This window comes from Gavia stellata, chromosome 12 (assembly GCF_030936135.1).
Source record: "Gavia stellata isolate bGavSte3 chromosome 12, bGavSte3.hap2, whole genome shotgun sequence".
Classification (NCBI taxonomy): domain Eukaryota; kingdom Metazoa; phylum Chordata; class Aves; order Gaviiformes; family Gaviidae; genus Gavia; species Gavia stellata.
Window position 1 is genome coordinate 1976338 of NC_082605.1, and position 72089 is coordinate 2048426.

The 72089-nt window shown below is 43.4% G+C and overlaps 1 protein-coding gene across 1 annotated transcript; it reads left to right on the forward strand.

Moving 5' to 3' along the window:
* The first annotated feature begins 16808 nt into the window (after nucleotides 1-16808).
* WNT7A (Wnt family member 7A) lies at nucleotides 16809-51634 on the forward strand. The gene is made up of 4 exons (XM_059823196.1): nucleotides 16809-16879; nucleotides 17807-18033; nucleotides 29888-30159; nucleotides 51155-51634. The coding sequence occupies exons 1-4, from the start codon at nucleotides 16809-16811 to the stop codon at nucleotides 51632-51634; spliced, it is 1050 nt and encodes a 349-aa protein (XP_059679179.1).
* The last annotated feature ends 20455 nt before the right edge of the window (nucleotides 51635-72089 follow it).

Consider the following 72089-nt stretch of genomic DNA (forward strand, 5'->3'; position numbering starts at 1 on the left):
GATGAGAAACACAGTAGCCGTATTTTACAGGGATCTTGCAGCCAGCAGTATTGTGGGGGCTGTGGGGCAGCTGTTTCTGCATTGGCGAGGGGAGGCAGAGAAGCTGGGGGCACCCTGAGCTCCGTCCTGCACTGGAGGGTGTCGTGGTGCTTCCCAGCTCAGCAGCAAGGACAAGCACTGGCCCTGGTCTGCTGGGAAATAGCTAGTGCCGGGGGCCTTGCAAAGGGCAGCATGGTGGAACCACCTGGTAGGGGTTTTGCTCACTCCCTTTGATGGTGCTCCCCCCAGTTCTGCTGCAGCACACCATCTGGGAGGGTCGCCGTACAAGCTGATGAGGTGTAAGCCCGTCTCTCTAGCACAAAAGCCAAGGTTAAAGGGGAAAAAACCCCTCCCAAACGAACCCAAACCAAGCTTCTGACCTGCCTTTTTAGTGGCATCACTGGGTTTCATCCAGCTTCTGTATCCTGAGAAGGAACCCGAGGTTAGACAACTACAAGCGTTGGGTAACATCTGCCTGTTATGAAATGTGGAGGTTTGCACCCAAACTGGGAAGCACGGGATGTACGAACAGACCCTGGCAAGCAGGTTGGCAGGAAAAGGAGAGCCCAGGTCTCCCGAGTGGTAATCCTGCCTGTTGGGCATAATCCCTTCCCCGTAGCCTCCGGACCATGCAGAACGCATGCTAAAGCCTGCACAGGTTATATTTTTCATGTTCAGTAAAATTTGACTCAATTTGTGCCAAAAATTTTCAGGATTCTCCCTCCCCTGTCTCCCCACGAGTTATGTTTCCTTGAAAAACCACAACCCTCTTTAAGTACCTTAGAAATGCACCATAAGCATTAAGCCAATGCTAGACAATAATAAATGAGGCAAAATTACACGCCAGGATGTGCTGGTGATAATGTTTTCCACTGAAGACAGGAGCAGTGAAATTTTCCAGCATAACAAGAGAGGCACTGTTCCCCCGCCCCGCGCGAAACGCAAGTGAACTCTGCCTTACCACCCCACTTCTGCGCAGCCCTGCAAACCTTCACCCATCTGATAACGTCCCATAGGTGACACACGAAGTCGCCTGCATAGCACACCGAGGTTGGCCAGCCCAGCGATGGCTGACCTTTAAATCCATCTTGTCTTGTCTGCATGCCCAAGAGGAAATCACATGTGTGGCACGAGCCTGACCCAGAAATATTGCAGGGAGTAGGATATTTTGTGCGAATAAGGAAGGGCAGGGTCTGCAAGATGAATCACCGAAACAATAATTATCCTGAGGAAAAGCCTTGGAGGGTGGATTAACCGTGATAACTGCCCTTTCAAGGTAACAACAATGCGAGCCGTCAGCTCTTCTCAACTGCGAGGAACAGAAAACGCTTTAGCACAAAACATAAAAATAAAAATTATGGAAGTTCGTAAGAAGAGATTGGCCAAGGAGGCATCCTTCGCTTCCCAACTGCTCTGACTTCAGCCTGCGATTGTTATACAATCTGCCCCAAGAATTGCTCCAAAAATTATTTTTAGCACACCAGTAGCTTTCAGTGAAAAAAAATAAAGGGACAGACAGTTGCTATAAAGACAGGAAATAAACTTTAGAAACTATTTAGCTTTTGGCCAAGCAGGGCAACTGAATTACACAGTTCCTGAGCATGCATGATAGTCTCAGATAAGATGAACTCCAAATGATAGTTTTCTTTTCTTTCCTCCAATCGGCCCAGTTATAACGTAACGGTCAGTGCTTTGCGATGGCTCCACACCTGGAGCAAACACCAAAGCCAGGAATCTCAGGGCGCTGTCGTCTCTGCCTGAATCTCTGGTATGCGCTTGCTGTATCAAACATGACTGATGTGCAGACATGGGGTTCGCAGCCAGAACTTCCATTAACCGTAGCTGTAGTGCTATGCCTATTCCCTGTCCCTAGAGGCAGCCCCTCCTGGCCATAGGACGTCCCCAGAGCAGTGTCCCCCTCCTTCCCCAGCCCATGCCAGCTGGTGCGCCCACGCTGCTGCTTGGCTCAGGCATAGGGGCATTAATGCCTCCTGAGGGAGTCGGGATAGCTCTGCCTGCGCAGCACTTTTAAACTGCTCAGAGGAGCTTCAAGCAGAAGACAGGCAGAGCCCTGGTGGCAGTGAGGGAGGCAGGGCACATCCTCCCACCAGCGACGGGAAGAGAAGGCAAGCTCCTTCAGCCACTGCAGAGCCACGGTGCAGGGAGCAGGGGCAGGCAGATACGCCTGCCCAGGCAAACCATTAGTAATAGTGATCTGCTGCTCATCAAACATTCACTGCACTGAAGGAGGAAAAAATAAAGGCCTCATTCTGTCTCCCAACTGAAACAATATTCACATTTTTGTTAATGGGCCAACCTTGTGTTCAGCCTTGGCTACCTTAGCTAAATGCTCCTAGCTGCCGTGTCATCCATCAGAGCCAATTCCCAAGAGGAAACAATATTTTGCTGCCTTTCAGTTTTTCAACCAGTTATCTCCCTCAAGTCTGCTTTGAATATCAGAGCTGCTACAGCCTTGTCTGTGCTTCACCCTCATCCACCTCCTGGGCTGGCGAAAGCGGTGGTGTTCCTCCTGCAAACACTGCCTGGCGCAGACGCCTGCCTGGCATGTCTCGGGGCGAGAGCGGGAGCAAAAAACCCATCTGGGGCCACTCAAGCTCTGTATGGCACCTGAACAGAAAAGCTTGCTGCATTGACACCATTTGGGGTAAATAAAGCAGAATCTAGAAGACAAAACGGCAGGCAATCCGTACTCTGCTTCAGAAGCAAAGGGAGCTGCATGCAGAGCGTGAGGCCTCATCTGCCCGTGCACATTCCTCACCGGACGCGGAAGAGGTTCTACCTTGCACACAGTCTGCGCTTACGAGGAATGTGCTCTCAGGCTCGCACCGGCGTACGCTGAGGGAAGGCTCTTCCTGCTCTTCTCCGAGACCAGCTGAACGGCTGCCAGCAGCAAACGCCGAGATAGCCACAGAAAGTGAAACCACGGCGCCGAGGGGGAGAGAAAACCAGGAGAAGGTGCTTCTCAGGCGCTACTTTTTCGCTCAGGTATTGAGGACTCGAGCTTACAGTTACCACAAAATTCTTGTGCCCTTTGCAACAGAAAGCCAATTTGTGGAGTAATTTTAATAATAAAATAAATAAAAGCGTTTCCCTGTTCCAGTGTTGCGTGGATGCCTTTCCATCTCACTGCTCCTCAATTATGAGAAAGAGTAAATATGATGGTTGCAACTTACCATTACTAAAACTGTTAACAGTTTTATATACCTCTGCCACAACTTCCTTCTGAACTAGACAGCCAGCATCCTCTCATTTCTCCCCACAAGCCCTCCCTGCGCGTCTTGGATGTCTCTTGTTTGGAGATGGGTCCATCAGCACTTGAAGGGTGGTCTGGGGGTAAGGTGAGGTCAAATTACTTAAACTTCCTACTATTTTATTTGCTTATTTAGCTGTACATGGAGTTCCCTTCTGACCACAGTAACATCCCTCCCCTCTGTTTTTAATTTAAGGTTTAAGAAAATTATTTTCATATTTTTATGTCCCCAAAATGTAAAAAAAACCACCTTCAGCCACAGCCCTTCAGCTTGGACTCAGTCATGCCTCTCTCGGTGACAGAATGAGAATAAAACACGTTATCAATTTGAACAGATCAGTTTCCTTTATGGTGGAGTTGTTTTCAGTGTGCTGTGATGTGTATTACAAAAGCCAAAGATATAAATGATCAACTGGAAGCTTGAATTAATTTTTCCTCATGTCTAAATTAGGAGAGTGAGTAATTGCTGCAGTAATCGCAAGCAGAGCCTGTTTATCAATGCCAGTGAATAATTGGCTATTAAACAATAGTGCACTTTGCCTTTGAAAATTCACAACACTCTAACAGGAAGCACGCTGCCAGTTTTATATTAGCTTGATGATTGATGAGAGGAGTGGCAGGATTACAAACGCAGTTTGGGGAAAAGCTTTCTGACACGTCTCCCCCAAAATCATCCCTATGCCTAAAGAGTTATCCTTGCTGCGTGGATAAGCACACAGTGGGCTTAGATTACAGCATCTGAAGTCACAGGGCCAAAATAGCACAAGCCTAATTCTGTAATCAATCACTTTTGATTGCAGGCAGCCAAACACCGTACCTAGAAACCACAGGCAGGAGCTGCCTCTTGTTTTCTGTTTTTGTACATGCGTCCGTCTGCCACACAGCCATCGCTCTGACCTCACCCTTTGTTCATAGCGGCGTCTGGCCCTGTTATCTTCCTTATGCCTGCCCATTTTCCATGCCAAGCCTATCCTCTTCCCACCATGCTCCTTCCTTTGACAACTCTGGATCGAGTCCCTGTCCTCCTGGCGTACCACCCTCTCCACCCAGCTACACCGACTCCTCACCTTCACCTGCTTTTCAGTGCCACCACTGCCTTTCTTTCCCCTCCCAGCTGTTTCTGAGCTCTGCACGCTCACCCCAGGCACCCACCGCTCCTCCAGCTCTCAGGACTTCACCTGTGCTCTCTTCCTCTTGCGGGCATCTTCCTTTCTCTGAGCTTCCTGGATCAGGAGCAGACATGGTGCAAATGGTTGGGGGTCCCTTCTGTTCCTGCTGCTTCCAAGCCTTTTCTCTTGCCCAGCCTCTCCCCATCCTCCTTCTCCTCCATGCTTGATCCAAAGCTCTTTCTCCTCCTCCCAGATTCCCACATCCATTCTTGATGGTATTGGGTTCTGATGTGACAACCCAACCAGTTTCTTACATAGGCATCTCCGTATCCTTGAACCTGCAACTGATCTGTCCCTTGTTGACTCTTTCAGTCACTCTGAAATGGTTAATCTGCTGTGTTTTTCACCTAACACTGCTCTTCCTCACCTCTCCACTGTGCAAATTTACCCTCTGGTCACTGCTCATCCAGATAATTTAGTTAGCTTTTCTTTCCTCCTCTGTTTGCAGACCTCTCCTCCCTGTCCTTTTCTCAATTTGAAAATTGCTCATTTGCTTTCAAGCTTCATTTCAGTCCAGTCTAGACTACCGTCTCAGAGTCTGGCCTACTGACTTCATTTTACTTTTTTTTTTTCCCCTGAAGCTAGTAACACAGCAGCAAATTCATTCTCTCTACCTCTCTGCACTGTCACCTTCCCAACTAAGCAGTTGTAAGATCCAGCTGAATCTGAAGAAGCATATCTGCAACTCTGGCTGATGCACCTTCTCACTCCTCAATCACTTTCTTCTCCTGTTGTCCCCTGTTCTCCCAAGAAATACGAGCTGGCTGGTTTTCCTCATCTCTGTGGGAGGGCACTGGTCTATTCTCCCTTCCAATGGCATCTCCATGCTGTCTCGGTTTCCTTCATACCTTTTAATTCTAATTATCCTTAACCCTTCTCATTTAATCTTGACTTCCTCGATTTCCCCTTCGCTAACATCCTGTACCATGTCCTTTCTTTAAAATGTACCAAAAAGTCCTTGATTCCCCCCTTGTCCTTCTAGACACCACTCCATACCATAGCATGTTGCTCTTTATAGCTCCTCCTGATGTTCCTCCAAGAGTTTCTGCCCCTCACGTCTTACTGAAACTTCTCTGGTCAAAGTCTCTCATATCTTCTTCTTACCAAGATTTCAGTCTGACACTCTTTCCATTATCTTTCTTCATTTACTTTTAGCATGTTGACCATGCTCTTCTTGAGATCTTGTTCTCTGGATTCGGCACCCCTCATCCTCTGCCTCCCATCACTCATTCAGCATGTTTGCTAAAGAGTCTTCTTCACCAGCCTTGAACAGGTCTTGGTCTCTTTTCCCCTACCATCTCATTGCCAGGAAAAAAACACCCACCAAACAAAACAAAAACCCCAAACTCATCTCCACGTACAAACTTGATGACCACCTCTGCAGAGACACCTCCTGTTTTAGTGCTCAACTCCAGGCTTGTCCCTTCCATCCAAATAAAAAGTATTAGTACCTTTCTATAAGGTCACCTCTTATTTAGATCTACTTTTAACTCAGGCTCTTCTGGGCTAAAGCAAAGCTCCTTCCCATGCCTCCATATAACCCTGCTTTCCATCGTTACTGACAGTATGACTACGTGTGTCAGTCACCCTGCAACCTGTCATGGCCTCTGATCTCTCTCCTAATGCCCAGTTTATGAATCCTCTCCTCCAAATAAGGTTTAATTCTCTTGAAGTTTTTCTGCATGGAGTCCTAAGGACTGACAGCCTTTCCCAATGGTCCACTCGGTTGAACTCTCACCGTCTGACATCTTGATTAGACTGCCAGTCTACTCTTGCTTTGCTCACAGCAATCCAACACTCTGCAGCAGCGTTAGTTTCCTCACTGGCATTTTGGCATACACTCCTCCTTTTGCATCCCTCTTTCTTACACCTCCTCTTCAGCATCCGTCTTCTTTACACCTCCCCTTTAGCATCAAGCATAAGTCACTTGACTTTGCTTTCAAGGCCCTTCATGACATACTATTGTTCAGTAATAAGAAGCTGCTCTATGGCTGGTCCACTACAATGGTCATTATCCCTCACTATCATATTTCCAAGGAAGTGTCTTTCTTCTTTCTGGGTGCTGAATTCCCACTTTGAACTCCCTATGAATACTTGCAAAAGCACTTCGCTCTTCTCCCACAGCCACAGCGGCTGCTCACCGTACTAAGGAGCATGGTTTCCTTTTTACTCTCTTGTCTTCCACCCTCATCTTCTACTTACATAATAATGGTTTTTGAGGATGGGACCCTTTTTTCTTCTGCATTTGTAGATGATACTGCAGAAAGGCAACCTGCTGAATAAATAGGTCTATATCACTATCAAGAAGCCCTGGCTTGCAAAGTGCAGTGATTTGTGGCAGATGGAATTACCAGTCTTCATCACACATTATCATCTTCTATCCCACATCCTTTATCAAACGTATAAATCCTCCCAGGGATCCTTTCAGTCTGTGATCTCTGCTCGGTTCGAGCACAATGCTGACAACTTTCAAATGGCCCTTACTCTCCGGTCCACAAGAAAATACTTTCACAAGAGCATGTACTTCTGAGATGTCTAAAGAGTTTGTGTATGCACTTACACACCCCCTGGCCATGGCTCCCAGACGCTTCCCAGGAATACTCCAGTAAAGGCTGAACGCGTTGGTGTCTTTTCAGGCTTTCCCTTCTGACGAGCAGCACAGCAAACACCCTTACTGACGAGAGCACTCACTCGAACCAGACCAGCAAGAACATGCTGGAAAGCCATTTTAACCTGAAACACAAGTTAGAGGTTATGTCTGGAAGTCACTCCTAGCTCAGAGAGCAGACACCAAATATTTTGCTCATCCTCTGTGACTATATGACAGTCATGAAGCTTATTAGAAAAATTAGCAGTTTTGGCAGAGGGATACTAGAACCAATAATTACGCTGCTGAGTGTCCTCACCAGGCCATCAGAGCGGTGACCCCACCTCTTGCTCTGGTCTCAGTGACATCCAAGTGGCCGCACAGGAGCTGCAGCAGGAGGGCCGGGCGGCATTGCTAACGCAGCGTAGAGAAACTTGCGTTTCCTGATGCCGAGTCTGTTCATCTGGCTTAAGCCAGCAAGCTCTGCTAAAGTCGGTGAGGCCAGAACAACCCACGACCACCAAAACCCTGACCCAGACCCCCCCCCAGACAACCCCTAGCCCTTGTGTCCTGGTACTGATTTGCCTCCATGTTACATCTTCTCAACTGTACAAAGTACATGCTGGGACTCGATCACTTTGTCTTCTATATCATTAGACCCCCAACAGTTTACAATTACAGGTTTTGATACCTTTAATTTATTTACTCCACGATTACTGTTTGGAAATGTATAACTGGAGGGCTGCGCAGCTCACTCTGAAGGCATTACCAGGCCCGTGGTAAACAGATGTGCTTTAAGCATCTGTACCAGCAACCTTTCCAAAAAACATGAATTAGCTTAGTCAAGCATTTTCCATGAACACATCTTTGACAAATCAGTTAATATTGTTTACATAATTTTAAACTAAATATTGAATGGAAGCTTGTTTTGCCTTACATCTTGACATAAAATATATCTCTGCGTAGGTAGATAGGGAAAAGTTCCTGGCTTTGCAAGGAGATAGGAAATTATTGATAAAAGCCCTCATATCTGCAATACAATACCCTTTCCTAGGGTTCAGAGAATTCCCCCAAAGCTCTCCTATTAGCAAAGGCTGTTTGAACAAACTTGGCTGGAAAACAAAATCTAGTTCAGTACTTTTCCTCTTTTTTTTTTTTTTTTCACCTGCAGTGCTATTTTAAGACTGGTTTTATGGTTACAGTTTAGGCAATGGCTAAAATGGAAGGGAAAAAAAGTTACAGTATTTCATAAAGTTTATGTGCCTTGCTCATAACTCTCTCTCAAACCATGATATCACCATGGCCTCGTGCATTTCTAGTGACACCTTGACATCAGCCTTGTAAAAGCGCATCTCAAATCTTTGAATAGAGGAAAAGAAGGGAAGCTTCATTTCGGAAAAAGATGGGTTTTGAGTTCCATTGTTTTATCTATAGCTATAATTATAGTGATATTAATCTCACCAATAGTAGTAATAGTGTCAAAATATCTTCTGCTGATTGTCAGATTTGTAAATATGTGTTAGTCCAAGGTCAATCTTCATCAGAACAGAAAGCAGACCTGTGTCTTTCTGTGCCTTCCTCCCCATCATCCCGCTTTCTCCACCCTTTCTCTCCTTCCTGCCATGAACATGAGCTTGCTTCCCCTGATCTCCACATGATTTCCTCATGCTATTTGTTACCCCTTCCCATACACAATTTTGTGACTCCGCCCTGCACACATTCAGGGAATAGACAACACCCTTGTTGTCCACGCTGCTGCTCTCCACCCAGCCACACGTGCTATCTGCTTTGCACATCACCGTGCTCACAGTCAATTTGTCCAACAAAGAGCTCACGTTACTTTTGCGGTGACTGGCGTCAAGCACAGCTCTGCTTCATCCTTCTCCTCGCTCACTGCCCCGGTGCTGTGAGCAACTGCCAAGAGTTCAGCATATTCTGGGGCAAATCACCGGTATCCAGCAGGTTTTGTCACCAAGAGATACACCTGCAGGACTCCTGTATTCAACACCAGCTGGCCATGGCTAACAAAAGATGCATGTTTGACATCCAGTTTTGCAACCCAGCTCTCTCCCCTCCATGTGTGCTGTCGCTACTCCATCTCTCTGTAGACATGGGGAGAATCTGAGAGCTTTGGAAATACCTTCTTCCAACAGCATCTGTAACTCTCTGGTTCTTACACTGCCTGGAAGACTGTGTCATGTTTGCTGGATCAGATCCATGGTGTTTAAGACCTTTCTCTGGCAACAAATAATCTGCTTTGACAGTTCATCTTTTCACCTCTGTGTCCATTAATAAATGCATAAAGGAAATGTCAGGTCTTTTTTTTTTTTTTTTAAATAGGCAAAAATAGTATTTGCTTAAGTACACGTTGTGATAACTGAGGAATACTATTTTTTGCAAATGCAACATATTCCCCAGTGTGTTTGTAATGAGCAACTTCTTATGGAGTGGAATCAGAAAAGTCCCCCAAAGAAACTGTGCAAGGAAAAAAAAAAGAAAAAAAAGCCTGGATGAGCAGCATCCCTGTGAACAAATAGCTGTGTTTATACCTGTCAGGGGACAAAATGTAAAAAGAGAAAAAAAAAAAAAGAAAAAAGAGCCACTGTACAACTGGAGGTCTCTATGTGATGGGCAATGGGCACCTGGTGACACTTGCGCATCACTTGAGGGAACAGGAGGTGCAGACTGGTGGGACTCATGTACTTAACTCAGAATGACTGACAAAAAGAGGTCTGTTTCTCTCATTCTGCTATTGATGTTAAGGATTACTGTTTGAGAGAGTACTTTACTTCATGTATATTAATCATTAGCTCCTTCTCTGGTACGTGCAGCAAGTGCAGGGTCCAAACTCCAAGCAGCCGAGGTGATACCCAGAGGGGGCACAAGCTGCAGCCATAGGCAGTGTTAAGCCCGATCGTGTTTTGGAATACAGCCCCGACACCAGGCCCTGTGTGCGTGCGCACGCACGTACCTAAGGGAGCACGGGAAACCCCTCAGAGCGTAGCAGCAGCGAGTTACCTAGCGCTCGAGATAGCGCCGAAAAGAGATCAAGGCACTTTCAAAGCAGCACATGAAGAACCTCCAAGTTCTCCTGCCTGTGTTTTTTTAACACTCAATAGATGATCATGTCTTCACATGGGGAGACTTCCTGGACTCTGAGACTCAAATCCTACAATTTTGCCCCAGAAACAGGGCTGGATGGATTTCACCAGTTCAGGTTTAGAGCAGCTTCATCAACCCATTACTTTAATGTAAAGTATTCCTTCATCTGTACTTGGATTCAAAAGTCTGAGCAAACGCAGAGAAAGCCTAGACTCACAGACCTTGTTTTCAGGAGCTCCTCAGGCTGTCCCCAGCTCCAAAAGCCAGCAGACATGTTAGAGGCTACAGCAGAGGAATGGGGAATGCCCACCCAGGTACTCACACACACCCAGGTACTCACACACACCCAGGTACTCACACACACCCAGGTACTCACACACAGACACAGCCCTGCAGTAGACTGGTGTAGAATAGCTGCATCTCCACCAAACAGCAAGTAGACTCCTAAATCATCCAAACAGAGCAACTCTCTCCTTACCCCAAATCTTCTGCCGGTTTCTAGTCATCCATCTCTCTCCTCCTCTACCTCCTAGAACAGTCTGAGCCCAGCAGTTACTAACTAGATGAAGCTGCAGGTAATTAGCTCCCAGGTACATGTGCTTGCCTAAATTACTTTTGCCCACTGGCTTGCGTTGACCACCGAGGTCATCATCTGCCTGCTTGGATGGGCCCCACCTGGAGCACACCTCAGAGGGGCCTGAGCATCTGAGCCTCCCTCTGAAAGGGCGCAAACCTCCTCCAGGTTTCTCAGCCCCCCATCCTGAGCTTGCCAGACTCCTGTTTACATCACCAAGCTGATCGATCGCAAGGCGCGTGACACCTTTTTATCGCCACATTCGTTCGAAACCGGCCAAGACTTACTCTGGAAACCCACCCCGGCACGGTCGGCCCTGCCAGGCAGGGAAGGCGGCTCTCGCCCTTCCTGAGCTCTGACCTGCCGCAGCTCCTGACGTAATTTGCTCCTCGCAGAGAGAAACTCTGCGGCAGGCTATTTATTGCTCCTTTTGCAGTCCCATGAATACATCTGTAAACTGAGAAGTTACTGTGGTTGCTGATGATATGATATATTGCGGGAGTGGGCCAAGAAGAGCCCAGGAAATTAACTGGCTTTGCAAATGTTTTTTATTTAATTATTGTATTTTTTTAAACACCCTTTTAGGAGGTAGGAGATTCTTAATACAGGGAGCGTTGGTATATTAATCTCACATTTTTGCTACTGAAAGGACTCTCCAGTCTGACTTCTACAGGAGATGTTTTGACAACAAAACAGTGCAGCTATGATTAGCCTGATAAAAGGGAGCCAGAGTTGGAGTATTGATGGTATGTGCATCTGGGATCTAGTTACAAAATGGGCTTTTAACCACATTCTCCCTTGTGAATTCGTGTTATCAGAGGCCATCTCAAAAAAAAAAAAAAAAAAAAGAAAGACAACCTTTCTTTTTCATTTTACGTGGCTATGTTTCTTCTATCTCTTTATATTTATGAAAAGTGAGGCATTAATAACCTTGACCAGAACCACACACTGAGCAGACAGGCGTTGTGCAAACTTCCTTACTTCGCTTCGCTAACCCATGTCAGTGCAGAGTCTGGGAGCAGCAGTGAATCTCTTTAACTAGAGGCAACTATTAGATCCAGTTGTGGTTTTGTGAGGGAGTCCAGAAGGATTGTATCGAGACCAACAGACTTTTCAAGCTTCTTTTTTTTGATCTAATTTATTCTGAGAATACATTTTCAGAGCTGATTAGCTAGCGTACTAAATCACTGCACTGCCTAACCCCAAAAAGCAACCCTGACAAACAATTAACAATAGAAACACCATTGTGGCAACAAGTGATGGATGGCTCAAGGGTGTAGCTTGGGCCTAGTCTTTGTTCAGAAGAAAGCTGCTGCTGCTAAATAAAGAAATGGGTAGTAAAAGGTGAGAGCGAAGAGATCATATCTGGAATAAAACTATTCGCTCTGCTTGAGGGTATGTTTCCTCATAGCAGTGAGCATCTCAGGAGAGACAGGCGAGCCCCATGGCTCAGGGCGGGCTACAAGTCTGAAACTGCCACGCGCCAACCCTCCTTCTGCCATAGCCTGGGATGAAATGGTCCCTCAAGGTTTCTCCTCTTCCACTGTAGGCGAAATACGGTGACTGGTTTAATGGGCATGGTGATGGTTGGACTTGATGATCTTACAGGTCTTTTCCAACCTCAGTGATTCTGTGATTCTGTGATTGACTGCTCGCCTGTTGGCTGGGCGGTGAGGTGGGGTGACTGTTCTCTCCCGGGATACACGTTCAAGACGTGTACATAGGACCTGTACTTTCAGGCCTGCAGAGACCATCCGCCTCGCTCTGACCTCCCTCGTTCCTCGCAGCTCCGCCACAAACAGCCAGCTGGGCATCCCGGTCTGTCTGCTAGTCCGCCGCCAGCAAGAGCCACATCCTGCTCCAGCCAGGCTGCCTGATGTCTGCTTGAAGGGCTGCTGACCACACGCTGGGGCGCATTCCCAGAAGCAGGGTGAGCCTGACTCTCCCAGCTGCCTCGGACTCTCTCTCCCATAGAGGCAAACAAAGGTGTTTTTGGAACAGGCCTACTCCTTTCCGACGGTGCAGGCAACCGCGCTTGGTGGAGCCGCAAAAGCTGCCTAGTAAGTTCCTGCGAAGAGACCGCAGAGTTCTTCCAAGTGAAGAATCCAGAGAGCTGGCTTTTCACCCGCAGACATCTTCTTATGAACCAGGAGCTCTGGGATTTCTTTTTAACCCATTTAAGAACACGGTTTCAAGTTCATCTCTATTGCCACAGGCAATTCCTGATTCCTACTTTTCTGTCATTAATTTCTGATCGCTGTTCCAAATTTTGTGTTAATTACCAATTTGCCTAATAAGTTTATTGCTGTACTCTGTTAAGAGAAATCGGATAATTTATTGTAATGCCTCATATTGATTTTATTATGCAGAGATTAGAAAGTAATAAATAGAAAGATACAGTGTAAAAGAGGAAGCTGGATGTATATACACTGTCAAACAGGTGGTAGGTTACTATAGACCCCTGGAAAGACCACGTGGCTGGAAGGACCATTTAAGGTCTACAGCGTTTTAAACGGTGATTAAAATGTTTGAGAAAGTTTGCCAAACAAGACAAACTACCCTTCTGTAATCTGCACAGGAATGTTATTTTATGTATGCTTCACATGCGCATGCACACATGCTCGCATATAGCTAGGTCACAATTTTTTTAGGAACAGAGTAAGAGAAAGTCATTGATTAGTCCAGTAAATTATTTATCTTCATTTTCTGAGGAGGCTTTGCCATTTTCCGCTCTTACTGAACCCTAAGACAACAATTTACTCAGCCTTGACCTATCCCATACCCCTGTGCTGTGTTAAACAGCTGACTTGCTGAGGTTGAATTAGGCAAATCGTCTTTAGCTTCAGCATCAGAAATACAAAAGAAGCAAAAATGAAGCTGAAAGAGCTCCTGGACTGTATTTTATATGCCAGATCACTTTAGCGGGGAATATGGACTGAAACTCTGAAGCAAATTTCAAATGACCTCCTAGTTGTTTTAGTGTTCAGAGGTTCACTTTGGGGGTAGATTTGTTCTTTGGAAAGCAGGTTTAGTTTCAGGATGAGACTCCTGAGACTGTTTGTGCCCATTTCTGCCCAAGGACTATTGAACCAACAATCGTACTAAGAGCAACAAAAAAAGCAGCGAACCCCACCTCCACCGTGTGTCCTTGAGTCCTCGTCAGCAGCAGCTCTGTTGCTCACCTGCGGTATTTTGGTGGCTGTTCGGGATTGCTCTAGCCCTTAGGAGCCCAAGTGGTGGATGAGGATGTTGCTGTACTGAGCTATATAGGGAGCAAAAAAAATAAACCCCTTCATTCACAAATCCACACAGGCAAAATACATGTTTTGGTGACTGGCTGCAATGACAGGGCACGTTCTGACACCTGGGAAACTTCTGCTTGATGTGCAAAGGGGACGGTGCACTGAGCACATCCATCTTTCCTTACAGCACCGATAAAACTTACACTACACTGCTGCTTCATGCAGGACCAGCCCACCTTGCCTAAACCCCTGGCCCGTAGACCGCACGAAAGCTAGGTGAACATCTCTGCACGTTTTTGCTGTAGGAGCATGTGCTGTGTGCCGGGTACGCCGGTTCTCCAGAATGCTCTGGTTGTTACACACCCGTCCCCACTGCTTCCCCCCCTACGCATTGGTGGGGGTGCTCCATGCGGGGTGCCCGTCCCAGCCCTATGTCTGGGGCCGGGCTCCGTGTTAGCAGCAACACAATGTGTTCCTTGCTGATCTAAGGAGGTGATAGACAAATGCAAATTGGAATAACGCCTTTCTGCCCATCTCTTGCTGGCACTTTCCTTTTCTGGGGGGGTTTCCATCCCACCCAAAGAGGATACGCCCTAAGCCTTGACTTTACTTCTCATGAGTATATGCTGCCTTATATTCACGCGTATAGGTTGTGCGCTCTGGCCCACTGGCTTGAGTCTGGCGCTGGGTGCCCACCGGGGCTAGGCGCCTGCTTTATTCCGCTTGAGGCTGCGGAAGACTTGGGGCAGCCTCTCCCACCGCCCTTAAGCGCCATGGAGGAGCCGGGGGCTGCCGGCTCTGCGCGGGGCTGCCGGCTCTGCCCGCTCTGCCCGTGCGGGGCTGCGGCTGCTGCCCCCGCCGCGCCCGCCAGGTGGCGCCCTGACAAAGAGGTTGCGGGCGGGCCGGCCCTGCCCGCGGGCTCGGGGGCCGCCTCACGCCACCGACACCCCGAATCTCCCTTCGGCCCCCGCACAGGGCCTGGGGCCGGCCGGGCGCTGGCTCCGGCTGCCCGTGGGAGGGACGGCCCGGGGGGCGGCGGGAGGCTGCGGGAGTGAAGGTGGTGTGAAAGCATCTGCTGGACCGGGCAACACCGAGCGATGGAGAGGGAGAGGAGGGACGGGGAGCCCCCTCCCTGCGCCGGGCGCTCCGCAGGGAGAGAGGCGGCAGAGCTGCCGCCCACCCCGCGCCAGGGCCGGCTGTCACCCCCGCCCGGACCCCGCTTCGGGGGAGCGGCGGGGCCGTGCGGGCGGCAGCGGCGGGGTCGGGCCGGCGCTCCGCTCCGCTCCATTCGCCGCCCCGCTTCCTAGGAGCTTCAAACCGGCTTCCTAGGAGGGCTCCTGAGGGCCTCTCACTGTTTTCTTGTTTTCAGAAAAACACTATCAGCGGAACAATTCCCGCACCACACCCCTGTTATCATTTAGGTAACCTCCCTGTTTGAAATATTTTAAGTGGATAATAAAATAGTCACCATATCCGTGTAAATTCCCGCAACGAGGAGCCGGGCTACTCCTCTCCGCCGGGCCGTTCCCCCCCCCCCCCCCCGCGGCATGCGGACGGAGCGCCCCGCAGCCGCAGCCGGGCAGAGCGGACCCCGCGGGGGGTCGGACCCGGCTCGGCCGAGTCCCGCAGCCACCTGACGCGAGCCCACTGCCACGCAGGACCCGGCGGGACACCCGGCTGTCAGCGGCCAAGCGTCCCCGTCTCTGTCATTAGAAGGCTCGATCAAACACTAAGCGGAGAGGGCACTGCCGGTACACGGGCGGGGCGCCTGGGCAGCGCAGGGCGTTTGCTTTGCCCGCTGGTGGCTGGCGGGCGGCCGCCCCTCCGCACCTGCCGGTACCACCCAACCCGCCCCGCTGCGGGACACAGCGGCCGCCGGGGATGCAGCGGGCTGCCCGCGGCTCACCCCGCCGCCCCGGTTCATCTCGGCTGGGAAACCGGGAGGGAGAGTAAGCAGCACGTTACACGCGGGGAGGCAGAGCGAGGGGAGGAGCGTCGGGGCCGGGGCAAACGCATAAAACCAGCCCCAGGTGCTCGGCAGCCCCGGCGAACGGGCGGCTACCGCGGAGTAAAAACTTCAGCCCCCCCCATCCCCGCGCCCCTTCAGCCCCCTGCCCCCCGGAGCAGCCCGGGGTGCGGGCCGAGCGCGGCGGCCCCATGCCGCCCGGCGGGCCGGGGCCAGCCCCGGGGGCACCCCGCGGTGACACCCCCCGGAGCCCCTGCCGCTTTCCCCCGGGCCGTGCCCGCAGGAGGAGCCGCGCTCTCCGCCCGAGGAGGATCGCTGCTTGCCTCCTTGCAGGCAGGTGATCCGTCTGCCATTTCTTGTTACCCTTCTCCCCACCTCCCCCGCCTTTCTTCCCCCCCCGGCTGGACAACTCCCTCCTTTGGAGAACACGCCCAAGTAGCTGAAGAAGAGAGAAGGGGAGGAAAAAAAAAAAGGGGGGGGGGGGAGAGAGAGGGAGACAGTTAACTGAACCTGGGGGGGAGCGCCCGGAGCCGCTGGCGCTCAGGAGGATCCCGCAGCCCATCCATTGCCAGCAATAAAGCGCTACGTGTGACAGGCATACAAATCCGGGAGAGAGGGGAAAAAAGAGAGCGAGAGGGGCAGACGGACAGCCGGAGCGGAGAGCCCCGGGAGAGGGACATGGTGAGTGCCCGCGGGGGCTCGCCAGCGCGCAGCGGCGGGCGGCGCGGGGCGCGGCGGGGGCTGCCCCTCTCGGCCGCGCTGCCGTGACCCGCAGCCGCGCCGGCAGAAGCGGCCCCGGGCCGGGAGCGTGGCAGGCATCGTTTCGCATGTTGGTCTGAGACACGGCAAGCAAGGAATATGAACAGGAAAACAAGGCGCTGGATCTTCCACATCTTCCTGAGCCTGGGGATTGTGTATATCAAGATCGGGTGAGTAACTTTTTTTTTTTTTTCTTTCTTTTATAACAATTGCGCTCTCTCTCACTCTCAGCCCAACCTGCCCAGACCTGTTACTATTTAACTCGGGAAGTCTCAAAAAAAAAATTATGACGGTGGTGATCGGGATTATTTCTCACGGGACAGGTAGAGCCCCCACACCTTTGAGCGACCCTCGGGGGCGCAGCCTCCAGCGGGGCGAGGTGGCGGCCCCGGCGATGTGCGGGGCCGCGAGGGACCGGGGGGGGGCCCGGGGAACCCCCCCGGGGCAGCCGGCCCTCCTCCGCCCCGGCCTGCGGTCCCCGGCGCGGGGTGCCGCGGCCGCCCTCGCCCCCGCCCGGCTCCCGCAGCTACCTGCCGGCGCCCGCGGCTCGGGGCGGACCTCGGCTTCCCCGCACGGAAACCCCTCGGCGGCCGCAGCCGGAGGAGACGCCGCCGCCCGCACCGAGAGGGGAGCGGGGAGGGTGGCGGCTCCCCGCTCTCGCAGCATCCCTGGCCCGGCCCGAGCCGCCGCGGCGCTGCCCGGCCAGGTGCGCCCGGCTGCGGGGGGAGGCGGTGCAGCCCGGGGGCAGAGCGCGTGGGTTCTCCCCCTTCCCTCCCTCCCTCTAACTGTTCAAGCGGAGAGGGAAAACCCTCCCAGCCCGTTGCCTGTGCGTGGCCCGGGCACGCAACGCGGCTGCATGCGCTTGAATTGACGAATGAGGAAGTTGGGTCCCGTTTTGGCAGGAGCCCACGTGCTCCTTATCTCTGTTTGGCTGTGGAGAGAGGGAGAGGGAAGCGACAGGGGGAAAAGGTGGGTGCGGGTGCTTTCCTGGGGCACCTGCCAAAGCTGGGTCCTGCAGCGCGGGAAGGCGGCGGGGTGCTGCGTCCGCCACCAGGATGAGCCTCCCCTCAGCCACTCCCGGTGTCTTGTCGTTGCAGGGGTTTTTCCTCTGTGGTGGCCCTGGGAGCCAGCATCATCTGCAACAAGATCCCGGGTCTTGCCCCCCGGCAGCGGGCGATCTGCCAGAGCAGGCCCGACGCTATTATCGTCATCGGGGAAGGGTCCCAGATGGGCATCAACGAGTGCCAATTCCAGTTTCGCAACGGGCGCTGGAACTGCTCTGCCCTGGGAGAGAGGACCGTCTTCGGGAAGGAGCTGAAAGTGGGTACGTTGCCTCTCTGCTCGCTACTGACCGGCTCCCACCCGCGTGACACCAAAAGGGGGGCATGCGGGGAGTGTCGGGGGCACAGCTGTTGGCGTTGGGAAAGCCCAGCCAGCTCACGCAGCTTGTGCCAGCCAGGGCAGGACCTTGAGCGTGTTCACCCGGATGCTGTGGCTGTAGTTACTAACGTGACTGACACCTATGCTTCCTCCAGGCAGGGTACCTGCCGTGGCCCTTGCTGTGGTTCAGGAAAGCGCTTCCACATGCGTTACCTTCCACCGCAGTATTTCACTGTCCTGCTCTCATAAATCCTTTCCGAAAGTTTTTCCATTTGTGCGCGCAGGACAGCAGCCTTATTCACGTACGTAAGGATGCGAAGAAGGTGTTTGGTTCTCATTAAAGGTAGCAGTCAGAAACTGAATGTTGGGTGGGGTTAGAATTATGCTTCTGGGCTGCAGACGCCTCAACAGTGATACTGGCCTGATGTTTCTACCTGTTGGGACTAAGGTCCAGCAATCAGTCTCATTATAAGAGATTTCCACCACATAAAATAGTTATTCTATAGCGGCTATATCCAGTGCCCTCTCTCCCACCAGAAAGAACGGGTGTGTTCTGGTGTGAGATGTCAGGGCATTTACAAAAACTGTTCCAAATCCACAGGCGGAACGTCCCATTTCCAGTTTCTGTTTCTTTTCAGTTATTGCAACAGTACAAAATATATTGAAATTCAGAACTAAAACAGCATTGATAATGACAAACACAAATCCCTGAGGTTAAAACTCATACCCCTGTACTGCAAAACACATAGTAGTGGAGCTTACTCAGTGTTTGTTGATTCCACAGCACTTAAAATACAAGGAACGAGGAAAAGTCTTTTCTGAATACAGGTATAGCCATTTTTAGAGCCTACACTGAAAGCTAATCACTCACAGTACGGCATTCTGCATCCAGAAGTTGAAATTGGGATCTGTGGTTTCCAGCCTTGAGGTCCTTCTGCCTCCTCCCCATCTAAAATGTAGATGCAGAAAACCCATCAAACAATGCTTAGCGTGATAGAAAACATGGATGTTTCATGAGGAGGGAAGAAGTGACGGAGGACAGAAGCTAGAAGAGTCCCGAGCAGTTGTACAGCAGCCGTGCCCTGGCTTCCAGCTTGTTGGGAAACCCTCTGGGCTGGACTGGCTCCAGGCACCGTTTAGTTATATATGGACAAATTGGCAGGATACGGCCCTAGTACCTCATTCCTTGCATTCTCATGAAATGCAGAGATACAGCATTGCCACTCTGCTCTGGAACTCCTGAGAACACCTGGCATTGACTGAACATATATTTTATCACATGTGTGCATGCTGATAAGTGTATTTTTCCAAAATCTAGATATATTTAAGGAAAGGACAGAAAGAGAACAAAATGACTAAATTTGAAAGCCCCATGTGAGTTACCGATCTTTCAACACCTTTGATAATCAGAGTGAGTCAAGTAGGGAATGTAAAAACCACCCTGCGCAACATTGTGAAACATCTGAAAACGGACCATTTATTCAGATTAGCTCATTGTTTCTATTCCTTGAGCTGAGCTGTTCCTGTCAGTGATCCATGCAAGTGTTTGCCACTTAGGTCAGTGAAGAGTCCATTTGGACGGCTGACAGGTTTGGGCTCAGTTAGTCTAAGAGTAACATTTCCTTAAACAGAAAATGTGAGAAGGATTTCTTCTTCTCCAACAAATCATAAAACTGCGGAGTTATTGTGGTCTGTTGTATAAACATGCACTCAGTTCCTCCTCCCCTCCCAAAATTGAATTATTTAGCCAGTGGGTTATATTTAGGTCCTTTTAAAGAAAGTCAATATTGAAGGAAGTAGACTTTGATCTGTCTTTGAGGTGATAACTCTTAATACGTTCTATCTATCCATTACGAGGCTAAGATGGATAGGGCAAATTCATCATTGGTTTCGGAACACAGTCAAGTGTTGAATAGCATCCAAATTATAAAACTAATTTAAAGAATAAGCAAAACCTTCAAATTTCAGCAAGTTACACATTTACATTTGAAAATAAATGTTGATAAAAATCACACAGGTTTGAAATCTGCAAAGGTGAATTTTACATGCACACAAGACATGCGTGGTGTCTCAAGGATAAAAATACTCGGACCCTCAAACACCATGAAAAAAATAAATATATATATATAAAACACATAACCACTCCTGCTCAGGTTGTCTCCTTGTTCTGCTTCTTGCTATCAGCATGTATAGAAACCAAGAATATCTGACACAGCTCATCTTTCTATGGCTGTAAGGAAAAAGCATCTGTTCCCTACATTTCTCTCTCTTTCCCTATAAGACCTCTGTGTTGGGGTGTGCTCTAAGTTACCATTCAGAGAAACAGAGGCTAATATTTTGCTCTGGTTAAAAAGGATAAAACCTGTGTGCCCTAAAGCCGTAAATCAAATCTGGTGCCCACAAACAGAAGGCATGTGTGTCCTACCCTAAACAGGAAAAAGAGTGAGGCATGTGATGTGAAGGACCATATACCCTATAAGACGTATTTTAAGGTTACTGCGCAGAAGAACAGTCCAGGGTAGCATTAGGGCAAATATACCGTACCCGTGTAGCCTTTCTAATTAGCAGCAAGGGCTCCAGATTCTCAGTCCTTTGACACGGTGTGTATTACAAAATACAATTCAAACAGCAATTAAAACATTAGTACTTTTTTACAGCATTCAAAGACTTATTATATTTCTCGTCCAATTGCATCCTTAAAGTTATTACCTCGGAAGTATGCGGGGCACCTTCGTCTTGTCGCTTGCAATAGAGTCAGTGGGCCACATGTGACCTCATTCCGCTTTCTTTACTAGAGGCTTCGCCCTGCCTCTGGAGTGGCACTGATGTACTTGCTCTATGATTAGGATATGACTTCAGAATGACAGTAATGTGGCTCGCCTTGCCACTGCGCTGCTGAACGCGTGCAGCGAGCAAAGTCTAATATCAATTTGAGAGGATGTGCTTAAGTAACTCTTATGCTAATAGGATTTGTGTGTGTTAGTCCATACAAATAAGTTCCCTTGGATACCACAGATTCTTGTGAACTATTTCCTGACCCATGATTCTGAGGGCGCATCAAGCTACCTCTCTTCAAAACCAGGTTTCATTACTTTCACCTTTACTGGGTAATTTGTTTTATGAATGTTATGCAAATGTACCCAAATTATTTACATTTACAACATCTCTTGTTGGCACAGCAGGGTGATTCGGGAGGCCTAAGTTCTCCCCGTGGCTCTGCCGTTGTGTGGCTGAGGGACCGCGGCACTCTCCTCCTCTGTGCTTCTCTTTTCCTATTTTTAAAACGGCAGCAGGGATACTAGCCTTCGTGAAATACTTTGACGTCAGTAGAAGGAAAGCATCAAACAAATTTTTCCTGTTCTAATCTGTAGCATGTGTGCATCTGTATTTTAACAAATTCACATATAATCCATCTTCCAGTGCTAATTTAGTTGCAGAGTTATAGTTAGCAACCATTTAAATTCACCCGTGCTTCATACGGTGTATTTGCGATAACAGACTTGAGTTCCAGCTTGTTAGAGCATGCTTCCAACTAGTGCACAGCATATACTCTCCGTTTCTTGTGTCATTTTATCTAGTTTGTCCTTCAAAAGAGAGATTCTTCCCTACTGACATACTGTGGATATCTTATCGTGACAGCTGGTGACAATAGTGCCAATAACATGAAGAGAAATAACAGAGTAAAAATGACATCAGTTTACTCCAGCTGAGGACTTGGCCCAATTACGACAGCAAATGATAAAGTCGCAATCAAGATCAGCACAAGGATTTTTTTTCTAGACAGTTCTGTAGAAACCTTATTAATAATGTAAAGTCACAAAGAAAATTTTTAAAATAACCATGGAGATGATGCAACGCTGCAATTATGGACACTTTTTAAAAACAAACATATTTGTTATAGTGGTCAGCAGTTCTGTTCCTGAAGACGGCCACAATCAAAACCAAGGTTTTAAAGCAGGACAGGCCAAAAAAACACCTGCCCACCAATCTTCAGGTGAAATGTGGTTCAAGCCTAAACAGCTCAGCGACTAGGGATGCCTTTGATAGAATCTGAAAATCAGATTTGAGCTCTGATGGAGCACAGAAAGAGCAGGTGCTGTGGTAAAGGCTTTTCATCAGGTGCCTTAGTAGCCCATTTTGCAGTGTGCAATCTTGTGAACAGGTAGTCAACAGTAACTTTGCTGTTTGTGATAATTACAAGCCAAGGATTAACCACCTCAAATAATTGCCTTAGGCTGTGCATACATTTCATGGTACTAGAGGACAGCGCCATATCGGCATCGTAGGGCAAAAATACAAAACTATGTCCTTTTGTCATAACTGAGCAGCATCGCCACTATTAAATGAGACTTCCCGAGTAAAAATAATACAAACTGTTTGACTGCATCTCTACAAAGGGACACAGCAAAGTGGAAACTTGTTTCAGTGCAGATCTATGAAAAGGAAGGCACTACACCCTTGCGGAAGCTGTCATGGACCCTGCGTGGGAGAGGATGGAGGGAATCAGCTGAGGGCTATGCAGACATGTGGTGGTCCCTGAAGAGCATTACAGCAAAACCGGTTTCAACCAAGTTTTCATCCTGGTCTCACTAAAAACCACCAACTCCTTGGTTTCTTTTACGCTGAAAAACTTTTCAGTGTAATCGCTTTGATACCTTCATCCATCTGACGTTACTCATGTGAATAAGGAAAGCTGAAATCAAAACAAGAATCTACATGGACAAACCGGTCTTAAAACTTTTGAGCGTGGCAGGCCAAGTCAGCACCAATGTATGTTGTGCACAATGCCTTAGACTCAGGGATCGTTACAGATGTACCCAGATGTACATACCGAAACAGAAGAGGCTGTTAGCTTTCCTTTATACAGTATACTGTTGGCTCTACGCTGCTCACTGGACTGAATTTAGCAGTTATTTATTTTCCATATACTAAAAGAAACTTTTCTTCTGTGGCTTACAGCGTAAAGGAAGAGGGGACATTCCCACTCTTGCCTGTTGAAACAAACGACAACTATCCTACAAGCCAAACTCGAACTGGCTTGTTCAATAGCAATCAAGAACTATCTCTTTTGCTAGCATGCAAAAGAGAACAAGATCTAGCTCATTATCCTATCTGGTAGAGTTAAAAGAAAAATAATGGAGTAAAACTTAATTTTGTCACTGTGTTAAAGACAAACACTTTTGAAAACATCCCAGTACAGGTGTGTTCAAGAAAGGATTTAATTTTCAATAGTTTTCTAGAGCTTTTTGATTTTAAATGCTGGTGTAGTCTCTTGTGTCAGGTTTTGAAGTCCAATTCTTTGAATTACAAAATGACAGGCCAAGTAAACAACCGCAGGTAGATCATCATGAAAATGCCTGCTGGTTTTATGTTGCGTGGAAGATTACCTGCACAAGTCTGTGGGAAACTAGGTTCTAAGTGCTGCTGCACTATTCAATGTGGTCAATATTTAGAAGAAAGATTGATAAATACTCTGTTTTCTGAATCAGTGGTGTTACGAAACTCATGAGATACACAGAAAAGAAATATTGTTGTAATTAACAGGAGTTTTGCTATCTACTCAAGCAGGGTCAGGATTTGCATTTCTGTGCTGAGTTTCCAGCCCTTACAACCAGTTTTTAACGTCAGTATCTTGCACGAGAACAGTTATTTGCAGGCAAAACAGAGGCCAGGCTGAAATATGGCCTGAACATCCAAAACCCAGCATACTGCTTTATGCCAAAAAGTCAATCTTTCTCAGCAGGGACTGTCACAGGAAGATAAAACATTGCCCCAAGGTCACTGCAGTTGGAATTCCCATCAGAAGGTTTTCATACCTGCCTTCAGATGTGTCTTGTGAGTACATGTTTCAGAGAAACAAAAAGATTACATTTCATTAGGAAGGTAGGAGAGCTATCTCCTGTCGCAGGGTCAGTACGTGCGGTTTTCTAAAGGAAGGCAGTGGCGTGGAGGGATCAGAGCCATCTGAAAAGGGGAAACTGTTGTTTGAACTCCAAAATACTGGCTGTGATTTTTTTGTAGTGCACATGCCTTGAGTAGTACCTTTATAAGCTTGAAGAGGGTATTTTCAAAAATAGTCACTATACCTGGAGTGTTTCCTCTCCAAGAATTTCATGTGTTGATGAAATAAACTTTAGCTTGTGAAAGTGGGCAGTGACTAAACCCCCCAAAGTCTCAAATGCCTCTTAGAGCAACTCTACTTATTTTCTTTATTGGTACTAATCTTTGCAAAGAACACACTGACAATTTATAGGGAACTGTCATTTTCATTTCAAGTCAGTACAATATTTTAAGGCGCCAAACCCCTCAAAGCTTTGAACCATTGCAGAAGGGGGAAGAAAAATAGGAGGGGGATACTTCAATCATTTTTTAAAGCTACGATTTTTATTAATCACACATGCTAGGTTAAAGAAAGATAAAAATAGAAAACCTGCAAGACCATACATAGTCTACCAAGAACGGAGGAGGCACACCCCAAAGTAGGCAGAAGATGAGTTCTGTTCTTCGTTTTTCCTAGCTATGAGTTATGACCTCTATAGAGAGATGTGAAGTAATGTTAGCTGTGGCACATAATTGGCAAGGTACGTTGTATTTTCCATCTTTATATTTTCAAAATCATATTTCAGCTCATGTCACTGCAGATAACTCCCCCTCTGACCCTTTGGCTTTAAATAGCAGAAAATACAACCCATGTTTTCCAATGAGATAAATAGAAATTTGTCTTTTTTATTTCACAGCTTAGTCAATTTATGAGGGGCACTGGTAGGGCGGGCCAAGCTATTTAGAACCATGTTTAGATCCCAAGGAGTACCGAACTGCTGAGCACCTACCGACTTCCTGCAAGCAAATCCACTCTGTATCTTGCAGGCTTAGGTCCTGTTTCCCATGCAACACCAAGTTATTGTGCTTATTTTAAAACTAAGTTCTCATTTCTAATCAGTGGGAATGAAGCTTTTTACAAACTGTTCAAATTTTAAGATTAAACTTAAAAAAATTAAGTTAGCTAAATTAAACCCAGAATGCAGACCACTGTTTGCAGCTGATACACAGGCAGGCCACTTGCTGCTCAGCCAAAACCCAGTCTCACAAACATTTATACAAAAGAGCAAAGATATGCACGTGAGCATTTACAGGCTTAATGCTCCAAGGTATGCATGAGTTGTACATAATTATGCTCAATGTTAGGAGAGCCACCTGTGCTGGTAATATTTATGTTTGCACTTACCTGTGATAATCTTCATGCTTCCCTTTATGACATCTGACACTTTGCGGTGGTGGTTGACCGTGCAGAGCTCAAAGACAAAGTCAAAGACAGCTTGGGATTGTCACATGCTACCCAGTGAAGGGTCTAAAGACAGGACTCTGGTGCTCTGGAGGATGATTTGCATCAAAAGAGTGGAGCTGCAGAAATACTGGAAGCCACGGATGCCAAGCTATCTGCCATCAAAGCAAATGGAGCTGCAACACACTGCATACCTTATTTAAGTCCAGAAAAAAAATAAAAAGAGCAGGGAGATATTGATGTCTGACACGTGAAGAAAAGCCTCTGTGTTCATACAGCACCTGAAGCACTTGTCTAGGCTGAGGAGAGCCCCAGGCCTGGATGGGGGGAGCAGAGCCAGGCAGACGTCAGTGCCCACACCCCATTGCCAGGCTGAGTGCTGCTGGGTGGCACTGCTGGGGTCAGGCCTCCCCCCTCCCCACCAGCCCCAGCGCAACTGCACCGAGCGTGAGCATCGCTTATGGTAATAGAGCGGTTATACTTGGAAATGCTGGCATGGTTAGAAAGCCCCATCAGATCACTGGCCTTCTAAATGACCAGAGCAACCTCTGAAAGACTGCCAGAGGCTTTTCTGATGTTTCTAACGCTTGGAGTTGAGCTCTGGCATGTGTTTAGCCTTTGCTTATTCAAGGTAATGAGAAGAACGTGTCATTTGGGAGCTGAAAGGATGGTTTACAATTCTTGTACACGTAGAGCCAACTTTCCACCTTTCTCCACGATTCCTGTAGGTCTCAGGCAGCCGTCATTCTTTCTTTTGCCGGTTTACTCGTCATGAGTGGTTTTATGTGCACCCTTGCAAGTCACTGGCTGGAAAAGCCTCCACAAAAAACCTCTTAAGTTGACACAGCATCTGGGATCACGAATTGCACCAATCTTCCACAAATATCAACTAATCTGTTCATTATATGCATTTTTAAATTAAATTTTCACTTTTTTTTCAAATTTTTTAAAAAACCCGTAGATTAAAGTCCAGTTGCAGTTTAAGGATGAATTCAGTGGGAATTGACTGCAAGAAGATTTAATTCCTGGGTCTCCACCCGATGCTTCTAGCGAATGGGTCAGAAAATTGTTCAAGAGACAGTTTGAGTAGCTCGTGCCAATGAGTACATTTTATTTAAACTCTCTCCAAAGGTCTTTTCTGATCTCACTGCTGAAAACATACCAATTGATCTTCCAGCTACTGTCTGATCTTTCTAGCCATCTAGAGAAGGTAATGACTGCAGATTAGGGTTTACCGCACCCTTTCAGTTATACAGAAGAGTGAAACCCTTGACGTTACCATCAGCCCACAGACTGACTATCTGTTTTTGCTAGGAAAGAAGTGTTTTGCTTATTCTGGTCATTAGCCAAAGCGGGCTCCGTGCCTCACATGGTGTGATGCATTGCTGCCAGCTCTGTTCTTTCCTTACCCTATATTTTGTACCATATCTTCTGCTTTGCTAACTTTCTTTGTTCTCCTGAACCAGAAGTGCTGTTCCCACCTATGAAGTATTTTGTGATGATACAGTCACCATCACCTACAGCTTAAAGTAAATACGAGAGAGTCTCAGTATTGTGTTGATGTCAATGCCTGACGTTTTCCTAATGCTGAGATCTTGAATTTTTTACTACTAAATTTTCAGAGGGAAAGTAAGGCACAGGTCTAAGTTGGCTGTCAGATGCACGTAAAAAGTGTAGGCTGAAAAGTAAACAAGAAAGAAAATAAAGGAGGATCCAATTATTCTCCCACATTTCTGGCTTCCACAAATCAGGTCACTTCCCAAATTGTTCATCTTTGGAAATCCAAAAGTGATGAGGTTGCCCCTTTCAACCTACCCATATTTTGAGATTAGACTGAATGTGGAGCAGTACTTCCCTGGTCAGCCTGCATTAGAGCATCAGCAGAAGCTCCGAGGAAACAAACTTGTCGTAGCAGGGTTTCCCTCTGAGATCCTCCAGGGATTTCTGCTGAAATCAGAAGTAGAGCAGTAGTATTCGTTATTTAAAAGTGGCAGGAAAACATATGCTCTCATGTTATCCCATTTGGTGACAAAAACCCTATTACACTGTTTTGGTGTCTAAAGCATTGTCCCAGCAGAGGCTCAAAATGAACTAAGCCTACCCCTACCCTGCCTGCTGACATTTCTATGAGCCAGACAAGGGTAATGAAGCTTTAAAAAGTGAATCATTTATGGAAAACAGGGAGAGTTTGATGCAGACGTGACAAGCCTGTGCCACTTCATCAATACTGCACAAGTGCCAAGGTACTTCCTACCTGGATCAATTCCTCCAGACACTTGCTTTGGTTACCTGGTAATCTCCTAACTTTTAGTTTTAAACAGCTGCTAAACTTTTCCACCCAAAAGGACAAACTTATAAAATAACTTAACTTGTGTAATAGATTTTATGATCAAGCTTGACATTGGATTCTGATTCTGCTTGTGCTAGTTTTATACTCTCTGCGTTGCATTTTGTTCCCCTCTAAGAAGCAAAAAAGCTGCTTAGTCTTTACAGTGCTGAATGTGTCAGATTAAAATGATTTCCCAGTGGTTTTTATTCTAGAACTTGAAAACAACTTGTGCTAGATCAGAAATCATTCAACCAAAGGAAAAACAGAACCAGATGCAAACTTCAACTCAAAATAGTTTTTTGATGCTGTCCCATTTTTGCTGCTTCATGAAACAGAAGTCTGGTCTAATGCATTGTCCCCCTCTGAGCGGAGAAGCCGGGACTTCTTATTGTACCTTCCCCTGTTTATCAGTGTGTTTTTCATAGCGTTGTACTTAAAATAGTGAGGATATTGTTGAGGATAAACTGCAGAAGGAACTAGAAAGACGCCCTGGCTTGTTCTTGTGGATTCCACCTGCCTACTCTGCTCTTCCCCCACGGCCGCACAGAGACACTGAGAGCACAACTCCAAATACACCTAACGCCTGGGATTTATATCCCACCTTCAGAATTTCATAAAAAGCCACTAGTTCTAGAAAGCCTCACCTGCAAAGTCCACAGTCATAACAATTCCACATTTTATGATTTTTCTTTTTTTAAATAAGGGAAAACAAGAAGTCATTCTGATACTTGACTACAAGTTCCTCGATAAACACAGTGCATAGCAGTATCAACGGGAATATTGCCTATGCTAACAAAAGGGCACGAAGTTGCCTATTAACAGATTTTGATTATGTCATCTTGTTTTCCATTTTACTTCCTTGCCATAAGGAAACTAATATTTTTCATTAAAAGAACCATTTAGTGACAAGTACAGAAATCTAGATCATATATGTGAAAGGGATGTAGCTGAGAATGAAGTGCTTGTAAGATTTCTTTCCCAAGTGATTATTTCTTTGTGAAATCCAATAAACAGCAGAAATATGTATAATAAGCTATTGCCAGCAGTTGAGATCTGCCAGAACTTAACTGGCGGGTGTTTGGAGAAGGGAAGCTGATCTTCCCATCTGCCCTCTCATAATTAAAAGTCTGATTCTGATCCTATTGATGCAGGGGTACATTTTGTCATTGGAGAAATAAGAGTAGGGGTAGGGTCTTAGTCTGGGAGATCCAGGAATTTTTAAAGGGCTGTTTGATATAGATGGGCAGCCTCTGCAAACCTCCTTATGTTTTGAAGAGGACCTCTCTCAGCAGAACTGGTTTCAATAGCCTCGCAGATCGCATAGGATCCATGCGTGGGAAGTCCACACATCAGAATGCAAGAAAGCTTCAAGAAGATAAATTAAATCATAGATTTAAAGTGAGAAACCCCCCAGACAAACAGAAGCCTGCGATTATAGCCATATTGCACAAAATAATATTGTCTTAACCACTTCCTCAGAGCCCTCTGGCGAGGCTGTTACTTTGCCTTGTTTTTATCATGGTATCTACAATAGGCCAGGATTTTTTTTTTTCCATCCTGTAAGAAAATTTGAAATTAAAACCAAAACTTACTTCATTGAGTGAATCTGCACAAATGTCAGTGTTGAAAACTTTGTGACACCTACAATGTGAAAAAATGTTCCCGTTCAGTTAAAATATTTTCAGAACAAGGTTTCTAACAGAGATTGTTTACCTGTAAAAACACCTTTTAGTGTAGAATTAAATTTCTAAATAAAATCCCATTTCTGAGCTGATTTTTTAAAAAGTTGAACATGGATGTTTTAGCAATTTCACCCCCAATTCCACCTATTTTCTTTTTTTCTTTCTTTCTTTTCTTTCTTTTTGAGCTAGAGCATTTGCCACCCCACCCTTTTGCTATGAATAGTTTAGTTTGGCTACTTCTAATACCAGCTGGAAAAAATAAATATATATATGAAGTTGCCTAAATAATACTTTATCTCCTACTATCTTATGGAGAGCTATCATTTTAGAGAGTGAACATCCACAAAAATCAATACTTAGAAGAGTAGAGACCTGCTTATGCCTGCAGATTTACAGCACTTCTAATAATAGCCTTCTGATGTTTGCATCGCAGGAACTTGCCTATCTTTTTCTAACTAATGTCACCATGTTGTATCATGTATTTACAGCACTGTTTTAATTTCAGGTAGCAGAGAAGCAGCATTCACATATGCCATCATTGCTGCCGGAGTAGCACATGCAATCACGGCTGCCTGTACGCAGGGCAACCTGAGTGACTGTGGTTGTGACAAAGAAAAACAAGGACAGTACCATAAAGAGGAAGGATGGAAATGGGGAGGCTGCTCTGCTGACATCAGATACGGAATAGGATTCGCCAAAGTGTTTGTGGATGCCCGGGAGATTAAGCAAAACGCAAGGACGCTCATGAACCTGCACAACAACGAGGCCGGGCGGAAGGTAAGTACCTCTGCTCTCCCCCAGACGTGGCCATCTGCCACCTGGGATTGGAGCTGGAGTTAGATCATGTACAGCGCACGAGAACTACAGTGCGCTTTAATGCTAACCTTATTTTACAGTAGACAAGTAGGCACCTTTGCAAGTTATACAAGCTTGTTGGACCATCTGTCCGTCAAATATTTGTCTAAATGTTACTCCTTATAATTGTAAAAAGAAAAAAGCAAACAAACGTTTTATCTGGAAAGTCAAATGGTACTTATGATAAAAAGCTTGCCTGCTACTGTGTGGGTGAATGGGATTCTCGTCAGGTTCAGACATGAACTTCTCACTCATTTGAAAAGGGATCATTTTCACCCAACTGTTTAAACCTTGCTCTTTGTGTGAGGACTACCTCTACAAGGAGAAAAATACTTGAGCAAAAAGACCACAGGCTGACTCACTGTTACACCATTATACGGATTTGATTTATCATTTTGCACAAGATTCCTGCCTCCTCCCCATTCTTTGGGACCAGGTAGCTGAAAGCGGCTACCGCAGAACCAGCGCTTGGCAAGACAGGATTTCAGCAGCATCCAGCACGCACGTTTCCTGGGGATCCTGGGCACTGACTGCCTTGGGTTTGCTGCCTTTGCCGTTTGCTGCACTCGGCCAGTTTTCTGATTGTCAGTGGCAGCCGCTGCAGATGCAAGACCCAACCTGATCTCTGCTCCTCAGATCCTTGCAGGCCAGTCATTCCCCAGCGTGCCTCAGAGCAGTCTCAGTGGTGGAGAGGCTCTGATTTACACCAGCTGGGAATAGCCAGGGGATGTCTGTGTGCTCCTCATACAGCCGTGTGCAGGTAAAGTCCAGTGCTGCTTTCCATACAGGACTTACGCTTTTGCTGATCACATCTTACAGAATGAATGTAAATCTTCTTGCTTTCCTAGCTATCTATTTTACCTTCTTCACTGTTTGCACTCCTGTGCATTAGTACTGATTTTAGCATTATGCTAGGGTGACTTAGACACAAATGGGAGAAGGAAGTTAGGAATAGCAGTTAATTTGTGGATACTGTTTTTGTTGTGGTAATTACCTGTAGGCTCTGAGACATCTCCACTTATGCTGGAGCCAAGCAGATGGCATTGAAGAAAAGGCATTTCCATCCCAAAAAAAAGCCTAACTTTTCTTTTATTTAATACTCCTGTAGTAGTTTAATAGGTCAGATTATGTTTTTTACTCTGCCTAGTATCCTAAAAGCCCGTGTCTGGCGCTCTAGTGCAAACATGGTACTTCAAAACACTAGCAAAATTAACACCGAATTCTGAGAATAACTCAAGGACTAACCATTAATATTTGTTAATCAAATAATCTGAGATTCAGCATCTTTACTACTTGGCTTCTGGTGGCACGAAGGCACATGCTGAAAAGCCTGGTAAAACACCAAGGCCCACAGTCTACTCTTCTATACAAGCACAAATCCACTGAAATAAAAAATAGCAGAGGAGTTTCACCTTTGTGGGAAAGCTACTTGCCCGAAAGGTCTGCTTTTTGGTAAGTGCTGGCAGTAAAAGATTCCCAAGAAACAACACACCAGCCTATAGAGGACTGCAAACATAGATGGAACTGGCTACTGTCTTAGAAAATTGGTTCAATTACAAAGCTCAAAGATATAACCAAAAAAAGAAGTTGCATTTCTTGGATCTGTTATCACCCAGGTATGGACCGAGGGTAGAGGAGGAGGGATACTAGTCCTGGAGCTGGCCTGTGGGAAGGCAAAGCATTCAGCAGCCTCCCCCTGAGGACATGAGCTCCTGGTGTTTCTCACCTATATGTGCACAATTTGCTGTCCTAAAAGATTATGCCTGGAAGATTCATCTCTACGCATTGTTATCTGGGAGAACAGTGGTGCATCCTATCTCTGGCGATCTGCCATTTCTCCAGCAGGCTCAGGAACTGTTCTGATCTAGAGATATTTCTACGCTTCTTCCTGCATCCCTTACAGAGCAAAATTACTGATCTTTGTTCGAACAAATCTCTGTTTGAAATCTTCAGGGGAAAGAAAGAGTAACATGACTGAGAAGAGGCATGTTACTCCACCATCCTGTAAAGAATGAATAAATGATGTTTTTGCTAGAGAGATTCCTTTCAGGCTTTGCTCTTATGTGAAAGATCACAGTATTTAAAGACAATTGGCAGAGGGAGGCCATTACGGGTATTTGGCAAGCTAGGTCTCTCACAACCTAACCCTTTCACAACAAAGACCGTCTTGTTTTGAGGTGGTACTCTCCCTTTTGGAGCAATATGGATCTTATCAGCCTCCACACAATCTATTCTTGGTGGCTTTCCTCTGGGCTACAAATTCTTGTCTAGTTTTACTCACCCATGGCTAGGTTTTTGATGATATTTATGCACCTAGGAGACAGACTGGCACCTACTGGGCTTCCAAAAATAAACTTGATGTTCAGGTCTTATTGATTTGTTATCTTCACCTGTAGGCACAGCTACGCTGTTCAAAAGTCAGTCCCCTCTACCTCTCTGGTCTTGCAATGTGGAACTGCACTGTGTGCGGTGCCCACTCCCGCGGGCGCTCATGAATGACCTGTGTAAAGGTCCTTCTTTAGATGACACCAGCTGCAGGTGATTCAGGATGCACTCTCGTAAATCACACATACATTATTATCTAGTTGTCTTCTTAAGAATCACTGGTAAATTAATCTGTTCCGTCTTGGCGAGCAAGAGATGACAGACTTTGCACTGCAGCAGGCAGGCCTGCTGGGCTTACCAGGGAAACTGAGCGTAGGTAGGACTGCATGGTGTAAACCAGCAGAGAAGCACCAGGAAAAGCCTGATCCAGACTTTTTGGAGATCTCAGTTCAAGACTTTCCACCTTTTCACAGTTTTGTTTTACCTAGGCAGATGTCTCTCTGCTTTCTGCCGTGCCAACAACAGTCTCTCTGAATCTACTGAATACATTACTCTGTCAGAGCAATAGTACGATTATCTGTCAGCTCTTTCTAGAAGTAAATGAAAATGGTTTGTGTCACACACGGAGGATTTTAGAGGTCATAGGTGGAGAACATCCATGCTGCTATTCCCTTTCCTGAACAGCCTTGCTGGTGCCATGCTTGAAAAATACTCCCGTGCACACTCACGATGCAGCGCATCCCACCTGAGATCAGTGTGTGTGAACCATCTCCATTTCCAGCTGCTCCCACCCTGCAAACTAATGCCAGCGATGCCCACGGTTCCTGCAGAATGAGCACCCGTGATGCCTTCGCTGCTGGGGTGGAGCAACTAACACTTTTCCTTACCGTTAAAAGGCAGGGCTCTAACTCTCTGTCTCTCTCTCTGTCTTGGTGACAAACCACCAGGACTCAGTTCTGCAGCACATAGGCACAACTTCAAAGTTCCCAGGCTACTTGGAGGGGAAGGGGCAGAGTTCAAAACAGAGGTTGCATACACCCTACAAAACTGGCCCCAAGCAGCTCGAGAAGCCTCACATCATTTGTCAAACCTATTGGAGAGCAGCTATTTCTGACCTCCAGAAACAGAGTTTAGGGTGTCTTTCCTCTTTGAATTAGTATTTCCTGAAATGCTGATTCACTGCAGGAAGAAGCAAGCAGTACAGGGAGAACAGGAGGAGAATTCATAACAGCTGGGTCAGAAAAGAGAGATAAAGCTTGAATTAATTTAAAGGCATAATCCTGATTTGCCCTGCAAACTTCCATGTGAGGGGTTATAATTGCAAGACTGAATTGTCTGTTAGCAAATTTGTCTTCTCAAGTACAAAGTTAATTAAATTACTGTAAGTAACACAATAACGTATGTCTGAGAGATATTTATGCTCCAGGAAATAAAAATGTTATTCTCAGAGTTATCCTGCTAAAAAATAGCAAAGTAGGTGCTGAAAGGTTCTACATATTTTGGCTGTAAACTTTTCATTTTGACAGCGTGGTAAGGTACAGGACCAGATTCCTCTCTCCTCTCTTTTTCTCTGTGACATTGAAATTCCACGAATGACATCTTGCATCAGCGTTACATCATATTAAATATAATGTAATATTATGAGTCATTGTTATAAATCATGGGCACAGGCTGCATTAGAAGGCTTTTGCAATTCAAGAGCACATCAAGGTGGATTTTTATTCAGCATTTCTCTTAGGAGGCATACCTAGGTGTACTAACTTTGCCATGTATCTTCATCCCCTGAATCAGAAGCATTTCAGTTTTCCCTTTCAGCTCTAAGGCTCATAGGAGGAGTGCAGTACTTGCCTAACAGTTGCTGCAAATATCAAGCAAAGCTATGAGAAACCAGAAGGTGTTTCTGAAGTGGATCATGCAATGATCATAATAGACTGAAGTGTTTAGTATTTTATCCTTTAGGGAAAACTGCAATAATGTTGAAGCATATGGAAAACAAGGAGTTCAGGAGTTCTCCCAAGCTATTCCGTAAAGCCTACACTTATGACATTCACTCTTTATCCTTGCTAGCATCTCTGACCTCAGGAGGAGATTACTGCCATATAACTTTCCTGAACGTCTTCCAGTTCTTGCATAGTGTGCAATCACCACACCACTGCAAGAATTTAACTGTCCTCTAGAGGAGACAGATATTTCTACTTCATTCAAGATACCTTCCACTTTAACTAACCTATTAGCCTGACTACAAGAAGCAACACAGAACACAGGCTCTTGCAGATGAACGACTTGAAAGGTTGTAAGCATCTAGCACGTTGTTAGAAAAGAGACAAGGCTAACAAAAGAGACTGCCAAACAATTTAACATTTATAATTTTTCTGAATATAGGCATGAAATTCTGGAGATTTAATAGTTCTGCCTGAACTAAGTCTTAAAGCAGGTGAAAACATGGCACTAGTCCTGCTTGCACCCGCAGCTCAGTTCAGCTGCCTGCAGTGGAGAGGGAGTGCAGCTGGTGGGCTTGCAGCCCCACCGGGGTGGCCCTGCCTGAGGAAGGCTACAACCTTCCAGGGAGACCCCCAGCAGTCCAGCAGCTCCTGGTAGGAGCTCTGTTTCCGGAAGATGATCAGGGATGCATACTGCTTGGCGAGCGCAGTGCTAGCAGGGTACAGTCGGTGTGCCAGGAGGACACGGGACCCATAGTGGAGCCAAAAGATTCCTTCCCACATATATGCACAAGCTGTAATCTGGCCCTAAGCAATCTCTGCACACAGCGCAACTGGCTAATAGTAACCAAAACCATGTACGTCTGTGTTCAGCTGTCTCTCAGCTCCATCAGAAAGAATGTCTCTAATGGCACACGCACACCAGAATAAAGCTTGCCAGTGTCTGGAGCTGCTGAAAATTACCATAGACTCCAGAGAGTCTAGGAGACCAGCTTCGAGCAGAACAGAACTGGGTGAGGCTGCCCTGATACTCCCGGCACCAGCAATCAAGTGATATTATAGTATCAGCAGCACAGCCACATGTTTCTTGGAGTTCAGAACTAAACAGTGCCCTTGCAATTGCACTTAACATTTTCCAACGGTTTTTCACTTTTTTTTTTTTTTTTTTTTTTTTTTGGCATGGGCACAGAAACGTTCCTGAATTTTGTAGTCAGAAGCTTCTAGTTCTTAATGTTAGGGATGCTCCTTAAACACAAAACCGATGAATGATTTTCCTCTTTACTGATAGATACTAACTACTTGTGAAATGATCATAGCTGTGGTACATTCCCGATTTAGAGTGGCTTAAAGTTGGAAAGCATTTTTCAGGAGTAACTTTCCACTTCTAGTTACAAGTTCCTGTGAGGGATCCTGAAGAGAGAAGCATGCCCAGGACTAGTTGTGATGCCTGCTTGCTCAAGAGCTTGTTCATTTACATTCAACTCCCCTTACTAATCCCTCACTTTGGACCTCCGTCGTCAACAGATATGTTGAGCGTGTAAGACCAACAAGCCCAACGCTTAGCCCAGCGCTGCAGCCGCAACACACAACTGACGGAGCCCTTTCTGAGGTTTCTTGCCTGGCTGATAAGAGACCAGGAAAAGGCCTCCTATGCATCCATTATCCGTAGGAAGATGGGGACTCAGTCTGTTGGCAAGTAGGTGCCCCTTGTTGACAGTGGCAGTAGCAATTCTGACAGACTTCCACTGTAGCTGTTTAGACCCTTGACAGATGTGGTTGGTAGACATGTTAACGCAGAGCCTGGCAGTGGAGAATGGGGCAGAGCAGTGGCACAACTGTAATGGAGATAACTGCTCCGCTGCTAAAATGTCATGTAACATCCAGAAAACTTGGTGTTAGGTACACCAAATATGCCTATGTAGAATGTCCCAGTAGCTGGCTTGCTTAATTAAGCTGTACAATATTTTGCCTAGATTAAACCGGGCAGACGGAGAAGGTTTACGAGAAGGTTTATAAATGTGGCTTGTGCCTCACTGTGACCAGACGGAATATGTAAAAAACGCTTCTGACAAATCTCAAACTGACATGGCTGTCCAGGCAAAGAGGACTGTCCACCCACAGATCTGGGTCCAGTTATAACATGTTATCCAAGGTAAACCCAGTCCTGTCCCACCCTACAGTTCCTGTCCTTCACAGCCCTGCTGCTCAAAGTGCCTCCCTTCTCTCCAAGCACTCCAGCCTCAAGGCCTGGCACCACAGCTGTAGCTCAATGCAATTAGAAAAGGAGTGTTAGATGCAGCAAAATCTGTCCTGGCAACTTCATCACCATATGTTTGCTGGGGGCAGCAGGATTTCCAGAAAAGCCAAGCAGTGAATTTGGACGAAGTCCAATTCACTGAATGGAAAACTCCCATTGAGGTTGGTGGGACCACAGGACGCAGCTGAGTGCTTCCAAAAATCCCATCCTTCCTGGGTGTTTGCAGTGCACAACAAGACACTGCTGGGCAATTTCCGAGGCGTGAAAAAAAATAAGATGTCCTGTGCACTCTTACAGTATTTTGTTTGTATTTGAAAGGATCAAAGTTCTATTTTATGGCTTTCCTACTTTTTTTAGATAATAATCTTAAAACAAGTCCAAACTTGACAGACAAGCTCTGCATCTTCTCAACAGCCCAGAGTAAAGATAAAGGGAACATTAATGTTAGTCTAAATTATGAGAGGGAATTGGACTGCACAAGAACTGTAATCCGCAAGAATGAATTTTCATTCCACTTGTCCTCCACTTTCAGCTAATCAGAAATTGTGATACATGGTCTTACTTGTATTTTGGCTTTCAGCTCCCTCCTATATCTTATGTGGTTGAAAACTGAATTCCTGATTTACACTGAAGATTAGGGAATGATAAATGCTATCACTTACCTGCAGTCGCAATTTTAGAGGATTCTGGCATTACGAGCAAAACATGCATTTCATGTATATGATTACCAGAGCTGACAGTCTGTCATGCTGCTGACAAAGAGAGCTGAGACTGAGGGCCAGGGTCTGTTAATAAATAACAAAGATCTCAAATTCCAAATTTAATATCATGCACCTTTTATAACTGAAATAATCAGATGCTTGCTATAATGATTAATTTGCTCAGCAAAGCCACTGGCTGGGTCACACATTTTTTGACATTTTCTAATTTGATTCGGTCTTTCTCTTTGGACAGTTAGCAACACTTCCCACAGGACATACATTTGTCATTCAGTGCTCAGAGGGGAACATCATTGGGACGAAAACAGTTGCTGTATAGATTATTCCGTTCTCCCACTGTTTTCAGCACCCTTGGATGGGACCCTTGGTAGAGTCTTCAGTGTCTCTCATGTTGCAGAACAAAAGGCCCTCATTTCGAAACAAACATTACTGATTTGAAACAAATGCAGCTGTCACAAAACATAAGCACTTCAAAGCAAATACGAGCTATGTTTGGCTATCGTAAAACTTATGCTGATCATAATAATGATCATAAGTAATAAAAGTTGTAAGAAAGAGAAAATGTAACACCTATTAACCTTAACTCTGACCTATGAACATGGCTGTTTTGCCTGGTATTATTTCTATTAACCTGTGCTCTTTGATGTTTTATTGAGAAATTAAATCAGAATCCAAAATTTTTGAGCTTCATGCCTAAATTTAGGCCTAAGTTGTTGCAAAATTTTCAGAAATAGTTGATGAGCACAGTTCTGCTTCTCCTGCATTCCCCAGATGACATTCATCAAACTTCAAATTTAGCTTTCCAAACCTAGGACTGGTTTACTTACGTAAAACTAGACATTTCCGTCTCCATATTTTAGCAATTTTAGCAAAAAATGACAGAAGACAGGTATTGGTCAAGTTAGCAGGAAACCAATGGTTAGTCTAGGCTATTCGCTGAGAACATTTTTAATACACAAACAGGCAGTTTTTATACTACACATAAAGTTTACATCAAATTATGCTGGAAATCTTGCACTGTGCAGACTCATTCAGTACATCTTTGCCGAAGTATACCCATTCATTACGTAACTCCAGGTTTGCGTGGTTGAATCTCTGCTACTGTGCTGTGTCAACAGGGACAGAAATGGGACTCTTCTGCAGTTACAACCCAAACCTCTAGAGTCTGAACTGAAAGTATCTCCAGGAACCTTTCCAAGAGCCTTGCAATGATGAGTCAGTAATGAACTCTAGTTACTTGGGCTAAGCAGAGATGCTTGGAACAATACATAACAGAGGTTTTGGTAAAGATAAAAGTTAAACCAAGGTTTGGTTCAAATGCTCTATTAGACACTTGGTGGCAGAAAACTCTGAAGTCATGAAGCCCTGAACACTCACCAAAAGCAATAATTGCTAGCATTTGCTGTACAAATGGAACAGACTTTTGCTTTAATGGAAGGAATTTCCAGGTATTTTGAAGTAAACAATTAAAAAATCGATTAAATGAAGAACAACCTTTTAGTCCAAGGACACAAACAAGGCCTGTTCTGGTACTGGAAGAATGTAGAATGGATCTATTAAAGGATAAGGGTTTCAGGTAATTGCAGAGAGGATGCTTGGCTCTGCATGCCCAGTTAGTGCCAAAAGGCACTAGTATTAATTTGCCCTAGAACTGGTTATTGAAATGACCCTGAGCTTTCTGGTACTTGAAAGTGAGCTGCACCTAATGGACTACATTTGGTCCCCTGGGACAAACAGAAGGGAAGTGTCAGTATTTACAGACTCTAAATCAGTTCTAAACCAAGATCTATTGCTAGTGCTCTAGCAATAGGTTCTCTTGGTAGTGTCAGCTGGTGGCCTACACTAAAGAAACTAGCCTTGCCTTAAGCATACTAGATCTTCTACTAAATATAAGATCACACACAATTATCAGTACGACCACGCATTCTCTTACAGGGCTATTCCCCCATGAGATTTTAAGTGAGTCATAGCGCATACTGTTATCTTTGGGGACATAAATCCTGCAGTCATAAAACAATTAACTCTTGAGGTGGCACAGTAGTTAGCATGTAAATAAAGAAGTTCAATAAGGAGTAAAGAATATGTGTCCAAAAGGCTTGGATTAAGACCTTGGTTAAAAAAGAAAAGTTCCAGGAAATGTAAATAGTGGAGATGCTCTCCTGCAAAAGCATGTCTTACAGGTGATGGCAAACTCTCTGTTTGTGAATGGCCCGGGCTTTAACAACACCAGTGTTCACACTGTCACCTGGAGTATTTATAGGATCTGTATCCTCCCTGTGGTCTTTTATTTCACAGAAGTTTCTTTAAAATGTCTACCCTTTGTCATATTTGGTTGAAATTACTAAAAAGGTACAGCCGTTACCAATGGGACATGAGAAGGCAGGAAGGCAGAAGGGAGACAGACACCAAGTGAGCACTTAGGCTTTGTTTTCTCAGGAGATCAACCTAAGAAGTCTGCCTTGCTATAGTTGGAGCAAATTTAGGCTAAAAGGTGTAATGAAAGTCTTAAAATATTTTCCAGAACGTTATAAATTTAAATACCGATGCTAAGGAGTACCTTAGCATTAAGGTTTTTTTGTACTTCTATTTAACAGAATTATAGTTTATATTAAGGTTCCTCTTAAAGAGAGATTTATAAAATTAGTATCTGATTAATACATTAAATGTGTGCTGTAGACATGCCTGGTTTCTTTTATTGACGGCTTTATGTACTGGTGAAACTGGTGCTTAGAAGCTATTGTTACAGGCATCCTATGACCTTCTGAACTAAAGACCTAGAGCAACTGGTTAGCCCTTTGTAAAAACATCAGTCTTGATATCAAGACTCATTTATATATGGCTTATAAAGAGGAACTATTAATGGTATTGCTGGATGGTGCTATTTAACTCATCTATAAGTAGTAAACAGGTAGATCTAATAACAAAGAGCAACAGCTATGTCTGCTCTGGAGGGTGAACTGACCGAGGCGAATTTCATGCATCAGTACGGTGCACCTTAAAGGCAAATTTCTGTTAATACGTGATTGCTCACCTGTAAAACAAAAGCTTCAACTATTGCTTAAAATACCTGTTAGAATGAAAAGGAGAAAATCTAATAAGCCAGGTAAGCAAGACAGAAAGCCACAGAGGTTTGCTTAGACTACACTAAGCGTTATGCATAAAATTAGGAAATTCCACTTTCTTCTGTATAGGAGGAAATTTTCATTGACAACAGGCCAGAAGATCCTTGTTAAAATTCTTGGCCTAGATACGGGCATGCTGATCTTGGCAGCTGCGAGGCTACAGAGATAGGCTCTGCTGGTAGGATCTTATCTCTGATAAGTAGAAGCTATTTGAAAACATGGAAGTGTGGATCTATTGTCCCAGCTGCAACTGGAGGGGGAAAACGCTTATGTATAAAACTTAATTTGAAAGTCATCTTTGTGGAATAATTGTTCTCACAAGAATATTACAATTAACACCAAAATCATGTTACTTTATGATAATGTGAATATTTTGAATTGTAAACACAAAGTATGTGGAAATATGTTCACAAAACACAATGTGTTATTGTGATCAAGTTTCTCCCTTATGATAACTAAAATAATTGCATGCTGATTAGCTGGAGGAGTAATGGGAAATTTCTCTTAAAATAACAGGAATAGCTATCACTTCTCTGAGCAGCTGTCGCTTGATGTGCCGGCATGGTGATATCTCACCCAAGGGTACAACCATCCTTGGCAATGGGCTTGAAGCCTCTGCTACAGTGTTATCTCTGCAAAATAGTGTGACTCAAGTGGATGGAAGTGAGTTTGAGTCAGCTCAGGTGCTCTTTCCTGCTGAATAAACGGTAGGTAGGCAGAGAGGGCAATAGGTACACCACCAGTGTCATTTACCAAGTTGTGAAAAGTATGCTAGGTATTAGGACTGAAGCTTAAAGATGCTTCTCTGTGAATCAAACATGGAGATACCTGGCGCTTCTTTCTAGACCAAAGGAGTTAAGCTAAGAAATACTGCGTTTTTATAAAGACGGTACTGAAAAATGAATGTAGAAGTACTTTGAAATCATCTGAAAAGCTTGATAGAAAGGAAAAATATCCTTTGTTTACTAAAGCTGCTGGCTTGGAGAACTAAAATTTGTGTTAGTTTTTCAGCATGAGAAATATGCCTTGCATAGTATTATTTGCTGAGTACCTAAGGGTTAACTCTCATAGTTTGGTGTGCAACTAAATGAACCTATAATTAACTGTGTGTGGCTATTGGTTAAAAATGTTTGGAAGCAGTATGAAGTGATATTATTTTGCAACTAGTACTCCTGCCAGTACCTGGCTTTATTAGTTTAGCACAAGAGGTGTTTTCTGATGAGTTGTCTGGAACAAGAAAGACCGTTCTTTTGGTTTCTATCACTCTTTGGAAACTTTTCTCTCGACAGCTTAAGCATTTGTCAAAACGCTCTACCTGGTTGCTCCCAATTCTTTACTATACAATGCCAGCACCACTTCATTTGAGTGCTTCACTACCAGTGGGGAGAGTTACATGGAAGATGAAGTTTAGTGGGAATGAATCAACCCTGTACCATTCCTCTCTCTGTGTACATTAGCTGTGACGAGGATGAATTCCAGTTGTGCCACTTCCTGTTTTCCCTACTTTTTTTTGTGTGAAGAATGACTCAGGCTCCATGACATAGCCCAAAGTGACGGGCAGCAATGACATCCCTACTTGAATAACCCCCAAGACTTTAACTCATTGTGTTCCCAAACTGAGGAGTGTAAATAAGTTTTAGTTCATCTTAGCTGGGAATACTTCCAATTTCTTCAGAAATAGCATGCTAAAATATAAACTATAAGCACAATTACTTTCCTTCTCTCTTTTTTAAAAAAACCTACTCCATCCTACATTTTAATGACAGCTTGGTGCATTGACATTTAGAAGCCCAGAGTATGGATGAAGATCACTGTCCCAAGATCAAAACTAGAACCAGACACACTGGACATAGGATGCTAGAAGAATTATATTGACTTCGAAGAGGTCCAGATTGGCAGACATCACTCAGATAAGATTTCATTGACTTCATTACTCTGATCCATACATTGACTGCAGGACTGAGCTCCTACACTGAAGTAGGGATTAGGGAAAATGACGTTTTTAACAATGGACATTCGTCATCTTTTTAATACATGGCAAAATATTGCACAGTTTACTATTTTAGAGAGGCCTGTTTTAGAAGTGTCAGTATTTTGGAGTGATTTTTCATTTGTGACCAGAATGTAAGGAAGGTAGATACGATCTAAGAAGAAATGTTATGTTGGTAACATGTCCAAATCCAGAAAAATTGCTGTCTCATTTTCTTTGTAAGTTGTTTTAGTGTCAGTGAACATCATGTTGTTTCTTCATTTCAAAACTCCTTGATCATCATCTTTTATTCACTTCTGGCATGAACATGCTATCCAGTATTTTTCTGGAGAGGAAGATATAGACTGTAGAAAACTTAGACAGTGATAGGAAGATAAACTAGATAATATAACCAACAACTCTATCTGTAATTCTGTAACACCATCCCCCTGTCCAGTCTATTATAGCTTCATGGTAGGCCAGACAACAAGACTATTCACTATTTCACAAGCTAAAATCCATCATATCCACAGAGTCAGTTTTGCTTGGACAGCAGCAAATAACAATCCTAGATAAATTTCCCCTTAATCTCACAATCCCATTTCAGTAAGGGGCTAAGAAATCACACTTTCACTTAAACAAATATAGAATATAAAATAACATATTGAATGGCTTTAAGACAATGCAGCTATATTACAATAATAGTGGGTGAAAGCACATTAAAAGAAACCAGGTTTTTTTTCCGAACTGTTTTTTCCAACCTCTTTTTTTATGACTGATCTTTAAACTTCCTACATGATGACACTTACTTGGCACTGCATTGATCCAGTCTAATCTAGGTGATAATGGGTCTCCCAAGAGTTATTTTTTCAAAACAAGTAGTTTATCAAACACGTTGACAGTTATGTTCTCAAATTATTTCCATTTTTTCTGTTAAAATATTTGCCTTGCTTTTAAATAGAAAAATCCACAAAAACAAAATGCAAGTCAGACCAGTCTTGCAGGCAGATGTACCAAGAAGCCATCACAGCAGTAACCCCTCAATAAACTGTCAAGCCAACTTTCAAGTATTGAGCTTTTGTCATTGGCAATTCAGAAAACAAAAAGTGCCACACCAGGAACGCCCCATCTCACAGCCTGCTTGCCAATGGACAGTAGGAACATACTACTTTCAGTCTATTCCCTGACATAAAACTTACCTAAGCATTTGTTTTGCAATTCGTAGTTGAGAAAAGCTTTTAAAACAGGACTTCCTGCCAACAGGAGGAAGGGTGGGTAAGAAGGTTTTGTATTTAATATTAGACAGAAAACTTTGTCACCAACCACGTCCCTTAAGAGTATGCAAAACTCAACCTGAAGCTCACAGTTCCAGCTCGTGAATTAATGGTTTCGATTTACATTTTGATGACCAGAGAGAGAGAGAGAGGAGGGTGCAGGTACTTTCTCTCTGGGGAAAGCTGGAATGTGTTCATGAAAGACGTAAAAAGGCAAGGAATCCCACAGACTAGCTTGCAGCTGTTATCAGATATGATGGAAAAGGGAGGGGGCGAGGGAGAAGAGAATACCTGGCATGAGACCTGCTCCGAGGAGGGACTCTCTGACGTGGCGGTGTGGATTTCTGCCTGTATCATTCCTCTCAAATCCGTATCAGATTTTGCTGAGCTATTAACTTCAGGTGTTGCCACATCATGCCCACTATCTCTGCAAGCAGTATCTTGATGAAGATAAATAAAAACTTAAGAACCTTATTTGACTTTCACGGGCCATGATTAGATTTGCAGAGCTGTCAGAGAGAAATATTGAGGAATGAGCAAGCTAGATACAGACTCTGAGCCTCATACATAGAATCTACTTTCATAGCTACTTTAGCAAAACTGAGAGGGTTTTGGCAGACGTGTATCCTAGGAGCAGCTACGGCAGGATGTAAGGTGTTCTCCTAGAAGGACCCCTCAGTGACAGAAAGCTGAAGTATTATGACACCTTGTTCTATTTCATATGGCAGTTCCTACAGTTTGAAAAAAGGTAAGGGCCATGCCTTGTGGTTTAATTTGAGAAGAGCATTATTAGGTTGCGTGAGAATCTGTCTTGTTAAATCTCTTTTTTTAAAAACAGTGATGTCCTTTTTATCCTAAGTCCAACTAGTTTTCAAAAATAACAATTATGAAAGCATCCCATGACATTTGTTTTCTACTGCTCTTCTTTTGGGTTTTTTTGGTCCTAGAAGTGGTGATAAATTGATTTAGTATACGGCAAGTCATGAAGGTTATCAGAAGTATAAGAAAAATATGTAGGAGAAAAAATTTTTTGCTGCATTCCTCTCAGCTTTTACTGGCCTTGCTCTCAGACTTCTGTGTTAGTTTGCTATTCTGTACAGTGCTAGTCATTGAATGAAGGGTACTAGGTCTTCTGTCTTCTGATTTTAAACAATACAACTTACCCAGGAAAGAGAAGAACTTCTCATTCAGCATGCGTGTGCTGACAACAGTGCATGAGTACTGTGACCATACCGGAAGACTAAGTAATATTTTTTCTTTACTCATTTGATATATCGTGGAAATAGAAGCTACATTTAGAAAATAATTACTGCTTATGGTCAACTTTTTTTATAAAGCTGAAGTAAAGGGCATGTAACATTCCAGAGCAGAAAATATAAAAATAATTACGAAACTCTATAAAATGCATGTAAGAAATGTAAGGAACCTCCTGCTTTGTGGTGGCATAGAGAGAAATCAGAAAGAGTACACAAAAGGTTAAACTTACAAGAACACAAAATTTCCGAAGTCTTCATTATTAATGGTATCATGAGTTTGAATCTGGAGAAAAAGCATAAAGTATTATTTCTACTTTCCTCAAGTTTCAGAGCTCTGATGTTAAGACAGTCCTAGAAGTTACTTAAGCAGTAGCATCCTTTTGAGAGTACTGTCACATTTGAATAAAACAAGTGGCAGAGTCATTTCCTAGTCATTTTAATGAGGCATAGTCCTTTTACTTGGACCTTGTCAAATCAATCTTGCATATACATCCACTGCCCTTTTCAATGCCTAGTCTCACTCTAGACCTCACTGCCAGTTGCTCTAGATATGATTTGGTTCTCAAATAAGCTAATCTGTTGAAAGACTAAATATGACATGGCTTTATTGTATTAGCTTAAAACAATATTTTTACTCAATGAATCCTTCTTCAAAAGCAAAACCCGTATCTCTAACATCATTCCTGAAGTTTGAGCAGCTTTGTCTTGTAGCTACAATTGCCTCCAAAAGTAATATAAATCATAAGTCCTCATCTGCCACAAAGTTAGAGAGACAGGTTTGCATCTGTCTGGTGGTCTCTCCAGCCCACAGAAATGTCGTGACCACTCTCCAAGCCCTGCCATGTTTTTCTCCGGAGTGAAAAATTCACTCTTGTTTTGCCAATAGTTGTGTTTTCTTTGACCTATAGTGAAGGTATGTGTGCAGGCACTTGTAGGAGACAGGTATTTCCTGACACAGATGATCTGATGTCAGACAAAATTAGGAAAGATTATGGCCTTGGTGGGGTAGGAATCAGTGCCTGTTGTCTCACTAATTACATCAGCTTCACATGTAGACTGGAGTCTGAGTTATTTCTGATGAAGCAGTAAAGGGTCCCTGGCCTCGGGCACTATGGTGTTGGCAGCGTTCTGACTGTGAGGCAGGATTTAGTTTCTATGGGAAATCCTGTTGGTGAAGGAGAATGCACTGGAGGTGCGATGGTCCACTGTATTTCACGCTGTAAGTCCTTCAGAACAGCTTTGGCGTCAAGTGCTTTAGCGTTCTGGTGACCGAACCAGGGCTGTGCAGTACCTGGCCCACGTGAGTGGGCATGTGGGCTCCCAGACTGCCCTGGCAGATGTGCTTGGAAAGTCAGATGGCTTCAGATGCTGGAAACAGGTACAGACCACTGACTAACTTGGGTAACAGAGACACTGAGCTGAGAAAACCCACTGCACGAGGCTGAGCAGTGTTCCTGAGCACACCAGCCACATAATAACCTCTCCATTTGCCCAGACCCGAGCACCCGCAGCACCCGTCCCACCACCCAGAGGGCACACCTCCAACGTGGCTGCAGGGTGGCAGCGGCAGCAGTCGTAAGCTAATGCTGCTCCAGCGCCAAGTCACACCAGCCAGCACTTTCTGCTGGTTTCACTGGAAACTAGAACCGTTGGCTCAGCCAGCGCCCAGCCAGGGTACCATTAGCAGACACCCCGGCTCGTCGCTGCCCGCTGTAGGACCACAGTGCTGGTACTGGCCCATGCAGCTCCTGGGCTGCAGGGTTCTCCAGAGCTACAGCTTGCCACCCTCACATGACGCACCCTACGCATTCTCTGCAAAACTAAAGGCGAAGAAAAAACATGTTAAGTTCCTAATGGCAGTGCCCAAAGGTACTATATCCAAAGATAACATCAACAGAGAGAGCCAGCGCAAGTTCTCTTCACACAAACTATTTCCCAGAGGCTAATGGCAAGGGGGAGAGAGAGAGAGAAAAACAAGTACTGACAGTTTACTGTAGGAGCTCAAAGAAAAAGTGGACAAAGCTGAAAGAACTCCAGCTCTTTGTTCGCATTTAATCCAGTTCAGAGCATTCACTGGTGCATACAGATTTACTTTCCATGGCTGACGGAGCTGGATATGGTCATTTGGTAAGAATCAGAGGATCTAGGATTTAAATTTTGTGCCCTTCAGTCTCTTAAATTTTAGGGAAAGTCAGTCTATAACATATATAAAGTTTTATTCTAATGTAAAAAGTGTGAGCTGCTGGCTAATACCTTCAAAGAAACAAATCCTGATCTTGAAAGGTGAAGAGCGCTTTCTGCTTTTAACACAGACTAAGTTTTTAAGGGGTAGAGCGCTTCTTTCGGTTCACAGAAACCAAGGGAAAGACCGAGGACTCCTGTCCCTACCCAAAGAATCCCCTATTTTATTTTCTTCCTTCTCTTTTCAACTCTTGTCTTGAATTTATAAAGGCACTGATTTATCAGAGGCTACCAGCATAATGTAATGGTATTAAAATATCACTGTCCACATATTTTAATGCAAAAAAAATAGTCCAAGCACCTGATATCACAGTACAATAAAACTATCAAATCACCATTGCAGGCTTTTGCTTTTGCTGAGGATAGACAGTTCAGATTACATGTAGCCTATTTTCTAAAGGCTATAGAGTCAATTCATCTCTGGCTGAATTTGCAAAACACGGCATTGAAAGACAGCACCAGCGAGGAGGGTATATATACAAGAACAGAACCAACAAAAGGGTTTGTGAGCGAAAGGTAGAGTGGCTAGGTTAGACAAGGCAGAACTGGAAAGGAAAGTTCAATTGCAGAGTTCAGTGGACCCAAATCAGGCAGATATGTTACAGTGATTTTAGCACAGTGTATCGGAAACGCACCCCCAACAAGTGTGAAGAGAAAAGGGAGGGTTAGCCAGTAGATCTTAGGAAGTGCTATCTACAAAAAAAATGAGAACAATAAATGTGGCACAGTTTTAAAAGACGAAACTCTCATCCCTCTGCCCCCTCCCGTCCCCCTCCAAGTCATCTAAGAAGGACCCTTAGTACTTGGGCTCAACTAGTATTTCTCAAACTTCTCATATTCAGACAAAACCAGACCTTTTTATCCTAACCGCTCATGCCCAGCCTTAGCCGAGACCAGAAAAGCAGACGCTCATTCTGGTTGGCATCATGTCACCCGGAGCAGGAGACCAACACGTGACACGAGGCTGCCCGGTTGCTGAACTGCTCCAGCCGCTTGCTCAGCTCTTTGTGCAGTGGAACTACTCATTCTCTCAGAGATTGCTGGCTGTAAATGGGATGTTAATGAAATAAACCAAAAGGCAATTTAAGCTATTTAACTACACTTCAGGAAAAAAGCCCTACCTGGATAGATGACACTAAGCCATGATGTATTTTGTATTAATGTTTCAAGTCAATTTGGCGGATCCTGATGGAAGGTGAGTTAGAAATATTTTGGTGCAAGTTTGAACATCGTACCAGGATATAAGGCCAGCCACTTGAACAAGAGCAGTGATTGAATTAGGGCTGAGAAATGTATCCCTGGCTAGTTTCAAATTAAAAAAAAAAAAAAAAAGAGCTTTTAAAAAGGTACAAATGAGGCTAAAAGAATTTATGTTATTTTTCCGGTTTCTGTGCTATAACTCCTTTTCCGTCTCCTCATCTATCTTCTAAGAGTACTACCTTATGAATGAGTGAGCAATAAAAGAAGTATGCAGTGGCTGAGAGAGAAACTCAAGATAACAAGATAACGCAAAACGTAAGCCAAAGCTTGAGCAGAACTGCAAGTTAAGATGTAGATCTGAACATAAAAGTTTCTCACATTTGAGTTTTAGGTCAGTCATTAGACAGTTGCCATGAAAAACTAATTTAAAAACAGTAGCACCAAATGTGACTTAATATATGCAAAGTTCACATCTGTCAAAGTCTTGGACCTATACTTTCTAGGGCTTTTAATCCAGTCTGCAGACCACACGTGCTGACACGTCACTCATCATAGACTAAAATAAAATAAAGCTATTCTAATGCCTCTGAAATCCCAGTCTTCATTGAAAAGGGGCAGAGGAAGAACAATGAGTAAAGAAGCAGCTACAAACTGTCCTAAGGTTAGGCCATAGCAATAACCGTGCCTAGGTGACACGGGAACAGCCTCAAGCCCAAAAGGCATGAGAATAATAAACCACTACGTGCAGTCTCTAAATTACTTGTTTTAAGGCCGCCAGGAACAGGACTGTGCTATGTTCGCCAGTGTTAGTGCCCTGCTTATGATCTGCTGGCTGCACAACTTAAGATGCGCTCTTTCTCCTTGCCACCCCCAGTTTATGCTGAGATTTTAGACTTGAAGTCCCAGCACAGGTGTCCAGACTTCAAGCTGGACGTGGCTCCTTCAGTGCAGACGGTGTCCGCATGGTAAGTTTTCCGAACGCCCAAAACTGAAGTGGGGGTTACAGCAAAGGGTTAATTCAAATTTCCATATCACTGACCTCCCTCCAGCCTTCTAGGCTGCCTAGGTTTGGGACTGCACAGATCAGCTGGGGATTCTCATGGGAAAAATTATGTGGCCACTCCCTGAACCCAGATAATGCCTCTGGCTGGGCTTTCCACTGCTGGTATCTGCCAGGTTAGGCAGAATTTAATCACCAAAATTATTATGTTCTCTTTCAAGCAAAGACCAGTGGGAAATTAATTGCTGGAATTAGGTATGTTTTCTAGCATTAACCCAATGTAGCTGCAAAGTAAGGTCAGTTATAGGGCTCAGAACAGACAGCAGGGACTGAGCTGGTCTCCAGTTTTATTTGGCAAAGACTAGGCTGGTAAACAAACAGCAAGAGGGAGAAGATATAAGGATAAAATTTCAAGGGATGTGAAGGTTGAAGGGAAGATGAAGCTTGTTATCTTCAAAAGGAAAGTAGTGACAACTCAGGCATAAGCATGAGAGACCCCTACAAAGAAGAGAACATGAGACAGGGTGGAGCAAGCCTTGATGTTTAGGTGTTTGAGACGCTTTTACAGTATTAAGGAGATAGAAAATTTTAACAAGAATTGATGACAAAACATGAAACCAATTCCTCATCTTTACTCTTACCCTTTATGCTCTAAGACAGACCTAGTTTTCTTGCAAAGTAGCTGAGGAATTTTGTATACTCCATTATCCACGTGAGAGGAGAGAAAACATTTCAAACCCTCCAGAAAGTGCAAAGAATTTAAGACTATGGTACATGAAAATAATACTGAGATTTCCAAATTGGAGCATTAACTTGCAACATTTAGAACAGATGATGCCTGTATGAATAAATGATCTTCTGCTTTACACTGTTGATTTCGGGACATGGTTTAGTGAGCATGGTGGTGTTGAGTTGATGGTTGGACCGGATGATCTTGAAGGTCTTTTCCAAACTTAATGATTCCGTGATTCTGTGATTCTGTTAAAGTGAGATCAACAGGAGGATAAGCATTGATAGAGTTTATCGGCTTGTTCACATCTTGCACCAGCTTATGTAATTTTCAGGTGCAAGAACTGAAATGCAGTTTATTTTTGAACCTCTGTTTACAAAAATCAAGTTCTAGCACCTATTGTTGAACTTTCAAAGCATCCTGCATGTGGCATTTCATGTGAAGGTGTGATTTCTGCCAGTTCCTAATTTCACTGCCATATGCCAAAAATTGCAACCGCAGACAAATCTGAAGCACAGTATGATCCTATTGCAAATGAAAGTGAAGAAAAGCTGTGGGTAAGGAGCGTGCCCTTTTACCTTTGGTCCATGGGCTGTGAAATTAGGCAAAGTTATCTTCCCTACTTAACTCGAAGTGCAAATGGGGAATCAGCTTTGCAGGCAGGACTCAGTTGACACTGATGAGCATTTGCTACCTGGGACAACAGAGTCACCAGGCAATCAGAAGCCACAGCTTTGGTGGGAACCCGGCCTGGGTCTGGTGGCAACTCGTGCTGGAGAGCAAACCCATCCGTGACTGTAATTTAATATGCATCAAATGCCCCTGTTGTTTTGAAGAGTCTCTAGCTTGTATTAATGCATCATTCTTTGTTCTTCCAAATACAGATTCTGGAAGAAAACATGAAGTTAGAGTGCAAGTGCCATGGGGTCTCGGGATCCTGTACCACTAAAACATGCTGGACAACTCTACCTAAATTCCGGGAGCTGGGCTACATCCTTAAGGACAAATACAACGAAGCCGTTCAAGTCGAACCAGTGAGGGCAAGTCGTAACAAGCGTCCAACCTTCCTCAAAATAAAGAAGCCACTTTCCTATCGCAAACCCATGGATACAGATTTAGTATACATAGAAAAGTCTCCCAATTATTGTGAAGAAGATCCTGTCACTGGCAGCGTGGGAACGCAGGGAAGGATGTGCAACAAGACAGCCCAGCAGTCCAATGGCTGCGATCTGATGTGCTGTGGTCGAGGTTACAATACCCACCAGTACTCAAGAGTGTGGCAGTGCAACTGCAAATTTCATTGGTGCTGCTATGTTAAATGCAACACATGCAGTGAAAGAACAGAAGTATATACCTGTAAGTGAGTACGTGGCTGGGCAGGCTGACATGTCCCTGGCCATGAATACATTTGCACATGCACTCAACATACCTACACAAGACTGTAGGAAAGACCTGCTCTCCCAGAAGAAATGCTGATGAATGGAGCCCTCTCTTTTCTTCTCATGTTTCATTGCTTATGTGGATACACATTTCAGACTCTTATGAAAGTCAGCCAAGGAACAAAAACAAACAAACCCCACCCCGAGCCACCTGACACACAAAACAGAGAGAAAAAAGATCATCTCAGTTAATCTGCACCTCTAAAGCAAGAAGCATGGACTGCCTTGTGAAGAGACAGCAGTCAGAGAAAAATCTTTGAGCGTGGCAACTAACTCTTGGTTTGGCAAAAAGATGGTCAAAAACTTCAGTGTATAGGGAACAGGGAGGGGTAGGGGAGAAATCCTCAAAAAAGGGCTTTGCACAGGATGGGATGGACAGTGCCCTGTCGTGAATTGCCCACGTGAGTGTGTGGATGACACAGATTTAGGCTTCTACACTTGTGAAAAGCTTCTGCTGGTCTTGCCCATCTTTCCACTTCAAACCATTTGCTTCAGCGAGTAGAACTGTTGAAGTTTTCTGTAGACACTGCTTTATCTGCCTATTTTGTGTGTGTGTGTGCCGCAGATTTTAGCACAGGGATTTGGGACACTTGGGCATAATAATAGCAATATTTAACAATTTATTCAGATAAAACTAATATTAATTTATTTAATTAAAAAGAACTCTACCAACATTTTTGGAACTATTCTGCAATTAAAGTAGATAGCTGGCTTTCTTTGTGGAATAATTTTGTAGAAACAGCAAGGAAAAACTGGAGCTGTATATATTATTCTTAACTAGGATATTTCTATTAGTTGGACTTGCAGGATATGTTCTACAGTACTAGATGTTTAAGTACAAAAGCTGGCATCTTTATATATATGTACATACACAAACACACACTGTTGTTTTGGGGTTTTTTTTGGTTGTTTTTTTTTTTTTTTTTCCTGTTTGCTGCTAGTTGTCTGGAACAAAAATCAAGCGGTAGGGGTTACAAATCTTTACCAGTTTTTTTGTTTTGTTATTTTTTTTTTTCTTCAATTAAAGAAAGAAGCATTAATAAAATCCTGTTTGGAATATGCCTAAAAATAAGAAAATCCAGACAAACTTCCATCTTTTGGAAAAATCAACCATAGGATAAGAGAGTATATTTTGTAAGAGACTATTTTTATATAAATATTTTATTTATACTACGTCTGCTTGTTCAACCTGTACTTTTTCTCAAAACAGGCATACAATTTGTAATTCTTAGGCTATTTAACAGAGAAAGGGTAATTAGTTTGTGGACACAACAGCAGCAAGCTGGATACATTCAGCTGCAATTGGTGGATGTGTCAGAAAGCAGGATGAACTGTCTCTCCGGATGTGTGTACAAACTGGCTCTTTTCCTGCTGCTCAGTTTGCAGAATATGCAAAACAAGAACAGGGTATGTAGCATCAATTTTGTCACATGGCTTGAATTCATGATTGGTATTAACTGGATGCTCATTTATCCCATTCAAGAAAAAAAATCCGAATTAGCTTCCCACATGCATCAGTCATTAAACTGTGGCGTTATGACTAGCAAATGTGCTGTGTGTGCTGTCAGTTAAACCTCTATATTGTGTTACTGTCAAATTTGATTTTAATCAGTGGAAGACTGTAGACTACGACTGTAAAAACTAGCATGACACACATCGTCTGATTCTCATAGATAGGATACAAAGCTTACTTTTTGTCCAACTCTTTTTTTGGCATTTACATTATTCTTTCCCCCCAAAAGGCCAGAGCTCAAAAACCCAGAAAAACATTCAGGCAAATTTAAAGACTGCTCACTTGTTTTTCAGAGCCCAGCCAAGCCATTTTGCATTCCCTTTACGGTATTTCCTTTTTATCACTGCTAATTTCTTCAGATATTTGAGTGGCAAATATTTCTCAGGTTTTAGAATCATTCTGTTGCTCCTGCTTGACTCATTTGTGACCGATAAAAAAATAATCTAATTTTAATGGTGTTTTTCATTGGGTAAGAACCGTGGCCCAGCGCTACTGATGATGTTGCGTGTTCTGGCTGGGACAGATCAGATCCTTCCCTACTTCCAGACTGCAGGATCTCATGCCTTTCATCAGGCTAAAAGGGGCATCACTAAAGGAAACAAACCACCAGCCGGCATGCAGTGCTTTTCACTGACTCCCCTTGGTGACAGCAAGCATTACAAGGAGTAGATGATACAGATATTTCTTTCTGAGGCAAAACACCCACCCAAGACTGCGAAAACAGAGCAAGTTTTCTGAGAAAGTAAACAGAAGTATCACAAAAGATGTTGCAAAGTTTCGCTATAACAACCTAACCTTTCAGAACTTGTCTGAATGTGGCATGGTGGGTTTTTTTAACTCACTTCTTGTATATATGTTATTTATGTAAGAACACAAGCCCATGCAATACCTGATCCTAGCAATGTATAATTGGGATTAAATATACAGTTTCTTTGCAGACCTGCCACTGAACACAAAAATAGAATTTTTATGCAATTCAGACACCAGCATGGGATATCAAAGTAAAATGATTAACATAATTTACTTTCAGACTTCTGCTTTGTCAATCTAAAGCAATATAAAAGCAATTTTGGGGGGTAATCGATTCACTGCTTTTCGTTCTTCTAAATTCCACACATCAAGAATTGATAAGGCTTAAAATGCAATGAAGTACATACAGTAGGGACATTAATTACAAAACTCTATTATGGTTAAATAATTCAGCTCTAACATTTAATTTTGGAATCTCCACTCCCCCCCTCCCCCAGTTTGTATTGGTTTTTTATTTAGTGAATACCATATCATAGTCAAAAGTGTGTTTTCTTCACTGATTAGAGTTATTTTACAAATTATTACTTTTGCAGCATGTTTTTACCATAGAAAAGTAATCTGTAAAACTGCTTCCTGTATATTTCAGTATGCAGTGATGTGCAATGTACAGCTAGCAGATTAATTATTGAAGGACAAATATCTTTAAACAGTTTTACTCACAATAATAAAGAACTGGATGCGCAATGAAATGAATTTGGTACACATTTTCCCTATACTTTACAATATTGCTGGTGATCAGTGCATTAATTAAAGAAAACGTTGATTTGTTTGACACCTGGAATATCAGTTTGGGAAGTATGAATTAAACAGCAAGGAAAACCAAACGCTGCATTCAACTAGAATGTATTTGGAAATTTGGCTGTGTCATCTTAGATAGAAGAAATCTGGCTCATCAGAATCTGCCATGACTCTGGAGTTAATTGGTCATTCTCTAACTGGGCTTGAATGGCATGAAGCATAAACAGGAGAAGGAGAAAGATTTACGATTTTGCAGATATTCCTCCCCTTGACAACAGTTTGTTCTTTGTCCTCAGGGATAGAAGAGCTCTGTTTTAACTTGGTGAAGAACCACACAAAGGGAATGAAATGCACACAACTGCAGAACAATACAGCTCTCAAAAGAAAATACATCTTTTCATGTCTACTAACCAAGGGAAGCGCTGGGTTGCTGTCCACATTAATAACCTAGCTGAGGCTTTTAAAGAAAACATACATTCAAGAAGCAGGAAGAGTAAGAGGAGTAGGCAGCGTAAGAGAACAAGCATAATTGCAAGTTGGAAAGCTATTATTTATGAAATCTCACTTCCTCATTTGATAGCGGAACTGTGATTCATGGAAATGAAGCAGTTCTGCCTTGGGATTCCTAAGCAAGTTTTAAGGGTTTTACCTCTCGGCCTTTTCAAAAGGACAACTAACTTGAATACAATTAGCTTGAATACTCGAAGTACCTACATAAAACATGAATCAATCAATGATTAAGTTTTCTTTGCCATGTATGCACAAACCTAATGGAGATATGTCTTTCAACAGTAATAATTAAACTGAAAACATCCTTAAAACGTACTCTTAAGTGGCTCATTTGGTAAAGTTATTGTAAGGGTACACAGTTACTTAGAAAAGGAAAATAATGGACACGTACCATATTACACAAGGCTCTTGATGAACTATCTTGTGGATTGCAAAACTGTTTTTAACTGACCACACTTAAAAATCAGTTTGTTGAATACAGAAACATGGCAGACTGCAGTCAGGGTGCACATATTCAAATGAAGATTCAGCATAAGTATTTCCGACAACATTTTTACATTTATCATTATAATAGATATCAGGAAATATGCACTGTGAATGTCCAAAATGAGTGTATTAACTAATACAGCCCGCTGCCTCCAACTTGTAACCCCAAGAAGTCAACTGAACAAGGAGCTCTCCAACTCTGCTGTTGGTGGAAGGACCAAACTGCCAACGCAGGGACTGAAATGCCTAGGCAGGGCTGGCCAAATCTGACTGATGCTGCTGCTGTCAACTGATAGGGGTACAGTCCAAGTCAGGCTTGAATGTTCCAAAACTGTCCAAAATTGAAACAAGTACATGAATTTTATCACACAGCAGAACTTCAGATGACAAAGCTCATCTAGACTCCACAACGTTCTCCCTTAATACATGGTTAACTCAGACAGTTGTCACCATGGCAAGTGACCTAACTTACTAACCCAATTCATGTTCTTCTGGTCAAAAGCATACCAATAATTCCTCAAAGGTGGGCATTTTAATCTTGAACAAAAATTAAGGGAATCCTTCCTCTGGAAACAAACAATTAATAACGTATCATTAAAGTCAAAATGATAAAGAGATGTACTTCAATCTAAAGGACTCCAGGTGTTTGAAGGATACCAGAACTTTGTGATTCTCTTATCCAGAGGTGATGGTCTAAAACCCTAAAGGCTTCTTTTGATGCTTTGGAGTTTTATGAAATTACCGATTTTTCCATTTTGTTGGTATTACATATTCATAGATTCATCAATAGCACATATCATGTAATTTCCAATTGGGAGCTCAGAAACAAGTCCCAGAGAAATCTCATTTCTAAGTGTAGCACCGTATGTTTACTACTGGTGCTCTCGGGTTCATATAATTCCCTACCTTGATCTTGTATTTTTGTTAGCAAAGTCACTGCATCACACTCTCGTTAGGAAAGATGTCTGCTTTGTAAAGAGGTTTGATATCTCTGGGAGAAGATGAAATTATATTTACCTTAGAGAAATGTTTCCAGGATTGTGTGCACACAAAAAACCACAAAAATGAGGTAAAGAAGATGGTACCAAACTTGCACCACTTACCTATGATTATTAACACATAGCCAAACTCTCTTGGCACAGAAAACTTAACCTTAGTTTTTGTGTTTCCTATGCTAGCTTGCATCCCTTCTCTATACCCCCAAAATACATGTTGTATATACCATACCGGATCCACAGGTGATTTTGTGGTTGCTGATACAAGCAATTCACTAGCAGTACATCACAAACCCGATACTACCAGCACAGAAAACCCTGTGCGCCTGCAATTTATACAAATGCGCAGAAGTTTTTCTTGGGAACACCACATTATGCACAACTTTCTGTTACTGCGGTGCTTCGCTTTCCCATTTTCACCAGCACGCCTGCCTGCTGTGCGTGCGTGCTTGTTATTTCCTTCCCTCCAAGCACTTGGAGTTTTAACTCTCTATAGAGTGTTTATAAGCTCTCCATTCCCAGTCACTGATGGCTTGTGTGTCTCGATTTTCGATCCGTGCATGGGGCTACGATACAATAGAGGAGGGGGACACTCAACACGAAAAAACATTCATCCTCTTACAGTGTACCTTTAATTTTTCAGACCAATACAAGAAATATGGAATTACTCCAGTCATCTAATACACCATGTCCTCCTAACTCACCTTTTCAGTATTATTGAGAAAGCTGCACTGATGGTTATTTAAAATGAAGTTAAAGAGAGTGGACCAGAAGAGGTGTTCTCTAATCAGCTAAACTTTCCTAAGAAATTGTAGCAAAAACTGTAATGAAGCAGTGCTGAGTTTTGTTCTTTATCAGTCAGACTCATCAATTTAAATGGGACTTCACATGAACTGTACCATAGAGAGTGCTTAATATTATTGGTTAATCACATTTACTCATTGTTCACAACCCTTTTCCAGTCACTAATTTTTCTTATTCTCTCAATGTTATTGAGCTTGCTTCACTCACACAATGTCAGCAAACACGGCTTTAACTATTAAGATTTTACAAATTAGTTCGGCAGATTCCCTCCTGGATGCTTTATGCCATTTCTCCTTTTATCCTGAAATCCTTTTATTATTTCCACAATAAGAGGCAATAAATGCCATAACACTCTTAGCACTTCAGTGACAAAAAACCCCCAAAACTTATTTTTGGCCCTGTAGAAATTACAGAATAAATTAAATCAAAATCCATTAGAGATGTTTCTGGTATTGTCCCAAGGGTTATATTTTACTATCACATACTTCGACTCATTCTCAGCAGCGGAGCATAGAGATTCTGCATGTGACGGCAACAGTATTTTGAAGAAAAGTAATTTCTACCAAACTCCATCAGACTGCTTTTTAGTGTAGTCAGAGAAAAGCGGTTCATCAGACAAGAACTAGTCTAACTAGGAGACAGATAAGGAAACTTGGAAGATAAAGGAACTAACGGCCTATTACAAATAGGGTACAGCCCAGAAATGCTTTGGAAAACAGAGGAAAAAACACATAAGGAGGAAAATCCCTGAAAAATTCAATGCATGGAAGGCACACTACTAAGTCTACCGGGGAACACAGAAAGGGCTTGGCTAAATGCACAGATTTTAGCTCAAGCTAAGGCTGCCTAGTTGTTACACAGCTCATAGTGCAATTTCATTTGGCTCAAGCCAAATCCAAACTTCTATTCCATTGAATCAGCAAGAAACCTGTTTTGTGAGTTGTTGCTCGTGCTTAATTTCTTTCCTAGCAACTTTCCTTTTGCACATGGGCCCACAGAAATATGCACTATGGGCATCACATCTGTCCACACATAACTTATTTTTGAAATGATTTAAATTCGATCGTTTTAAACTGCAGAGGACATTAAATACCTGGCACCTTGAGAAAGCAGTTAACGAAGAAAGACAGAAGGTACAGTACAGGTAGTAGTGTTAGACCATAATGCCATCACACAGGACTGGAAGATACGTAATTTATCAAAAAAAAAAAAAAATTTTTTTTGCATATATTTTTTAAAAAATCAGGATAATTCCTTTTGGCCTTCTACAATGCTGCGGTGTCAAGTAGTACAAATGTTCTGCACTGAGCCTGGCCTCAGTCAGCCACTATTATCCCCATAAACAGACAGGAAATCAGGACGCACAAAGCACGAGAGGGTTGGCCAGTGGGCACAAAGGAAGGCTGTGAAAGAGTTAGGACGACGGCCCAGATTCCTCAACTTTTGCCATCCTGTTCTAAGGAACTCAAGCAATGACTGCTTTGCCTCCATTTATAAAATACATATCCAGATTTTAGTGTTTTGGCAATGTATTCACTGCATGTAGTAGGTTCACTGCGTGTTGTGTACAGCTGAAATGAGAAGGCTCCTTCTTCTCAACCTCATTAAATGCTAAGCACACAGTAATTAATATAGCCTCCACATTAAGTATGAGTCATGCACCAGGGAAATCGTAGAAACCTGGTCGCATGTTTTGTCTCCTTAAGTCAAATGATTAACAAAGATGTGAGGCAAAGGAGGTAGCAGCGGGTAGGCTTTTAAAGTCAGGAGATGTGGACAGCAGTTCTGCAGAGCGAACAAATAGCCTCTGGCAGGCTGAAACTCAATGCAAAGTCTGAGGGTCTCCATAAAGCAGGGACAATTTGCTGTGATACTTCATCACTGAAAGCATATAAAAAAGTTAACAAATATTCTAATGGAAAGCATTTAATAGGACAATGCTAAATCACACCGTATTTTCTGCCACCAAAAGAGGGGGATGTGAGGTGACTCACTCAGGTCAATGAGTTGTACCAACTAAGTACAAATTGTGAGAATTAGAAAAGAAGCTAAAAAAAAAAAAAAATGGATTAAAGCCATTCTGAGAAGTTAGAAAGGCAATTTATCTGCTTCTGTCTCTCCTTTTGTACTCAGCTTGGGTACCAGTCAGAATATTTTGATGCTTGCCCATCTTTAGTTGCAAGCCACATGAGCTGAATTCAGATTAAACAGTAAAGAAAAAAAACTTCCTAGAATATATATTGTGTTTATTTAGGCCAGACCAGCTTGGACGAAAGTGCAAAATCAATCAAAGCCTAAAAGGAAGCTGGCAAACCGTCAGTGCCTCAGCACATCCTAGCTGCGCTTCCTCCATGAGAAAGGCCATGGTGAGGGGCTGAGAAATTCTTCGCGTTTATAATATAACATAGGTTTATATAACAACAAGATGAGATACGGTGATACACAGACCTTAATTAACAACTACACACCAAAGTTGTCATTTTGATGACTTGTTTGGGCAGGAGTGGTAGTGGCTGGGTGATAGATTATTCTCCCTTTATTCTGCCACAATGACATCTGCTTTATTCACAGATCAGCCACCAGTTGCTACAACAACGCCAGTGTGCTTTAGAAAATGTTGTTGAGCTGCTGAGAGAATCTTGGCTACCCATTAGCAAAATGTTAACTATGCAAAACCAAATAGCGTTTGGTTTTGTTGTAGGAAAGAAGTCAATGCTCTGCAATAAGTAAGAATGTCAAAAAGAATTTACATTCAAAAAGTAGAGAAGAGGTTTAACCCATGATATCACCATGATTCAAAAATCCCCCTGGAATTCATTAGTGAGACATTAGGCCTGAAGAATAGAGAAAATAAATAATGAGTTTTAAAAAGAAAGAACAAATACACTTTCCTCTGGGCAGCTTGTTGTCTGCGGCATTTTAACATATCCGTTGCTCCTTCACTTTTCCTGCTCATTGTCTTAGATTTTTACACAGTAATCCTTTGCTAATAGGGTTTAATTGATTTTTATTTATTTCTTTTCTTCCTATTTAGTGCTGACACTAGGTGCTGTTAAACCATGCTAAGAAACCGATTTGGCTGCCAGTAAAGTCGCTTGCTCCCACTTCAGCAGAAGGTGAGAGAACCTCACACTCCAAAATATTCCTTAGAAAGCCAATTGTAGGAAAGCATTTGCAGGCATTTGTAGGAGGAATAGCTTTGCCCTCCAGCCAAAGAACGCAGCATCGAGTTTGAGAGCTGAACAGGGTATGCCGTGCCTGAGGAATCAGGAGCAACGCCGGGAGCAGGTGAACGTCCCCCTGAGAAGTTAACTGTGGATGGCATAGTGAAGACATGTGGTCAAAAGCACAAAAATCTCCAGCTGCTAAAGTAGCTACTTTGTGGAAGATGCATCCGGGCTGCAATGTTGAGAGTGAAATTCCTCCAATTTCTAGGAAAGCACTGCTTGTCATCTCCCAAGTGATTCATGTTGGGCTGCCTGCCACTGACAGTGGTGTTAATATATGTCGGACGGCATCTAACAGAGAGAGATTTCCCCTGCTCCCGATCCCTGCTTTCTTTTGAAATAGAATGGGTCTATCTGTCTTGATAATAATTTTTCATCCACCTCAAAGTTAAGTGAATATAATTCTTAATTTGTTTTCCAAATGACTCAAACAATTTTCTTCCCTTTGTCTCCCCAGCAAGATCAGATCGATTTTACAATGTGTTGTACTTCAAATTTAACTTCATTAAATGTTTATAACATTAAGAGACTAATGACATAGCCCTGTCTGTGGTATTTATAGGCTTTATGAAGAGACTGAAGACCCAAAAGGACTGAAGTTCAGGTTAATTCCTTGAGAACTAATTTCAACACCTATTCTTATCTGTAAAACACAAAGTACTGCTACTATTTCAGGGCTATCGTGTTAATTTAACTGCAAGTTTATCAACTGCATTTACCATTGGAATCTAAAACCAGCCTACGATAGATCATAGGTGTATCGGTTTTCTGTCACAGTAAAAAGGTCCCAAATGTGAATCTAATGATCTAGTTACATAACCAAGCTCAAGAAATTCTAAGCTACTGATTACTGGAAGAATATATGTAGAAAATCATCAGCAGCTGTTTTTGCTACATTCTAAACACTTGTTATAATTCCCTCCCCAAAGTGGCTTACAGGGTCATATGTGCCCCCAGTTTGATTATTTTTAACAGGCATTTTCACGTTATGATTGCAAAACCATATTTTTAAATGAAGAATGCACTGATATTTTGCTGCTTACCACCATCCTGTCCAACTACCATATGCCTGTTTGTCCTCCTCGGTCCTGAGCTTTCTGCTTCTTCCAGAAATTCTTTCTAGAGCTGCTGATCTTCAGTCCGTGGGAAATAAAGGGACATCGTGAATACTAGTGCTAATGCTGAATTAGCACTAGCTGAATTATATTCCAATGCAAAGTTAATCTTCAAGGGAGTCCAACTAGGAAGTGCTTTTGGGGTTTTTTTTTTGTTCGTTTTTTTGGCATTCTGGGTGGGTTTTTTTTTTAGTTCATAGTATAGTCAGAGCTTCAGAAGTGCCAGTGGAAAACTGTGTTCAGGAACTGATGGCTGCAGGAAGCCATACCTGAAGCGCACTTCTGAGCCTGCTTCTCTGAGCGCTGCCTGTCCCCATTGCCCAGGGAAGGCACTTCTGAACCGCGAGAGGAGACATAGCCCTAGCACTGCTGCTATAAGCACTCAAGAGAGTAAGTATAAAACAAGGAAACAGGTGTGTAACAGGTCACTAATGGGTCATTCGAAGCTTTTAACGTGTTGGATGATACCTTCCCAACTTTACCCAGCAATACCAGCAGGTATTCTAGTGTAACTGAGCAGTAGATTACTTCAGATTTTGGTTCGTCTCACATATATCTGGAATGAGCATATGGCACTTGGTGCTGTTCTTTAAGACTTAATGCAGTTCAAGACTAAGTTCAGCGGCTCAGCACATCTACCCAACGCACCGGTGATTCACTTGGGGTTTCATCTTTTCAGAGGCTAAAGTTCACTCTCAACTTTAAAGAAAGAGCACAGCATAAAAGGTAATTTTTAAAAGGAGTCAGTGTATCACAGGTACGGTAAGCAAAGAGAAAGGCAGTGTTCGCCAGCATCGTTGTCATGACTACAAATTGAAATCTCTATCTTCCACATGTACGGTATGTAATCTGGGAAAAGTCCAAAGAGCATCCTTAAAAAGCCACTAACATCTGATCGCAGCCCAGAGCCCGGAGTGGGAAGCGGAGGCAGTCGCACCGGCTCAGCCCCGGAGCCAATCTGCTCAGCAAAGCAGCACTGGTGGGTGCCACGCTCACTCGACCACTGCCGGCCCACACCAACAGCCATTCTTTCAGCTGTCCCCCAAGTGTACGTGCAGTGTTGGCAAAGAGGGCAGTTTCTTTCACAGCTATCCAGCTAAAAGCCAGCACATATCCCTACTGCCCTATGGACTGCCGTTTTAAGGTAATTATATACTAGGAACTTTATTTCCTGAAAATGTGTATTGCCTTACCAAGAGGTATGGATAACATCTTCATCTGCCAGAAACAGGATTAGTTTTGACAGAGTTATGTTTACAAACATAAAATTTATCACTTTTTTTTTTTTTTAAATAGCACCTGTGTACACCTGGAACAAGACAGTAGCTAATGATTTATGTCGGACAGTAACAACGGCTGTTTTTGCTGGAACTATGCCATAACTTAGTGTCTGTTACTCTGCCCTATTGGGTCAAGACAACACATCAGTCAAGTAAATCACTTAAGTAAATTATTGAGAACTTAAATTGACTTTTTCTACATAATATGTAATTACTTCCTTGAACCAACATTCCCTTACATCACCGATCTAAAAAGCTTTCTATTTATTTTTTAACTGAATATTGATTGAATTTAAATTACAGCCAGCATGTACTATTTATCTGAAGTTCAGATCATAGGGAACAAACTTCCCAACAACTTTGTCAGCCTTTGCTTGCAGTTCCTTGCCACCCACACGCCCACGTCACTCAGCACAGCGAGCCTCGGAGCTGCAGATTTGCCCATCATGTTCACAACACACAAATGAGCCTGATGCATCTGCTGAAACCTGCAGTGCCAAGACACTTGAAATGAAGCTGCTGGGAGGCCTGGAGATGCTGAAGGCACTCCAGCAGCACAGGGAAAGATGAAAGACATGTTTGCAACATCAAGTTCTCACCAAGATTGTTGTGAAGCAATGAGGATTTTTGCTGTAGCCAGCAAGACAGTTAAAGCCCAGAACTGAGAATTACAAGTGTAAAATCTCCATGGGGACTACAGAGACCTTGAGTCCCACAAGACTGTGTCTGGTACTGACTATGCCTATACTCCTATCACAAGTCTAGAAGAAAACCCAAATATGTGAAGATTTCTCATGTCATTAGAGAAAGACAGCAAGAGATTTTGGCAGATCACATTCTGCTCCTGAGCTCTCGCCCTTACTTCAAACACACGGTGCACGTTCATAGCATTGCCATAGTGTCAGAGCTCAGCAGCCCTGAGTCGGAGAAACCTGGCCAGGTCAGCTGTTCTGCACAGATTTTTGACCATGATCTACAGTGTGAAGACAATTCAGTTAATAGAATATGGGTCTGTATCACTGCAATCATCTCAGATGTTAGGAAAAAAAATTCTGAGCACAAATATCCTTCCTGTCAGATAGTTGTGTCCTATCCTCCGTCATTATCCCCAAAACTCCCCTTCAAGAACCTGTAAAAAAATAACCACTCTGAAAAATATTTTTCCTGCTTTAGGAGATGATCAAGTGGAAAGAAATACTAATAATTTTCAAAAAGTGTCTGCATGCAAGTTTGGTGGAGGGAAGGAGAGACAGGAAGAAGACTCTGGACTCAAAGAAGGAAGATTTCAAATTGGAGGAGCCTCACAATAAAACCTCTCACACAGACAGAGATCATGTACGCTGTGCTGCCTTGAGCATAAATAAAAAGCCCCTTAAATTTAAGCTTGAAACTGTGGTCAAACGGCCCTGGGCTGCAAAGTATGGCTGGCTTTAAGAAAAGGCTGAGGAAGTGGATGCCGATCCTAGCAAGGGCTAGCAGGAGATCAAATTTGTCAATATGTGCAACATTTAATATTCCTTAGTCAGAATCGTTTCTGGTTAAAATTGGCAGAAGTGGTGAATATAATTCTCTTAGTATTTTATTAGTGAGATGGGAAGTTAATGGGAAAGGGCAGCTAAAAGTACTTCTGCTAAGGCTAGAAAATACATTAAAGTCAGCACTGTCATGGATTACACCCAAGGTCACAGGATTCAGTCACAAGAATTGATTTGTGATATTTACAATTCAACAAATTGCTTTAAGCAAGTGTGACATCATGCCCCGCACTATTTACCAGAGGAACTACGTACAGTGAGGCTATAAAATAGCTTATCAGTCTGTGAGTAGGTTAATGTAGTTGGTGTGTTCTTCAGCTAGAATAAGTATAATTCTACTCTCCCAATCTAATATTCTGTAGGAAGCTGCAACTGTGTGAACCTAGGAAAGCAAGAAGGGTGGTGTTAGTTGAGCTTAGACATTCCTGAGCACTCTGCTGACTAACATTTACAGCAATCCCTTTTATTCAAATGTGAGATTAGAGAAAGCCGCTTTCTATTTAATGTATTTAAGTGTATTTTAATTAAGAATAATTTAAAAAAGCAAGGTCCTACTTGTATCTGTTGCAACAGCATAAAGTGAATCCTCTCAGCACATCAGCAGACAAAATAGCATGCTGTGGCCAAGTCAGCTCATGCCTGTACGCTGAGAACTTCTCATCAGCAGATAGTTACGGACACTTGGACTGAATCTTCATTTCTCTCTTTACCACATATCCCCCCTTCATGTTTTACAACACAAAAGGTTAGTTTTATGCTGGTGTTTTTGACATTAGTTGAACGTGTCAGTGCAGACAGACGCCAGGCAATCCTAAAACAGGAGTCATTTCATAGGTTGCCTAAGGTCTGTGAAGACAGGCAGCTGGAGGACAAAATTCCCAACCTGCCCTGATGGGGGTATGCAATGGGACACTTCCTCCACACATGCTCCAGAAGAAATCTGGAGATAGGAGCACTCCCAAAACCTGCAGACAACAGGGAGATGGAGTTGGCTTTGGCTCAGAGCACCAGCCTGGCCCGGTGGCCGAGGGAACCGCTCCTGTCGTGCTGATGTGTGCTCCATCTCACGGTCTCCATCCAGCCCTGGCACCGTGCAGCTCCACTGCAGGCCATGGGCTGTGCCCCCAAGCACCCCACTGAGCTGCCTGTGGGGGAAGTGTCTCCTCAAGCCCTGACCTTCTTGCTCAGCAGTGCACAGTTTTTCACTATAAAGAGAGCAATTTTTTCAATTACCAAAGGAGGCAAATCTCCCCTTTCGTGTAATTGCATGTGCTTGAAGGTGCTCGTGGACTTTGAGCCAACTGGTTTCTACAATCAGACTTTCTCCTCCCTGTTGGAATCTGTCATTTTCTAATGCATTACATTACATAGTAAATTGAATGTGGGTTTGTTTTGTTTTTTTGCTAACCTTTATGAATCCTCTTGAGTGATCTGTGGATGAAATCGGCAAACAAATTTTGGTCTAGCCCTCCAAATCCTGACACGTCAATTGATTTCAGCATGACACATTAAGTGAATGATGGATCTCTGCCAAAAGGGCATGTAGGATTTTGCAAGGGGGAGGGGAGGAAGAGGGAGACTTTGCTTTCTCCCTTTTTTCTCCTTCTTAGCCAGTCTTGTTAAGAAAGGGCAAAAGCACTTAAATTCATTGCTCTCAAAGTAAATTGGTTTTCTTTTCTCCCCTCTCAGAAGTCCTTTTGCTTCTGGGCTTATCCCATTGTTGCCTTCCTCATCCTTAATGCAAAAAGAGGCGAGATGCCTGCTCACCCCCAGAGCCGCATCTGCCCCGCGAGCGGCTGTAGCGCTGCTCCACTGAGATGCGTGCTTCATGTGGGCTCCGTTTCCCACTTGCCGCCTTGGCATTGCCATCTCTGCCGTTTGCTTTCTAAGGCTCAGCTGACAGTTTCTCAAGCACATTAAGGCTGGCAACAAGAGTGGGGCTGTTGTAATAAATGACAGTAAGATCACAAGCTTGAGGGAGCTTGTTCCTCTCCGTTCGCAGCTCTCTTGAGAAGTGTTCAGAGGCTGTAGTTATCGCCCTGTTCTGTATGCCAAGCCAGAGCTTTTGATGCTAATTTGTTGGCACTGCAAACTCCCACTGCAAACGATAGATCCCATGACCTTCTTCAGTTACAGATAACACAAACTACAGTTATATTTAAGTGGCATATTGGTTAACCTCAGTGGCTTGCAATACTTTCCTTTGACTCAATTTCTATCATTAATAAAGGGTTACATTACAAAGGCACCTTGGATTTTCTCGCAGGGAAATCTAGCCAACAAGCTCTTTCTTGTGAAGCAGCTTTCTGCACTAAGCTTCTGTTTTAGCCAGGCCGTGCATTACAAATGCTCTGAAACACCAGCAGCAATGAAGACATTAACTCTGCATTAGGACAGGTATTCTGGCAAAATGCTTTCAAAACTAGATGCACTCTGTAGTAACTATTATTGCTGCCATCACTTTCAAATCCTCTGAAAGGATTTGTGGACAGAATCACCACATAAAATCTGGTCTGCCTCACCACATCCAGTGGGACTACTGGATAAATAAAGACCTCTAACAAGGGGGTGGGACTGGGGGCATGATTTTTGTCTTCAGGAACACGGGACACAGCTATCTCACTAAGAAAATCTGTGAAACCCAGCTCCTCTTGTGTTTTGGGGGCGTTCAGTAGTGTTGCATTTTGTAGTCAGAATCCAATTTTCTCTCATGCATGTACACATATTCAGTGCCTGACACCAAGAAACCTTTGCCACAACCCTTGAAAACTCATTGCTACCAATCATTAGCATGAACACGCTAGCTGCTCCTAGCTGTGTTAGTGGAGCTTGCAGTAACTCTCTGCAAGAACACCCTTAGGAACCCAGATCTCAGCGACCGTGTGTCAGGAGGTGCATTATATATGCATTACTTCTGTGTTGGTTCCAGGGGAGAATGAATGCCTGGCTGCCTGGTGGTGACAAAGCCTCCCTGAGACCTGTCACAAGGTGATGACAGTCAGATTTTCAGCTCCTGGGGAAAGCTGCAGACCTGGGGAAAGCTGCAGCTCCTGGGGAAAGCTGCCTGAGAGTCTAGAAGCAGCAATAGAGCCAACAAGGAGGTAAAACTCCTAACCTTTCTGGAAAGAATTGGACAGGGTCCTTTGGTGGCTCTTCCACTCTTAAAGCAAACACACTTCCCTCTATTGAGGAATATAATTTTCTTTCTTATTGAATAAAACCTGATCTTTTTATACTAACCTAATCGAATAATAAGAAAGCAATGAGGGTGCAGAGTTTGGGTTACTGGAAAGCAAGCCATGTCCCATTAGTGTATTTTAATAAGCTGCAGAACCAAATATACCACACTTTCTTCTGGATAATGGACACGTGGATGACCAAACCAAAACTTGAAATACTTTCCACTGTAAAAGCCTAGGACACACCGTTCTTCAGTACTACTCCCAAAAGCCTATTTCCTGTTATCCCAAGCAGATATACCTTGATCAACAATACGTTGTTTTCCAAGAAAACCAAATCATAATTTCTTCATCTCCTCTCCTTCCCAGCAACAGAATAGTGACTTTCTTTCACCAATGGAGCAATGGAGCAAAGAGGCCACCACAGGCTGTATATACTGCTTCTCTTTCAGCCCTATATGGGAAACTGGATAAAGGGGTTAATCCATCTGAGTTCCTGCTGTCATTGACATTTCAGTCAACTTTTTCTATGGACATTTGCTCAAAAATAGTACTCTCGAGAGCAAAACTGGTAGCGTCCACAAAGTGTGCTTCTGACCAGAGCTTTATACTTGCGTGGCCTTTTACCTTTGAAGGAGGGTTGGTTTCTACCAAAACCAAAAGTCAAAGTAGAGTTATACAGATTTTTCTGCTTTTCAGAAGGACATTCAATACCAGAACAAAATACTCAGTAACTCTTAAATTTTACTTCATATGGCTATATCATATCTATAGGTACTTTTACCTATAACTATCTAAAAATCTACACAGGACTTCAGCGGACAATTAAATTTTTGTCTTACTACTAGTGGTGGTGTGCAGCTGTAGTAAGTTTAGCCCTGTATGTTGTACACCCTTTAGCTTGTACGTTAAGAATGGTACCATCTTCATCACAGAAACCCTATTCCACATCAGAGTCGAATCCATGGCTCTAGATCTCAGGAAGTTATCGTTCTGAGATACAGCATGGCAGGACCTACAGTATGTAGTGATAAAGTTTACATTAAAGGCATGCACAGCTGTCATGTTACAACAGTCTTTCAGGATACCATCTACCTGTGTAAGCACATACTATAAAGGTGATGATGGAAGTCCAAAAATTGGAAAGTATGGAAAAACTACTAGGTTCCAAACTTTAACAAGTTTTTTTTTTTTAATCACAGTTGTTCTTTTACAGTTCAGTCAACATGGCACTTAATTTAGAGCTGCACTTCACTCTGGTGTGCTGCTACCAAAGAGAAAGAAGGTGCAGACAGCTTCTCACTCCTCAAGATAAACAAGTTCTAGACCATTTACCTTGTTTAAAGACACATAGAAGAGTCTAACAAACAAAAAACCTACTGAAAGTAAGCTTCTCCCTCTGAAAAACAGAGAACAAAATGAATGGGTACCAATCCATACAGAAAGATCTCATTTACAACTGTGATTCTTATCCATTCCCTTCTATTCTCCATCCCAGTACCTTTCATGCCCCAGTTCCTCTCCCCTTACTCTTACTTCTTTATTCTCACTAGTACCACCTCCCCATTCCCTGTTCGATTATACAGAACCAGCTAAATTCAATCCACTAAGGCAAATCTGCTCCTTGTTTCCAACATACCGCATCTGAGTCAATTATGTGCCAAAATTGCCTTAGACCTTCTAAAAGCTGATGTAGTTACAAAAACAAAAAGTCATTATTGAACTGGCTACAGATCTGCTCATTCATCTAATTCCTCAATAGTTTGTTCAAGAATGTTAATTATTAGAAGCTTATCGTTAACCAGCTTTCTTTTGCTACCAAGATTCGGCTTTGGTTTGCCAGGGACAAGACTGCTGAAATTCTGTCTATTGTCTGACTTGCATCTTGTTGAAGGTTATGAACTGGATTTATACAGTATGAAATGATGAACGGGGATTGAGTCATTTCATATACTAGCATTTCATACTTGCTTAAATGAGACAATTAATTAAGATAATTTCTACAACATGTGTAATTGTTCCTATACATCTCAAGTAAAGAAATAATACAACTTCACTATGACATAGTAAGTCTGAGCGTCCAAATACCTTTTAATCCTTTCAGTGAGATTTATGATCATGCAAATGATACATCTTCTTATTATTAAAATAAGACACTAGCATATGAGGGAGATGCCAGAACCTGACATATCTAGAACAACATTTAAACCCACACAGCAATGCAGCTACACTGCAGCATGTGCACTCTTAAATGAGTGATTCTCCTGGAAAAGATTTTTCTCCTTTTCATATTTCCTGGAAATATTTATCATCAATTCAATATAGTTAAGGAAAGCATTCTGCTTTTAAACATGTTAGGTCAGATTATGCTGCTAGTAAACAGGGTACTTGGGTGCACTAAGACCCAGAAGAGGTAAAATCTGTCTTTAGTCCTATGCTACAGCACATGGGAAGTGCAGAATTGCGGCAGTTTATGAATGCAGGAACCATCCACTGGGGATGAGTTAGCCAACTCACTTTCCCTTTTCTCCCAGTCACTAAAGGTGACGAGCAGGATACAGCAACCAGTGAGATAGAGAGGTCTTAAAAACTGTCAATTAATAGAAAATCAGAGGGTCTTCCCAAATGCTCAGTGCCAAGTTTCACTCTGTTTCTAGACCATGGCAAAGAGAGAGAAAAAGAGAGACATACCTACTGGCTTCCATGAACTGCGTATAGTGCAAGACTCATTCGATGGCACCCTGCTCAGTTATGTGGTGTAGGTACTGTCACTAACGTTTGTATTTTATGCAGCTGCAAGCCATACTGCACCTGTGCACTGTTCTGAAGCAATTCTTGAGCTACAGGCCCCTTGCCTTGGCGTTCATAATTCCTGGCAGACCCCAACAGCTCCTTCTCCTGTGCACATTGCTTCCCTTCTCCACCTTCTTGTATGCCAAAGCACCTTGAACTCTTCCTAGACTAGCTCCATTTCCTTTCCATAGCAGTCTCAATATGAAAGGCACCTTCTTGGATTGATATTAGTAGCATAGTGTTTTGAGGTAATTACATTAGATTGATGCCCTCCTTTTTCAATTATTGCTTTGGCAATTAAAAAGCATTAACTAACAAAGTCAAAGATTGGTAGGTTTACTGAATGACTGAATATTTACAAGTATATTGTACTTTAAATTATTCCTCAGCTTTGAACAGTAACTATTATAATGTACATTAATGTATTACACTGAGCACTTCCTCCTATTAGATTCTAATGTAATGAGGTAATTTTCTTCCTTCAAGAGTAGTATTCATATCAACATAGGAGAGAAAACACACTTATTCCTTTCTTCTGTGGGTTATTTGGAATAACTCCGTAGTCCATTCTTACAATTGATTATTAAAGCACGGATGGTTCAACACAACTAAGTGGACTGAAATCACACAAAAGTTTGAACAACTAAGGAACTCAATCAAGTGATGCTCCGCTACATTTAATGATGAGACAATGGAAAAATAAACCCCAAAAACCGAGACCCCTACAAAACACATGGCGTTAAAAACTACATTACAATGTGAGACATCAAGGCATGTATTATTCAGGACAGCTGAATTCACATAGTCAAATGTCATTACATGATAATTATACTACTTAGGTTAGCATTTTGCGGGGGGCCTATGATTTCATGATTTAGAGCACATTGTCTCATTCTCTAAGCTATAAAGCATTACAAAGAGGATTTGCAGGGTGGGTGTTTCAGTTTTTAAAAGAAAACTTTGCTATAAAGCGAGTAAAATGAAGATCTGTACATCTATGAGGGAAGAGTTGAGACAAGTACATCATAACCATGATCAGCTGACTCCTATTAGACTACTTATTCAGGTTACAGAATTCTTCAGTAGAAAGACACTCCCTGAAAACAAACAAACAAAACCCCCTCTCCTCAGTGAAATGCACCTCTAAGGTAAGACTGCAGGGGAAAATTATTAGCATTCTCTACAATGGCTAGGGTCATGCCTGATGAGCACTGAAGAACCATGACTACATCAAGACCAAGTGCAGGGCTGTCATTCTACGAGACCCTTGTGTTCACCTAAGCATGGCTTAGTAATTGCTGGCAAGAGACTTGTACTAGACCGCTTAATTCTGGTATGTCCTGTCATACAGCTGTGCCATAGTCTCATTTTCTCATTAATGAACAGTGAACTTTC

What these genes read in the sequence shown, in the direction of transcription:
- WNT7A (XM_059823196.1), top strand. Translation starts at nt 16,809, where the DNA reads ATGAACAGGAAAACAAGGCGCTGGATCTTCCACATCTTCCTGAGCCTG. An exon ending in ATTGTGTATATCAAGATCGG is followed by an intron (nt 16,880 to 17,806) that starts GTGAGTAACTTT and finishes TTGTCGTTGCAG; the next exon opens with GGGTTTTTCCTCTGTGGTGG. An exon ending in ACAACGAGGCCGGGCGGAAG is followed by an intron (nt 30,160 to 51,154) that starts GTAAGTACCTCT and finishes TTCCAAATACAG; the next exon opens with ATTCTGGAAGAAAACATGAA.